This window comes from Triturus cristatus, chromosome 7 (genome assembly GCF_964204655.1).
Source record: "Triturus cristatus chromosome 7, aTriCri1.1, whole genome shotgun sequence".
NCBI classification, from domain to species: domain Eukaryota; kingdom Metazoa; phylum Chordata; class Amphibia; order Caudata; family Salamandridae; genus Triturus; species Triturus cristatus.
In genome coordinates, this window is record NC_140590.1 from 1,391,668,571 (window position 1) to 1,391,740,659 (window position 72,089).

Here is a 72,089-nt window from a genome sequence, read left to right on the forward strand (position 1 = left end):
CCCGTTATTAAAATACGCAGAGCATTCGGAGTGCGGCCCATAAGGACCGCATCATCAGCGTAGAGTAACGCCGGGATAGGTTTCTTATTAATAATTGGAACGTCCTTTGTCAAATTGCACAAAGAATGAGTTAATTCATTGATGTATAAAATAAAAAGCAAGGGGGCTAAGACACAGCCCTGTCTTACCCCCTTGCCAATTAAAATCTCATTTGAAACCTCACCATCATTATTTAAACGAACTCGGGCTTTCAAGTTACGATGAAGATTGGCCAGAAAGTGAACTAGGGGTTCGTCTAAACCATAATTTAAAAGAATGGACCACAAGCGAGAGCGATTAACAAAATCAAAAGCTGAGCTTAGGTCCATAAAGCCAAAATACAGAGGAGATCGTTTAGCTCTCGTATATTTGGCCATTATGAGGTTAAGGTTTAGACATTGTTCCACCGTCCCAAGCTTGCTCCGAAAGCCAAGCTGGCAACGGTGGATGATGGAGTTTTCGTCTGCCCAGGTGCTTATTTTGTCAAACAAGACCCTACCGAGGACCTTCAGGGTGTTGTCGATCAAAGATATTGGACGATAACACCCCGGGTCCATCCTGTTTCCCTTTTTAAAAATAGGCACAATGGTACTACAAGACCATGTGGGAGGGATAGATTCCTTACCTAAATTATTAAAAAGATTACAAAGTAGGGGGGCCCAAAACCATGTGTTTGATTTTATCTGGTCGATGGACAGACCATCCGGGCCGGGGGCCTTGTTACCAGCACTGTTTGCGATGGCTTCCTCCACCTCCTCTAGTGTAATGACTACGGTATCATCTGGGAAAGTGTCCTCAGAAGAATTCCCAGCTGTAGCGTAGAGCTTAGAAAAATGGCTGACCCATGAATCACCTGTGATATTACAATTTATCGGGGTGATGTTACTACCCAGGGCTCTCAAACTTTTTACTTCTTTCCAGAAACCGGTGGTGTCTTTTAGGGCTGTTGCTTTGGTGAGATTATCCCAATGGCTTATTAGGAGCTCTTCAGTTCTGGTTTTTAAAACCTGTTTATATTTAAAGCGTAATGAACTGACAAGGGAAATATCTCGGGATTTAGCTTCAAGGGCTTTCCTAAGTTCTCTATTAGCCCTGGAACAATTGGTGTCAAACCATCTTTGAGTGTTTATATTATGTTCTATTACCGGTCTGGAAATAGCCCTTTTTATTGCTGCGCATAGATCACAGAAGGATCTAGTAATATCCGGGCCACCAAATGTTAGGCAGTTGGAAATCAACAGGGGATTGTTCTTAATTACATTGGTTAAGATCTCTCGGTTATTAATCCCTCTCCAGATGATTCTTAGTCTATCGGTGGATACATTAATATTTTGAACTCCGACCTCACATGGACCTACAGGCTTTTTAATAGATTTAAGATGAATTACTAATGGTAGATGGTCGCTGTATGGGCTACTGACAACCTTAGATTTAATTAACACTTCACTAAGGGGGGAAGAGGTAAACATATAATCAATCGTGGTTGAAGAACCACGACCAATATACGTGGGGGCCGGTACCCTTCCCTCATCAATTCCAAAATGGCCCATAACATCATCTAGATCTCTACTTTGTAAAAGATCCAACAATTCCGAGCCTCGACTACAGGGCGGAGATGTAGTATAAATATGAGCATTAAAGTCTCCGCCAACACAAATACCATCGAATAAACCGTATTTTTCACCATCCACAACATCATCGATAAACTTAAACAGTTCTAAAAAGGTGGGGTTAGGATGGTTGACAAAATCATTATTATAAAAATTTATAAAACAAATCTTTAACCTTGCAACATATTTAACGGCTACCAGATTTTTACTGACCACATTTAGAGGTTCAATTTTCGTATCCTTAGAAATTTTTGCCCAGATAGATAAACCGCCACTTGGACGTCCCAAGGCAGGGGTTGGTACAATAAGATTGTGGCAAAAGAAACCCTCCAACAATTGGGTAGATGTACACCATGTTTCCTGTAACATTACCACATCAAAGTTACTTATCCAGGTAACCCATTCTTTGATTTTCATCTTACCTGGAAGCCCTGCAATATTCCAACTAATGACACTTAGGGTGTCAGTTGATGGACTAATGGTAGAGGAAGTAGGAATAATGGGACAGTCTGAACAAGCTACATGTGGTAGGACTAATCTGTCTGGACAGGGTTTATTAATGCGTGTAGAGTTGACCGTATCCATAGGCACTGTGCTGACAACCTTGTCCACTGTAATGGGAGGTGTTGATGGTTGTCAGTCTAAACTTTCTAAGTCCGATAAGGCGGAGAATCTATTAGCTATAGGGATGGTGTAAGAGGCTGTCTGAATTGGTCTGTGGGGGGGCCTATAAAAATAGCCCAAAGGGTGAAGGCTTATTGTAGTGGATGTACTGGCATAGATGTTACGTGTGTCCATAAAATATTTCACAAAGTTCGGATGTCTAAAGTTAATCACTATACAATCCCCGCTAATATTTTTCTGTTGTGGCCCCACCCAACTTACCCTGCGAGTTAGTATGATTTCATTTGATATGTTCCATCTTGCCCCTTTATGTTTTGTCAGCCAATTAATGCATTTATTATGTAGTTGTACCCATGACTCACTTTGGCCTTCTTTTAGAGCAGGTACACCAGCTAACACTAAAACATATGGGCAAGATTCTGGGGGTAAGTTGAGGAACTGCCCTAAATTATTAGCAGATCTATTTCTTACTAATAGGCCTCCACCAGTACTTGTGTCATCCAGGGTAATACCTATCCTGTCTGTTCGGGAGGCTAGCGGGGTCTTGGCATCCGGAATAGAGGTACCAGTTACTGTTCCTTCTAGACCAGGGGGGTCATGATCGGGGCCCGTGGACAATGTAGGTAAAATATTAGCAGGGATACTGTTAGGTGGCACAATTTTATCAACAGTAAGGCCTTGCATATTTACACGGCTCGGGTCAATGGCGACATTCTGGTTCCCCTCCCTCAGATCCTTACATAAAGTTTCTAATTTACTCATAATTTTGTCACCTCGAACAACGTCTAAGCTAATAGATCCTTTCCTTTTTATTTCCTCTTTTTTAACAAGGTTTTCGATTTTGTCCAGTCTCTTAAAAACAGTATTAAATTGTTTGACTATTTGAATTTCAACTTGTTTAAAAATAGTATCAACAATTGTTTCTATCAGGTTGCCATTGAATTTGAGTAAAGAGTTTTGATCGGTGACCTCAGTCTGGGTACTGACTGTATTAACGCTACTCTCCTTGGATGACATAGAGACTCTACAAATACTTTTGTCCGCAATTGGAGACTCTAATCTTCGTGTGAGAGTAGTAGGTTTCTCGGATCCTTCATCCAATGGAGATGGGGAGAGTAGTGAATCCTCAATGGCACTTGATGTTACTATTTCACAATCTTTGGCTTTATCTTTGTTCCACAAACACTGTGGCGTTGGTTGATTTCTACATCGACCTAGTTGTTTCCTTTTGTTAACTATACATTTCACTGGGCCTCTCTTACGTTTCTCTCTTGCAGGTTTGTTGGAGCGTGGCATTTTGTCTAGTGCGGGCTCCGCTTGACAGTCTGTTACAACAATAGTCCGCAAACTTGATTTTCCAGTGGTCATACTTAGAGTGTCCACGTTACTATTTGTTTTAACAACTGTTACTATAGGGGAGAGAGGGAGGTCCGGGTTGGATAAAGCCTTGGGTGATTGTGAGCATGGCACAGTAGTAGCAGTGGTGGGGAATCCAAAGGACATTCTACGTTCAGTGTCAGCGATCTCATTTGTAACCATAGTGAGAGCATTAGCCAACAGTGCATCTATTGATGTGGACGAATCGACAGGGGCGGCAGTAGCAGTGCATGTAGTTTTCGTAGTACGTTTGCCCATGCTTAGAGTAATTACCTGTTGCGTATGTAGACTCAAGGGGGATGGCCCAGCCCGGCCTCTTCCGTCCACTGAAGGCCACAGAGGGCCCGCCCTTTGCCCGGGCGTAGCCCGGTGCCGACCCGCGCGCGATCCCGCGTCGCGGGGGCTCTCGCTGGCTTTATGCGCCTTCAGCGCGCTCTGCTTGCGTGGGCGGGTTCCTCCCGCAAGGGTTGCTGGGAGCAGTAGTCTCCCTGCTCACAGCGGCCGTGTGGGTGGAAGATACGGCGGCGGCAGGGAGACGCTGTGGTATGCAGGTGTGGGCGTCCTCACAGAGAGCAGGTAGGCTGCGTGGCAGGTAGCGGCAGACTGGAACAGTGACCCCCGCTCTGCCGGGGCTCTCGCTGGCTTTATGCGCCTTCAGCGCGCTCTGCTTGCGTGGGCGGGTTCCTCCCGCAAGGGTTGCTGGGAGCAGTAGTCTCCCTGCTCACAGCGGCCGTGTGGGTGGAAGATACGGCGGCGGCAGGGAGACGCTGTGGTATGCAGGTGTGGGCGTCCTCACAGAGAGCAGGTAGGCTGCGTGGCAGGTAGCGGCAGACTGGAACAGTGACAATGGTCTATTACCAACACCTCCCTGTAGGAGAATGCCCCTAGTTATTGCAAATTATATCCACACGTTTTCTGTGTGGTGCCCTCAGCAGTAGTGTGGCAAAGGGGCAAGTAACTCTTCAGTCTTCCAGCAACTATTTTTGGTAAACATAAATAAAGAGGGTGCCGGCCATGGAAAGGGTGCCTACACAGTAGCGGGCTCGCTGGATCTTTCTCCACTTTTCCACTGGATTAATAGCCTCACCCGCGCCGTCCAAACTTTGTCAGAATACAGTATGATGGATCTGTCACAGATGAAACGTTTTCTAGACATGTACATTGCCTCCAGAATCTATGTCCACGTCCCTTCAATTTCTAGATGCATGAATGGTGAATGGAGACATCTGCAAGGAGTGTTCAAGGCTCAGTACACATTGATGATGCAGCTTCTTGCGTCATAATTTACAGCTTCTTTACGACTATCTACCCATGATTTGCTATTGATCTTCCTGCTCGGACTCCTTTTCACTTCCATTGCTCTTCATATCAGATTTTGTGCACTGATGTTCTCATATTAAACTTTGTCCAACCTTGTTACCCGTAGAGATTTGTTTGCATCCCTATTGCTGGGTCTGCCTCTTGACCTGTTCTCCGATGTCATTTGGAGCTGGGCTACCACCCTTGCAACACTGACCAGAAGCATTCAATATCAGTTGTTGACATAGCCAAAGCCATAGTCTATTGTGGCTGATGATATCATCATTCTCAATAGCATTTGTAAGACACACACGTCACCTCTGAAGTGGTCTCTCGGAAGAGGTGGCGTTCCTCTGAATGGGGCTTTGACTACAGCAGTTCTTTCTGATGTCCAGACAACCCTGTCCCTAGTGTCACCTATTTACTCCACCTTCTTTGTCAACTGAGGTTGATAGATGATGTCAGAATACTATTATAAAGATGAACCACACGCTATTTTCCTCAAAACACATAAATCTTGCCTCTCCAAATGTACGTTCGCCGATCTTCGCTCTCCTCTCAAGAGTCAAGCAGGCAGCCCTCCAATTCAGCCAAGCATTTAGAAACAGACCTTTAACTTTGTTTCTTCGCTCGCTCTTCAGTGGCACGCTGGGCTTCCTTGGTGGGTGTTTCTTCTAAATCGTCGCCAGTATTATAAAGATGAACCACACGTAGTCTCTTTAACGTGTTTATTCTTAACACCCACCAAATACACAGCAATGACAGCAGGCTTCAGCTCCAACTGTACCTTCAGTCCCTTGTACACTCTAACCCCATGTCATCACATTCCATGACAGAACTACAGCTTAAAGGGAAAGCTACAACTAATACTTTCAGGATTCAAGATTGTTCAGTGATCTCTTATCAGTTGTGGAGTGTATGCCCCTTCCCCTCAATATCTTGCACACCTTCGGTCAGATACTGCCAATGGCCGAATGATGAAGCTGGCATTGGTGCCTTTCTTTCCCAATGTCCTCTGAGGCACAGTGTTCCTCAGGTCAGTCTCAAGGCGATGATGTTCTTTATCAATCTCCCCTAATGTATTCATTCACATATTGATTACACAGCTTACATCAAGGTCTGCCTCCAGTGGTGCACTCAATAATCTCATTCTTGAACTATAGTAACAATCTTTAACAAAGAAAATGATAAATGAACTGCTTTTACAAGTGTTAAAGAGTACATCGAGGCATTCATGTAGAGGTAGGTAATAATGGGTCACTGTATGCAAATCAGCGGATGTCTTGTCCCACCACCTCTCGGTTCCCTCACCTCATTTGATGTGAGAGAATTGCTGTGTTTTGGAGGGCAGGGATCTCGGATTCTTGCCGGTATCGCTATACACGAGGAATGGGAGTTATTTCCCACAAAATGGGGAATAACAGGTGTTCTTAGGAATATAAGGTGCACCTCCGTATGTTTTTCTCACTTTCAGAGAAAATATTGGAACTTCACTAGACTGTGGCACATGATGCGGAGGGCTGGAGAACAGAGCGATTACTATTCTCCCCATTGGGCTCAAAGGGCTTCAGCCCCCCCGTCGTGTGGGCAGCCCGGGCTGAGACAGCTTCCCAGGCACACACACAGCCGCACCCGAGTACCTCACAGGTTTTTAAAAGACCATTTGCATGTTAAAGAGGCTTTGTCGTTTTTTCACCCTTCTTAGAGCCCCTGCATCTCCACACTTCCTACTGCTGGAACAATTAGCCCCACTGAAATTTTTCTTAACCCCCTCCGAAATTTGGCTCTAGTTGCGCCTCTGGTAGGCACAGCAGCTACTCACATACGCCACAGTTTTGCTATTAAGTCAGGGCCCAATGTCTCTGTGCCCATAGTTACAGGGTACAGATGTTGTGCACACAATAAATCAAGGGCTTAGAGACACTGGGAAGCTTGTAGCTGCACAGTGCGATATCCCCTCTTGTGATAATGCTCTGGCAACTCGTAATGAGGGCCACGAAGGTAAGTCAAGGAGAGGTAAAGTAATTTGCTTAAAATCACACAATTTGGGCAGTCATTTAGACCTCACCAGTAATGCAATAGAGGAAACAATATCAGCCAAAGGGTTAACTGACAGTTTTTCCCTTCTGCCACTTTGCAACAATTATGAAGATTAACAGGATTTGTGACCGCAACATTAGAGACCTTCCAGTCATTTAAAAAGCAATTCTGGGGAAGTTTTTTGTTGCCAGAGTGAGGATGTAGGAAACAGCAGAGGTACAAATGTTGTTGGCAGTTATTCCTGAGCTTTCTGGACAGTTCTAAAAACTATGGAAATGACTACCAGTCATGGATACACCCCCAGAGATACTTCTTTTTAACTCCAGCTCTAATATTTCCTCTGATGTTTGCCGAATCAGACACTACAGCTCCGCCCTTCTGGCTTTATAGCCAGGTAGTTAGCCACAAGGCAAAATGTCCATCTTATAAGCAAGTTATTTTAGGGAACTCTCAAATGGTTACATGTATGTTCTGGTGATGGGGAACACTCCATTACTCCTACCCAGTTTCCCACAGTGGCTCACCTTGGAGGCTTCTAACGGTAGGTGTTGTACATATATATATAGTCACTGGAAAAATCAAAGGACATAGGGGCGTTATAATTAAGCTCAAATTTCTCTCTTACAACACCATCGAAATTCAGCAGTTATAGTTACCTGAGCTAACTATAACTTACTCCCCCGCAGTGCACTGCTTATGATCTCACATATTACATAACTCATGATGTTGTCAGTGACATCACTGATGACATCACTGATGATATCTCAAATGACGTCACTGATGACATCATCCACAGAACCACTGAAACACCCACTCATGCCACCATACGACCTTTCATATGCCCACTCACACACACAACCACTCACATACCCATTCACAGAACCATACCAGTACTCATACATCCACTTAATCCTCCATAGACCAACTCACAGAACAAATCAGTCACCCATACAGCTACTCCTACAGCCACACACTGGCCCATACAGCTACTACACCCCTAATTTTTCACATATACAGCCTCTCAACATGGCCACTCACCCATACAATCAATCAATCACACACTCACTCACACCCACACAACCACTTACATACCCATTCACACATCCATATAAGTACTTACACATCTGCTCACTCACCCACACAGACATTCAGACACATACTCTCAAATACAATCATTCACACACCAACTCACTTAACAAAACTCCCACTCAAAGAGCCACTCACTCACCATTAAAACACACTTACACACTCAGCCACTCACTCATACAGGCATTCAGACACTCCCTCACTCACCCATACAGTCACTCATACATCCACTCACCTACTCATACAGCCACTGAAACACCCACTCACTCACCAATACAGCCACTCATACAGCTACTCACTCACCCACACAATAACTCACACACCCACTTATACACCCATACAGTCACTCACACACCTATAGTCACTCAGACACCCACTCACACATGGATATACACAGCCATTAACATATTATATATTAAAAGTAGTATCATTCATAGTAGTACACCTAGTATACTAATTACATTTGAAGCAGTGTATTATATATGTTTAAGACTCATAAATTCTTAGAAAACACTTACACTCACTGTAGATGTCATCAGTGATATCATCAGTGATGTCATTTGAGATGTCATCAGTGTTGTCACTGACCATGTCATGAGTGATGTAATATTTGTGAAGTCGCTAGGGCTTTAGTTGTGTTCGAAATCCCTGTGGGGAAATGCACGGGGAAAATGTGTTTTGGGACCCCCTTTATTTCTCAGCCCCCCCTCAACTGATAACCTTGAAACTTTCAACACAGCCGCTGAACCGACAAAAGTATATGTTGTGAACAGTCTGTGAAGATTCTTTAAGCAGCGCCAAAGTTATAGGCAAAACAAACATTTTTGCTCCAATGTAAACTAGGTTGTAACTATATCTACCTCCTAGCGACCGCTAGTAGGTAATATTCAAAGCATCTACATTGAGAGTAGGAGGTTCTTGAGTGCAGCATTTTGACTTGCAAGGGTCCAAATGCACCCATGGTAAGTGAGGGGGTTTCACAGTCTAATACAGCAAACTCAATATAGTTCTTGATACTGCTGCTAAGTGTGCCCTAAAGGTATCCTGTATTTACCAGGACAAGAAAGAAAACTGCCCAGGGGCACACAGATATAGCTAAGTGTGAGAAGCTATTATTCTGATTATGCTGCATCATGAACTAAGAATTTTACTTCACAACAACATAATCTGACCGGAGGAGGTGTCACAAGATATCCCAAGAACAAATCCCCAGCAAGCATGACTCTGCATAATGTAAAAACAAACAAAAGCAAAGATCTGAAATGGTATGGTATCAGAATAGCATTGTCAGAATATCGTCCTAACATAAACATAGAGTCCGAAACAAAATGTTCATAAACATAAGTTAGGACAAGTTACATCAATTATGATTCTGATAACAAAATTCTGACATACAACCAGCGTATTTCTATTGAAATACACAAAATTCCATCTCTTTTCTATAAAAAAATAATAATTTAAACTTGATTTAGAACATGATGTTTAACACAGAAAAAGTGGCTGCATGGGTATTGCTACAAAAAGGGAGGAACCAAGAGCTTTTGTACTGAGGTCCTGCACAGTGCTCCAAATGTATAATCAAAAACGAGGTGTGCAGTTCCTCGGGAAGAGAGGGGGGAGAGCGATTAGTCTCTATAGAATGCCCTCACACACCTAACAAGGTGTCATGCTTCATCATAGGGCTGTGCTCCTTGTCGGGCCTGCAGTGCAATTCCCGACGGGCTCCCGCGAAGGGGCACTTTTTCGGAGATCTTTTTAGAGACAGCCGTATGGGTGCGTGGGGGTAGGTGCAACAAGTGTAGTGAGTAGTGGTGTGGTGGGTTAAAATAGGTATGGTATTGCCAATCAAGGAACAATTTTATTCTGGTGGTATACCAGCCTAATTAAAATAGGTAAACCCGTAAGGGATTATGATGCTCCCCAGGGAAATAGAAAGATCGACATGTTTCTTGCCCTGTGCCTAAATGGGTCGGTGGCAATTCTTCAGGACCAGGTGAGAGAGTGCTCAAAATAATCTCTACTACATAGTGGGTGACAGTAAAATTAGTACATCACCAAAGAGAGTTCATAGGGTCCCAAAGGGGAGTGGACCCACTGTTGCGAGACCTAAAAGAAAAAGAGAGACGGAAACAGAACACAATACAAGGAACAAAATCAGGGCTCGTCATAGATGCTTGCTGGGTGGCTAAGGTGGGCAACCGTCCAATAGTGAAATTCGTGCTATCATGGCTATCCATCTAGAAAACTACTCAGGTGGAGTTCATAGTGCTGGAGATGAGAACTATAAACTACAAACTACAAACTACAAACTACAACACCATTGGTGCCAATTCCTGAACACCGGAGCACTCTCTCACCTGGTCCTGAAGAATTGCCACCGACCCGTTTGGGCACAGGGCAAGAATCATGTCGACCTTTCTATTTCCCTGGGGAGCATCATAATCCCTTTAGGGTTCACCTATTTTAATTAGGCTGGTATACCACCAGAATAAAATTGTTCCTTGATTGGCAATACCATACCTATTTTAACCCACCACACCACTACTCACTACACTTGTTGCACCTACCCCAAGCACCCATACGTTTGTCTCTAAAAAGATCTCCGAAAAAGAGCCCCTTCGCGGGAGTCCGTCGGGCATTGCAGCGCCGGCCCGACGATGAGCACAGCCCTATGATGAAGCATGACACCTTGCTAGGTGTGTGAGGGCATTCTATAGAGACTAATCGCTCTCCCCCCCTCTCTTCCTGAGGAACTGCACGTCTGCATGGGTATTGCCATTAAAGGCAATAATTTTCTCCATATTAAAAAAATTGCCATTAACAGGATGGGATCTGAAACTAAAAAGTAGCCCTGGGAAGATGTTCAACCCAGCACCACACCGGAGAAGACCGCAACTAGAATGTGGCCATGCAATATGTTAGGGTCATCAGGTTATGACAACTAACAACTCACTCAGCTTTGAAAACAGTCCCATGACCTACACCCTACCGCAGCAAGATGCCAGAATGGCAAGTACAGCCCTGGCTAGGAACATTCAGGAAGTAGAGGCAATAACATTGTTGTCTCTGGCTTCTGGTTGCACCTCCTCTCTGGAAGCTAAAGGCAGCAGGAGACATTAGCTAAGATTACTAGGAGTTGTGTGGTTTTACCGTCACACATGGCAGATACCAGACATTTTGTAATTTGGAATACTCATCAACTGAAGAGGCTATCACTAAGGAGTAGATGGTGCTCAATTTTGACCTATTACAGCCTTCATTCTTGTTTCTTACATCATGCTGTATTATTAATTAGTTTGACTTTCGCTAGTATTTCTCACAGTGAGGTTGTGGACCACTCCATGGATTGCTTGGCTAGGCAACATTGCAAAAAAATAATAAATTACTACATAAATAATTCAATAGGATCAAAACCCATTTATGCTGACTCCAAAATGCTGTGTGATGCAATCTTACACAGGCTCTCTCAGTCGGGAGTGCCGATGGTATGGCAAGGTGCCAGGGTGCCATCTGCAGGACTGGGGCATTTCACCCTTGGTCCATGTTGAGACATGGATGGTAATTGGGCCAGATCAGGTGCTGTCACGCGCACCTCAAACCATGCCCCTACTTAAGGAGCTGTGTGGCAGCGTGCAGTTCTTTATGGTCTGGTACTTGCCTAAAAACCCCCTCCCCCTAAAAAACTGAAGACCCTTGGGAATAGGGACCCTCCCAGCACCTGTGGAGGCTCGCCGCCCTGCTTTCCCCCAAGGCAAACAATGCAAACACCACAACTGTTTGGAATAGGGGGCATTGTAACCCTGGCCGTATTTTATTACATAAAATAATCAAAATATTGAAATTCTTATTATTTAAATATTTACAATACGCAGAAAGTCCAATACATTGATAGGTACAAGAAGTCAATTGGCTAACCTTAACATGCTTCTAGTACATAGCCATTCCTATCAAAGTGATGAAAATATTTTCTTTCTGCGTATCCCTGTTAGAGCCTACGGCAAGGTCAATGACTGGCGGCCCCAGATCCCGATCAAGCTTGGTCCTACCTCCTTACCGGAGTGACCTTGCGAAGGGGGTCCAGCTTACCGGATGGATACCACCCCGGGCCCCCCTGCGCCCTCAGCATTAAACTCCGTAAAGGGGCGCTGCAGTGAATGCATCCTTGCGCCCTTGAGGGCATGCACATGCGGGGATTGGCCAACCAGCCTACTGGAAGCGAGACTTCCCTTACCCCCTGCACCCTTCCAGCCTACTGGCTGTAACTGCCCCTGGAGTTCCATGAGAGACCCTCTGTCTCCCCCTCGGGCGTTCCCATTTGACAATGGTGATGCCTGCTAAGGACCGAAAACTATGCTCACCAATCATGACCTTACCGCCACAGGCCAGTATAGTTGACCGACTATCTGGCCTCCCCCTTCCGCCTCCTAACAAGATCATGCTTCATTCATTACCCTATTTAATTATGCTAGTAGGTTTTCCAAAAAGACTCATTACCCAGTCTAGAGTGGTGTATGCCATCTTGCCGGAGCCAAAGCTCGCACCGGCTGCACCCATGACCTATTGTCTGCATTTTTTGGGATCCTGAATAAATTAACCAACCGGTTAATGATCCTTTCCATTGGGTGATTTAAAGGCCCACGCTGACTCACACCCTTTTCAGTGGAAGTTTCCTTTTCAGTGAGGCCTTGGACTTGTGTGTGACCCTTCTATTGGCGCCTCAGGGCATCCTTTGCCAATCGCCCACCCTCCGTGCATAGGGTCTCTACAAGGCCCCCTTACCCAAGTGCAACGGCTTGTTACCCATAGGTAGCCATACGCAGCTTGTTGTCCGGGCGCCTGTTCCTGAGCGACGAACTGCGGCTTGCCCCTGACACCGCCCACCTCTTCTTACCTTTTGGGAAAACATTTTTTGTACCTTGCCATTGGCAATGGCATTTCTAGGTGTACCCATAGTACAGTATATCTTATTATCAATAAGATGCCAGGCCCAGTGATGCTCAACTGTGCACTTTCTGCGTCAATATACTTTATGCTGCAATAGGCATCCTTGTGACTGGCAGGAAGGCTTGCCCAAAATTACTCAAAATAAACCTGATCCAAAAAAACGCTGTCCTTGGTGCTGTATGGCACGCGCAACCCAGGATACTCTGGAAACCTGGGTCGCCTTGTGCAGACCTCCAAAATGGCATGGTCCACAGATACTTGAAGGTACCCTGGTGATGATGTCGAGGGGAGATGCGATCAGACAAGGCTAAATTAGAAAATGCTGCCCCAGAAGTATTGCCGAATACGTCGGAGCCACTGTACAATTTATCTCCAAATGGCTGGTATCAGATATTGCCTGGCACCTGCCACCCTCAACCGAAATACACCAGATATACCTGACGTGCGCCAAGCACAAGGCAGTCCATTGCCGAAACATCCCCCTATGGGTGATCTCTTCTCGCACACCGTCCATGGCGAATGATATTCCCGTAACAAACTGTGTTCCGGAACCTGCTCAGGATGCCTCTATCAAATACTAATTACAGGCATCCCCAATAAGAGGTGATATCTTCTCGCACCCCATCCACGGCGGATGATGTTCCCGTGACAAACTATGTTCCGGAAATCTACTCAGGGTGCCTCTATCCTCTATTAGCTACGGGCATACTGCCTGTTTTTTGGCAGGGCAGGATCCACTTAAACTTGAGATGAATAAAAAGGAGATTAATCATCCTATCTGGGAGCCAATAAATGGCCTCAATTGATAGAGACACGTTGCGCAAGACAGGTGACTCATTGCTAATGTAACTGCACCAAACTCGATAGGGTTGGTGCCCTATTGAAATTGACGGCTGAACCTGGAAATTAGAAAAATTGGGAGACTAGAAAGGGGGGGGGGTGTTGCCCCACAAGATCTCTCCAAGTTCTCCCATAAACCTAGCCAAGGCATGTGACAGACTGCGCGCCTGGCCAATAGATTCGGGGATAGGCTCTGAATGAAACTCTTCCCCTAATAACTCCTTGCATCCTTCTTTATCCCTACCACAGGAAAACCCATACCATGGAGCCTCCCAAACGCCGCGCAGTACCCGCCAAGATGCCACTTGCGTGTACAAGTGCCGAAAGATATTGCTTAAAAGCAGAATACCAGTTCAAAAGGGAAAAAGGCTGCTGAGGAGCTGCAGCTGTACGTTACCCCTGAGTTTGGCCATGCTGGCAAGACATGTTCTCCAGTATCGCAGCGGACTGCTTAATACCCTTGCCGACGACAAATTCTGGTTGTCTATTTCTATACCCAACCAAAAACAATGCATGGGCCGCAGCATCTCACCCATGCATGTTGGCACCCCGGAGCTTTCCTCTGACTGCTCATCACACTTGATACCTCGGCTTGCCACACCCATTCCGGATCTTCCAGTCCCAACTTCCTGTAAGCATCTTGCCGGCATTGCGGTGTGGATCACCTTCCGGGTATCGCAGTCGCGGATCCAGCCATAAATAAAGAAACACAAAATACAGAGGATTAGTGCTCATAGCATTTGGGAGAGATAGAGTTCATATCCCAGGCACTGCTATCACGGGAGGGCACTGGTGTGGACTGAAGCTGTGGACACGGACAATACTAGTGCCAACCACTCTGAGTGATTGATTGTAGCTGGCGGTGTTTTTGGGGAGGGAGTTTGATGGGTATAAACGCAGATACTATATTAGGCTGTTGACCTGACATCTCTGTGAGGTGATCGCCATGATACTCTGAGTCTCTGTACTAGTACGCCGCCCGGCCCCCGGGATGTGGGCTGAATGGCTGTGTGCATTGCTATAACGATGGGTGTGCTCTGAGATAACATGCATGTACAGGTTGACTTAATGGATGCCTTATTCATAATTCTGCATTAAAAACATGTTTTAAAAAAATAAAAAAAATAAAAAAGAGTTCATATCCCAGCCCTATTGTCAACATCATGAGTATACAGATAAATACCAACAGACAAACTGTATTTTCTCGTCTGTATTTAGTTTCAAATGTAGACAAAAAACAGAAATTGGGTTGTTTATGAGTAACTTTAAATACGGTCTGCCACGACCGCCGGGCCAATCTATGTGTTCATCGATAGATAGGATTATTAAAGAAAGGAATTTTTGTAAAAAGGCTTTAACAGCAGTAGATATGCACAAGGCTGATACTGAAATGTGCCTATTTTCATATAAGTGCACTGATTTATCTTTTGCGGGTGTTCACAGCACTGAAACCTGGCCGACATTCAAGCATGAGTGCAAATTTATTGGTTAAATAAATGTGAAAATATCTTGGTTTCAGCTTAGTTTTCTCACAGCCCCACAGTACACTACAATACCCCCTTATTGAATAAAACTAAGCAATGGTACAATAATTCATGTAGCCCACAAAGATTTCCGACAATATCTCTAGCACTCCATGTATCAATCGAATCAGGAGCAGTTCGATCCATCGTTGGCGCCTCATGTTCGCGTGGAGTACGGCTGGATAGTGCCTCGCTGGGCACTGGGGAGCCCCCTGGGGGCGAGGAGGTGTGCATATATGCCACGGTTCGCTCCGTTTTGGATTCTGCCACTTCTTGCCTACACCCAAAGCGAGAAAACAAGAGGACGAAGAGGGTCGGTGTTCAGAAGAGGCCAGTGAAGCAGAGTGGGGCCTAAACCAATAAAATGAGTGTCACCTTTGATTCTCGTTTTGCTTTCACTTGCGCCCCTGGGGCATCAGATGCTCCTGTGGGCGCCACGAAGGCAAATTTATTTTACTACTCCCCCTGCCGTTAAAGATACAATGGAAACAACGTTGAAAAGTGTATTTTTTTTTTGTATTGCCGATAAGCGCCGCTAAATAAATGCGGATGACCCAGCTGATTACCACAATCGAGTACAACTTCTGTAATCAATACACGTAATGTACAGAAAAATGCGTGAAAAATGCTACCGTCAGCTTAGACGTAACCTGCATCTCCTACAGTATGTGCGAATACGCACCTGCGAAGCACCTTTCCAACAAATCTACAGACGCCTATGGTTGTCATACCGAATGCAAAAAAAACTATTGATGGCCAGAATGCAGGACAATGTCATACATTCACCCCAATACAGAGATCTGGGCCTAAATCCATCGTTTTTTTGCTCACCATGCCATTCCAGTTTGGACCCAGCCATATGCAAATCAGTCTTGACCCTGTGCCCAATGGGAGCAGTCCAGCCCGAACTGCCAGGCCAGGTCCTCCCTGGACTGGAAACAAGCATCCTAAGACGGGTTTCGGGGTTTCACCCCTCTTCAGCCAGGATAGCTTGATTCCAGTGGCATGGAGATTTGTTCTGCATTCCGTCCATCAATTGTGTGTCTTTTGCATTCTCACCCTAAGTGCGCCGGGTATGCTTAGACGTAGGTCCCGGGCTCACTGTGCCACTGGATTCAAGCTATCCTGGCTGAAGAGGGGTGAAACCCCGAAACCGGTACTAGGAAGCTTGTTTCCGGTCCAGGGAGGACCTGGCTTGGCAGTTCGGGCTGGACTGTTCCCATGAGGCACAGGGACAAGACTGATTTGCATATGGCCAGGTCTAAACTGGGGTGGCATAGTGAGCAAAAGAATGATAGATTTAACCCAAATGCAGCAGGGATTGCCCCTCATTTAGATTGATTGATTGAGAAAGCAAACGTTTTATTGACTCTGCAAGGATGACAAGTGGAACTACAAAGGGCACCAAGTGGGCACGCCCTGGTAGTAATATGGAAGAAATGATGCACAGAATGGTTGAGATTCTGGCACTTTTGCGTCAACAGGGCCCAAAAGTGGGGCAGCCTGTAGAGCAAGCAGTGCCGGCAGAAATGCTAAGTAGGCCAGGGATTACAACACAGGTGGCATTCCGCCCAGTGAAGAGGCTTGGAAGGGACCATGGACAAGTAGTGAAGGGGTCAAGGACCGCAGGTTACCCCTGAGGTTGTGACGGCGGGCAGTGTAAGTGGTGGTGAACGGCAAGCAGCCCTCCGGCAGTGGCATTGCCAGCAGCGAACAGCAGCAGTGTACAGAACGGTAATAGCTGCATGGCAATTAGAGTCACACCAGTAGGCAGTGCATGGCAACCTGAGTTGGAAGTGAACTGAGTCAGTGTTTTGCCTTGGCTTTCAAAGGTATGTGGGTAGTCTGCACTATTAATCGGGGTAGATTGGCAGGTGCAGCGGAGAGCGACGATGTTGAAAGGGCCAGGAAGCTATTGGCCCATTTGGATTGTGGAGCGGTAAAGGGTACACAAGGACAGGCACGAATGTCAGGTGCCTCAGATGTTCAGGTGGCACAGAGGTCAGTAGTGGTTAGTACCGCACAAGCAGGTAGTGGGGTGCAAGCAGTACCGGCACCAGCCGGGGCCCTTCCTCTCCAAAAGGAAGCTACGCCAGCAGGTATGTTACCGCCACTGCCAATCATGAGTTTGGGGCATGTACATTCAGAGCTTGATAAGTTGGGCAGGCACGTGCCTGCAGATTTTAAAGAGAAGATTTGGAAAGGCACATATGTGGTTATGTGTGAGGTAATTGTAGATGTGTCTGACTGGGAGGAGAGCAAACGGTGCAAGGAGTGCTCGCATTCTAGGGAGTGTGAGCAGTGGCCTTGAAAGAAACGGGTGGAGGAGACAATGATGAATCAGGTCAAAGGTTTCACAATTTTACAGGCAATTGTGGAAGAGCAATACCTAACCCTGTAAGGACAATTAGTGTGCAACCAGAATAGGATATCTGGTGCTCATGATGAGTTTGGAGGCACTGCATGGAAGGATTCTGACAAAGAATTCAGGCGTATTAATGCCACTAGACCCACGTTAGGGTGGGATCACAGCGATCTGAATGAATGGTTGCACCACATGGAGCCATATAAGGGGAGGCCACCGCAAGGAAGCCATTTTGGTTGGCTCAGGGGCAACCAGTAATTCGGGGGCAGAGCGAAAATGGGGTCATGTTAGCACTTCAAAAAAAAATCTTGCTCCAGAGCCCCAGGGATGTGCAAGTTCGAGCACTGTTGTTCTTTCTGCAGCCTACCCTAACACACCGAGTCCAAGTTTTTAAAAAGACAAGGGATAGATGCCCCAAAAACAGGAATGAGGAACCACTATTGGTCACGGCCCATTCCCTGGTTACCTGCCAAGCAATGATGTCATGGTTGAATGTTTACAGCAACACAGCAGCTCAGTCTTTGTACAAGATTTTTAAGTGAAGCTTCAGGATTCCGGCTGAGGTTTGCATTGGTGTGACATACTGCAAAAACTAGCAGTCACTGAGGGCTAATCCTAGCATTCCCAGGGGTACATTTTTAAAAGTGAAGAATCTGGGGAGGGTGGCAGGTCCTTTTGATTCCATTCCATAGGAGAATTCTGTGTTTACCCCCTTGGGGGTAGTCCTGAAAAAAGGCCCAGGGGGGTACCGTTTGATACACAGCTTGTCCGCTCCTAAGGGTCAATCTATCGATGAGGCTATCAATGGGACACTGTGCTCAGTTAATTAGGCCTCACTAGATTAGACAAGTGCAGTGCTCCAGAAGCTGGAACCTCGGACTTTGTTGGCAAAGGTGATATTGAATATGCCTTTAGACTGCTACCGGTGCACCCTGAGGACTTTCATTTATTGTGTTTCCAATTTGAGGGTGTCCAGTCCCTGGGCCTAGTTCGTGAGGTTTAGTACCTTCTTGGAGTGAGTATTTAGGCAGAGATCAGGGCACCATTAGGCACTACATTATTTGGATGACTTCCTGCTCGCCTGGAGCAGAGGAGCATGGGAGGGTGTTAGAATCTTTACAGAATTTGATGGGTATAATCAGAGTACCTCTGGCACAAGCAAAGACCTGTGGGCCAGGTACCACAACTGAATTCCTGGGATAGAATTGAATGCCAAGGCAGGTCTATCTAGGCTCCCCCGGAACAAGGGCAGGGCATTCACAATGGTACTGTAGGAATGTCTGGAAGCCAAGCCAAGAAGGTGACACTGCATCAGTTACAAGGGGTAGTTGGGCAGTTGAATTTTGCGCTCTGCGTCATAGCCATGGGCTGCCCATTTTCCAGGTCAATCACACAGGCCATGTCTGGTCTGAAGTTGAGGCACCATCATACTAGGTTGTAAAGAGAGGTCCGCCAGGATATGAAAATATGGGGAGCATTTTTTAAGGATTTTAATGGGACAATCGTATGGCCCAGCTACACCAATACAAATAAGGAGTTAGGTTTGTTTACAGATTCTGCATGCAGCTCAGGTTTTGGTTCCCTTTTGGGGGCATCTTGGTGTGCACAGCGATGGCCAGAAGACTGTGTGGAATCTGGTTTGGTGGGGAACGTTGGCTTCCTAGAACTATTTTGCACTTTGGTAGCCCTCATGCATCATGGCAGGAGCAGTTGTGCAATAAATCAGTGGGATTCGGGTCATACAACATGACTGTGGTAGAATACATTAATCAAGTAACAAGGGAAGGTAGGCCAGCTTTTGGTACACAAGTATGGGACGCCACTCAAAGGTTTAGATTTCCAAGGTGCTCAGCAGAGCTCTGGTGTCAGCAGGTTTGGATCCTGCAGACTATAGCTCCCAATAATTTCAGATTAGTGCAGCCACTGCTTCAGCAAGCAGTAGATTGGCGGGACAGACAGTTCAAAGTATAGGCAGGTGGCAGTTTGATTGCTCCAAGCTCTGTATGAGATTAAACAGCTTGTAAATGTCCGATTTTTTTTTTACTTTCCCATTCCTTACTGTATCCTCCTGTCAACACAGGTGGAAGACATGTTAAGGTGATACTACAGCTGGATGCTTCATTGCCTCCTGTCTATGCTGGAACAAAAAGTCTTACAGATGTGCTGGTGTTGGTCCACTCCTATGTTAAGTGCACATAGGTCTTATTTTCTGCAGGTGACTATGCGTTGCAAGCAAAGAAAGAAGGAAATCAACTGACTTCCACGGTCAAGGGGGGCTATGCGTGGCCCAACAGAGAACTGCATTGGACAGAATGTTGCCCCGGACACTTTCGCTTCCAGGGATAATAATCATACATCTAGGAGGCAATGATTTGACAGAGCGAGGTCGGAAGGACTTATTGTTGCTGAAATGTGTTGGCTTTCGAAGAAGTTCCCGGAAGACATAATTGCATAATTCAATATTGTCCTGAGTTTGAGTTGGAGAGGTGGTAAATCAGTCAGAGCTCTCAACGCATCAGTGAAACGGTTGTAACAGACAGTGGATAAGTTGTTTAGGACAGCTTATTTGTCAGCCATACCTCATGGGTGCATCAAGGGTGACCGATTGTTCTTACAGAATGGAGTGCACTTGTCGAAAGCAGGTAATGCAAGGGTTCTTAAATATGTGTTGGCCTGGCAGGGCCAACGCGCACTTTGGTTGAACTATGCTGGCCTGTGGAGGGTGAGGTCATAATTGGCGGGGACACTTCGGGTCTATTTACATCATTCGTTTATACCAAATTAACATTGGAGTCATTGGACCCTCCAAGGGGTGCCGGCAGCAATCCGATATGAGTTTGCAGGGGTTCAGGGTGGTCGCTGACACGCGGTCCCTACCTTTCAACCACCCACGCAGTTGGCGCAAACTAGCACTGGCCCTTGTGAGATGAGCAACTTGGGTGTAGGGGGTGCTCCCCGCAGTAGGTATCCTAAGGGCTGATGGGCAATTCAGCACAAAAGCTCCCGAGGCAGGAGAGCCCCCGGTACGGGAGAGGGAAGGTGGGGCCCTCCCATAAGGAAGGACCCATGCTTTGGACGTGGGAGATGTAAGAGGAAGGGTAAAAGAGTCAGTCATGACCTCACTCTAAACGGTTATGTTTTTTGTGGGTCGCACAGGAATAGACTAGTTATGGTTAGGTGATGTATTAGATTCTCTGCTTAGGCCAGGTCTTACTTGTATACAAGATAAAAATAATGTGGTTACTGTGCAAATGTTTATTGTCACAAATGTTTGTGTGTGTAAATAATATATACAGCCAGGGGAATTCGGACCCCTAACCCAAAGAGATTGTCTCATGGCATTGCCATTGACATGGATGTTTGTATGGAATGGTAAGTCCCCATAGGTAATCGGCAACTCCCAGGCCATATTACAGAGGATCTCCCACTCCTTTTGCACCCGATCTGGTTGAGACATGGGCAATGATAGTGTCAGGCTAGACACTGTTCCGGAAGCACTAAATTGTTTCCGGGGTCACACGGCCCAAATCATGCCCCTACTTAATGAGCCACGCAGTGGCCAGCAGGTCTCTTTGCTCCTGCTCGCCACTGATTCACACATTCAAAGAGAAAGCAACAAGGAGAAATAAAAAATAAAAAAATCTTGTTACTCCAGCCTGGTTGGCACATATTCTGGTGCAAATCCATGTTTACTGACTTTAGTAAATATGGGTTTGTGTCAGAGTACATGGGTAGATGCACGGGAACGACCATGCTCCACCCATGTAACGCATATCCAACGCAATGCGACGCATGGTAACACAAGGTAAGGGAAGGTAACGCAAGACAGTGCTATGCACTGAATTACTTTTTTTTTAATAAAGTCAGGCAAAGCCAGGCAAATTGGCATTGGGCTGCTTCAAAAAGTGACGCAACCCCACTGCAAAATCTTAGTAAATCTGGGCCTATCAATTTAGCCACAAGATCAGATCACTCCAAGGATGTAGTTCTTCTTCCTGTGCATATAAGGAGGTATATAAGAATAAATTCCCCTCAACACCTCCTGTCCAAGGCCTGAGAAAACACATTTAAATCTCAAGGTAACACCCTCACTTGGAGATTTTTTTCCCCCTGATTGTAAAAGGAGCCTCCTCCATAAAGGGAGACTGTGATGCTGGCAACAGCATGATTTGTGCTTTGTGCCCCGAAGAGTGTAATTTATCTGAACAATTAGCAGCAATCTGTATTCTTCAAGAATTCCCTTCGCATCTGTGCAGCGCTCACACCACAAGGTGCTTTTAAGACTAGCACCTTCTGGATTAAAGGCTGTTTTTATCTTTGACAAGTTCTTTCGACAGTCAATGTGAATTAATACAGAGGTCTCGAGGTGCCACCGGAATTGATTCTCAGACAGCTAGCAAACGGGCAAAGGAGGGCGCTAGGAGACTTCAGTACAGGAGGCTCGCGCGGCGGTGCAGGAGCCTGGTGGGGGTGTGCTTGTTTCATCTTCAAATGTAAGTGACCAGGGAAGAGGATGATGCACAAGGACATCCGGTGGCCCATTCGCGTCACTAAAAGGATTCACGGGTTGACTGCCTGCTGTAGAAGTCTGCGTGCGCGGAAGATTATACCCCGGCAGGGTGACTCCGCCTTTCAATAATCTGAGCTATATAAACGGATTCAAATGGGCACTTTTCACGCGTGTTATTACAGCGCCTAGATTTGGGTTTCCTCGAACGAGGAACTGTGTAGAAAGCTGTTTAGTGTACTCCTTCATCCGCTTCTCGGATGGTTTCACCCCAGAATGAAGACTCAGGCAGAAGGAACACGCAGAAACACACATTTCAAAGTTTAAAATCCAAAGGCAGTGTCATTCTGTTAACCCAAAACACATTTCTCAAAAACATTCAACAATCGTAGGCTTGTTTGTCCCTGGTAGAGGGATCCAATATTTTGGTATAGCATACTTTAACAGTGAAGAAGCTTGAAGGAGGTGTGTAGAAATGATGAGTGTATGTTTGCGCTTCAGAATAAAGTGTATCTTTTTTTCATTGTATTTATTCACCTATCACCGAGATGACTTACTTTTTCTATATGAATTATAATTCATTTATTTTGCGATGCCGCCTTTGGACCCCTAAAGCTGGGACCTGAATTGTGCCAGCATGCATTAGACCTTTCAAAGAGTTGAACCATTAACACCGAGTTTGAAATGTACCAATTGAGCGAGTGAGGCACGTTTGCCTGATTCTCTTTGGGTGGTCTTTGGTCAAATGCTGCATTTTACAACTGAGGGGCATATTTAACAAGAGAAGTGGCAGATTGAGGTGTTAGCCTTCCTGGCTTAACGCCTCACTCCGCCACTTCTGAAACGCAGGACTGCACCATATTTACAACAATATGGTGCAGCCCTTCATTTCCCCCTGCTCTGGCGCTAAACTTAGCAGCCTGGCTCCAATGCAGGCATCCTTGCACCACAGTGCAAGGGTGTGTGCATTGAGGGGAAGATTGTTTATGTGCAAGAAGGTCCCCCTTCCTGCACGTAAACAATCTTAGAATGCCGTTTTGTAACTTCTATGTGTTCTGCTAGTGCAGCACACATAGAAGTTGCAAAACAGCATTTTTTTTAAATCATTGTTTATGTGCAGGAAGGGACACCTTCCTACACATAACCAAACATTGGTGTTTTGCTGTTTCCATGTGTGCTGCACAACGCAGCACACATGAAAACAGCAAAACTAGTAGAAATTAAACATTTCTCCTCATTGCGCCAGGGTAAGACCAGGTTTTCTCTGGCCTTAATTTTGGGGCTGCCCCATATTTACGCTGCTCTTGTAAATATGGGGCAGCATCAAAATCAATGGGTGCTGCGGTGGAACGCCCACAGCAACACCCATTGCCCTCCCCTTTCACGCTAAGCATAGCGTGAAAGGGGGCCTTATTTACCAAGCAGTGTTTAATGTTGCCTGGTAAATAAGAAGAAGCCCCTATCACCACAGAAACGTGACAAAAAGTGATGTTCCTGTGGCGATAGGGGCTTGTAAATATGCTCCAAAATGTGCCAAACAAACGCTCTAGACAAAGTCTCTATAGGGAGTTCTGAAGGAACATTTAAACCATGCAAAAGAATCCCTAATCTATCATGTGAGCTCCAGAGATGGTGCTTCACTGGCCAGTGGAGAATATGCCCTTCCCAGTGGCCTCTCTTGCATAATTACACCTGTCGCGTATTGATGCCTGGTGGTGGAAGGGGAAATGGTAACTGATATTCAAATATCAGCACATAATAATTTCGTTTTAGTTAATGATGAAAAATGATTTGAGGTTTTTGGGCCTAGAGACTATTGTGGAGGGCAAGGCTCCTAACTCTGCTTGTTTGATTGGGAAACAAGGAGACCCTACCCACAAGGAGCCTGGGTATTGTGTGCTGTAAGGAGACAATAGCTCATGCGGATTAATACTTAACAATATAGTATGTAATCTTAAAATAATAATCAAAAAAGAAACGGGGAAAAAAGGATGTCAGAAGAAAAGGCAAAGCCGTACACGCTGGTTCTTATTTTGTGAAGAATGATCTTCGTTTATATTACTAGAATATTTACACAAAAGGTGCACATAGATACACAATACAATTTTGACATTAAACAAACAAATTACAAGTTAGTGTCCCAATGAAAAAAACCTTAAACAAACAATTAACATACCATACAACATACAAACAAGGTTTTGATTTCACTTTACAAAGGCAATCACATACAATTAATAATTCAAATTGGCAACACTTAATTAATGTAGGTGTTGATTAGTGATTTGCCTATCGCGTCAACGGCGTTTCGACCCTGTTCCAACTTAGAGGGTCTCGTCAGGACTGTCTAATATAGGGACACCTGAAAGGAGAGTAATGAATGTGTGTCAAAATAAGGGGGGGCCAAAAAGTGGGAAGGAAGAAAGAAAAAGGGTGGTACTCCTATCTACCTTAACGTCCAGGACTGGTGTATATACAGTGACACCGTGTTCGAGGTGAAAGGATAAAATATACTCACAGGTACCCAGCCGGGTGCTGTGTAAGAACAAAAGAAAAATCATTATTATCCATACCATAATCCGATCCTTAATTGATCAGGTAGAGACCCGAGGTTCTACTCACCCCTGTGAGAGGAAGCTCACACGGAGGCAGTGGCCCACTGTGACTCGATGTAATCGTAATTGTGCGTGATGTAGGGGTACTACTATATTCCACACCGATCGAAGTTCCAAACTTTAGTATAGCTGTCACCTCGTGGTAGCGAGTCCGATCAACTGTAGTAAAAAATACACAAGAGCGGTGGACGATCGCATTAAAAAGATCTATAATGGGAATAGGTCTATTTGCTCTGCAATTCTCTTGAAAGAATGCTCCTACCTCTCTTCCTTCTGCCGGGTTCCGAATATCCCGCGAAGTGCTGCAGCAGGCGAACAAGGTCCTGTCTGCGAGGTACGATCACAGCGATTGGACCGTGAATAGAGACTTTAAGCCTGATTCGCTAAAAAACGTCCAATAGGGAGCGTCGAACAGTGGGAGTGTTTAGGACGCGAACGTGCCGTTGCTAGGTAACCAGGACCTGCAGACTCATAGTCGAGTTTAATTAGGAGGCTTGCAATTGAAATCAGTCTAGCCGTGTAAAAGGAGTGAAAGCCGTACGCCGTTCTCAGCCGCTAGCTTAATAATAGTAGAGGAACCCATGTGAATTTCACTATGCCGATGTGGTGGGCAACTTACGAGTGTGTACAGTCACTAAACGCGTCGGAAGTGGTCCTGCATTCTACGGCAGTGATCAATCAGTAGGAACTTGATGAGGATAGTGGTATAGGCAAACAATTATCATAGCAATGGTAGGGTTTCACGAGGGGACAGTGGTTGTCAATATCAGACTAAAATGTACGGACATCGGTTCTCGCATGTAGCAATAGCAATAACTCTGATTATTTAAACACTGCACAGTGAATGTTACAATTCAAAAAAGAAAACAATGTTGAAAATATTAATTGGTTTGAAACAATCAATAATAATGCACATATATGACAGACACTACAGCAAGGTTTAAAAAAACGTTGTCTTATCCAAGACAATATGCTTCAATCAATAGTTAACTTATCAGTCAACAGGCTTCTTATTTAATACATGTGAAAGTGGATCCATAACCTTCTACTTTATACATCATCAATTGTCACACATGTACAAATCAGGCTAATTATGGAAATGTATCTCATGGACTCTGTGAATTTTCAGTTGGAATAATATTCAGACAATGTGTTAAGAGAAATGCTAGGTACATAAGCAACACTGATTAGGAAAGGGTAGTAATAAACCCTCGCCATTCCTCAGCTGTATTCAGTCCCTGTAGTATGGAGTTAGTACGTTCAATCCAACGACACTCTAGTCGTTGCAATATCTGTGTCAGATCTCCACCTCTTTTCGGAGCAATCACTTTATCTATTACCTGCCAGCGAATATCATTGGCAGTGTGCCCTTTCTCTTCAAAGTGATTGACCAATGGGGCATTGGGAACAGAATTCCTGATCCTGCTTCGATGCTGTCCTATGCGTGCCTTAACAATTTGTTGTGTTTGTCCAATATACGGTAGTCCACAGGGACACAGTATACAATACACTACATTTTTAGTATTACAGTTGGCGAAGAAATTTAGTAATTGATCAACTTTTCCATGAGTGAATTTTTTGGTGTTTACTGTAAATTCACAGGCGACACAATTACCACATTTGTAGTGACCTTTAACATCTGGTAAGCCCCAGGTTGATTCCAATGATCTTAAATTTTGGCATGGACTCTCCATCGATGATCTTACAAGATGATCTTTAATATTTTTGCCTCTTTTAAAGGCAAACATTGGTACGTCAATGCTAGAGTCTATATTTTGAATGATGTGCCAATTTTTTGTGACCAATTTTCGAATAGCATTCGTGTGGATACCAAACGTGGTGACACAGATCAATTTGTTAACCTTGGTTTTCTCTTTAGGAGTAAGTAATGTCTCTCTAGGGCAAAACCAGGCTCTTTTTAGAGAATTCTTTACTAACCTTTTCGGATATCCCCGAGTCAACAATTTGTCCTGTAGAATACACGCCTCTCTCATATAGTCCTCTTTCTTGGTACAATTGCGACGTATTCGCAAGAATTGTCCATGTGGCAATCCATCTCTCAAGGCCCGAGAATGGTGACTATTGTAAGCGAGTAGTGTATTACGCTCAGTGGGTTTTCTGTGCAATGAAGTATAGAGTTTACCCTCGTCATGTGAAATGTTAAGGTCTAGAAAGGCAATGCAGGACTCATGTATGGTGGATGTAAACTTAAGGTGTGGTTGAACTGAATTTAAATAAGAGACAAAATTATTAAACTCAGGGACTGTGTCAGACCAAATCAAAAAAATGTCGTCAATATATCTTTTCCAACAATTAATTTTTGAGTGGTAGATGTTGGCGTTGGTGAGGACAAATTTGTGTTCTAGATTATCCATAAAGATATTCGCCAAATTTGGCGCAAAAATTGCGCCCATACTGGTTCCGGAGCATTGTTGATAGTACTTGCCTTCCGAAACAAAGTAATTGTGTGTTAATGCAATTTGCAAAAGTGTGACAATAAAGGAAGTAGGTACCTGATGAGGTGTAGGTCTAGTATCAAGTAAATCCTGAATCACCTGTATGCATTCCTGCTGAGGTATGTTTGTGTATAATGAGGTGATGTCACATCACAAAGTGCATATAATATAAATAAATCAATGGGTTACCGCTTTTGTCAGAGATCCTTTTGCTATTTTCAGTTTATAAGTTAAAATCCTAATAGTGGAGCTATTAACTGCCACCAAAGAGCTTCATGCAAACAGCAAGGAAAATATTAGAGCTATATATTTTTTGCCCAGTCTTTCATTGTCCTAATATTGCAAAAGGAGTTCATTTGGGTAGAAATCAATTCTTATTATTAAAGAAAACCCCTAATAATGGTGTTACGTTTTAAATTCTGAATTTGTGCTTTTCCAATCCAATCACTCTTAAACTATACTGCCTACCAGTATGGATGACATGTGACTTTTACTCTTTGTAGGCCTCTGTCTAATGTAACATTTCCTATATACTGATTTACACACCGATGATTGATTGTCTCTGTGCAATGTGTGTGATGTAAAGTGTATGCTGAAATTTTAAACTTTTATGAGTGGCGCTGTAAAAATAAATAAATCTAAGATAAAGTGGTTATGGAGACTTGAGGGCCACTGTCAAATGGTGGTAGTGAGGGAATCCGTAGCGAAGGTGGATATTTGGGGGGGGGGGCAACAAACATTGTCGCACAGGGCGCCACTAGTGCTAAAGCCGGCCCTGGCAGAAGCCAACCTTATACTCAGCTTGCAAGAAGCCCTGGCACTAGAGAGAAGCTCATACCTTCTGACAGATATGCTTGAGAAAGGAGATCTCCTCCTCAGGGCCATATCCAAGAAGACATTGGGGAGGCTTGGGATCCGTAATGTACTTATTTTTAAGTATTTGTATAAGAGTACAGTGTGGTATTTTAATACTGTTGTTGGCATGAGCACAAACTCTGCAACCTTTCAAAAGCAAAGTTTTTGCTTATTGTCCGTTTTTGGGCAAGGGCTTGTGCTACAGGTCCTTGCCATGCCCACTCAAGCGAGCTTAGATGTGTAATTCCCCATATCCTACCAGGGCCTAGTTCAGGGTTCTCCAAATGTGGTCCTGGTGAGAGGATCCATGGCAGATTTTAAGATGACTTCATTTATCCAAATAGGGATATGATAAAAGATCTGGCATAGATCTGGCTCCTCAGGACCGACTTTGGAGAACCCTGACCTAGTGCAAAAAATAATGCCAGCATGTGACTTGAAACCGCTAATACAGCGCATCAGACCTGCATCTGATTACCATGCATCCCTCTCTGATCCCCCTTAACCTTCACACAAGCCCAAAACTCTTAAGGTTTCGTGTTGATTGCAGGACTTTTACTCCCTCTTGCCCCCATCCCCGTCTTGAACCTTGCTAAATGTTAAAAGCACTGGACTTACATAAACACGGTCAAATGCACTTCCTCGAGGACCACCCTTTCTAATTGTCAGCCAGGAAAGTTGATTATGCTTAAATTTGATCCACATATTATATGTCTATTCCCTACAAAACTAAAGTTGAAGGAACTGAAGGATGATTGGAAGGCAATAATATCTACGGCATAAAACCTAAAAAGGCCAGAAATTCACACAAGTTAAGCTGCAACCTTCAATTATTGTCTCTATCTGTACTCACGTATCCTTAAGTACCACCCCAACATTAACTGTGAAAGGTGGACATGAGACATGATCAAGGGACCGAGTCATGTTTTTGAGTGTGTAAAGATTTGCATGATTGGGTTCCTTAGTAGCTGGAGTGACACTGAATAAAAATGGTAAGTTTGGTATGTTTGACACAGAGGAACTCAGTGGATGTTGTGTTGTTATGGTGATAACATACTCCTTGAGTGTCAGTATATGATAGTACTTTGCATATTGTATGTTGGTATTGCATGCTTTTTTGTTTGAAATTTGGTTTCCATTCCTATGTAATCAGAATAGATAAAATGTAAGAGACAATGGACCTGATTCACAAAGGTAAACGTACACTTTTGAGTAAGTTTAGGATTGTTCGCTACTCACAAAGGGATTTATGAGTAATATCTTTGAGTGCAGAGTCTTATTTGCAAATACAGGCTCTTGGGGCCCAGCGGTCAAGAGTAGGAGTCAACTGTTTATGAAATCGACTGCAGCCGTCGATAACTTCTCCAAAAAAATGGGTAAAAGGCCCCCAGGTATACTTCTTAACTTAAGATATACCAGGCTAAGTACATAAGTATTGCGATTGTTGGGGCGAGAGTGTGAGGTTTTTATGATGTATCCTCAATCCAACATGTGGAAAATGCATTTTTAAGGTTTATCTTAGCAGTCCCAGCTAGTTCCCCAATTTTTAACTTTCACAGCGAGTTGGGTATCTCTTACGTCTCTGATGTTATTAAAATGCAACCTGCACTGCTCTGGCATAGAATCTGGACCTCGAGTAGTACAGGACTAAACAGAGAGATAATCAAGGATTCAATGATTCTGGACCATGACTGTAAGATTGCGTGGCTGAATTATGTCAAAAAATGTATGATTGATATAAGGCATCCAGATTATTATACTTCCCCAGAGAAATTGAACTCTATCTCCAGGAAGGAGTTTAAATTAACCTGCTTGACCCATTTAGAGTCACTTAGAGCTGCCCTGGAGATGAACAAAGGGATGGTAGCCCAGCATCAATTGACTTTGATCACCTATGATATCCAACCGTATCTTTTATGTTGTACTGAGGAATATGACAGATACCTTTTAACTCGATTTAGGTTCAATAGCTTTCATCGATTGGTTAGTTATCCAGGGATTAACGATTGGTTCAGAGAACTCTGTCCTTGCGACAATGTGTCACCACAATCTACTATCCACGTGACGTTGTTTTGTAAATTCTATGTAAAGGAAAGAGTTATATGGATCCTCCCATTGTTAAAGCAGGGGGATGGAGGCAATGCAGACCAGCCTTTTTATATCTACAATTTTTAGACAGTATTTTAACTGTATGTGTCATGTCTGGATTTCTGAAAAATATATTGAGAGTTAGGAAAAGTGTAAGTGGATAAACTTATTTTGAACATTGACTAGACTGTATTAACCTTGTAGGTTAACTGCCTTTTCTTGAGCGCACTTTATGCACTTTGTGGAACTTAATGTACTTTTTAATTTTAAAGTATTTGTCAAATGTTTTTATCTGTTTTTATGAATTTGTATGCTTTTGTGATTTTAAATGACTAAAATCGAATAAAGCTCATTTTGAACTTGAATTTGAGTGCTCAGTCCCTGCACATAAAAAGACCTTTTATGTGCGGAGACTCTGCACTAGTAAAGATACTACTCGTAAATCCTTGTCTGAATAGCAAACAATCGTAACATTACACAAAAATGTGTGTTTACCTTTGGGAACCAGGCCCTGGGTTTATGCAATGTGCTATTTTGTGTGTGAAACATGTTTCCCATTCTTAAGAGTGTATGGCACGAGGGGGCATTGTCAGAAGTTTCAAGATGCTCCTTAGATGTCAGTATGTGACAGTACTTTAGTTATTGTATTGCGGTTTCTCTATGGCTTCCTTCATAATTTGAATTCCATTTATGTGTAACTAATATGGATGTAGAATTCCGTTGAGTTACCTAAAAACTTGGTGAGATTCCCCGGAGGTCCGCGAGCGGCGGAGTTCGGTACACCACGCTGTTCATGCTGTTTTTTATCACCGGGATCTTGTCAGCGCAAATGGCACCACACAACACTAATGGGTGTATGGGTATCTTTCAGGAGTTATGTGAGTGCATGAGGGTGGGTGTCTGTGTGATTGTGTGTGTTCTGGTGCTTGGTGGTGGGTGTGTTGACCTCAGAACGTGTGTGTGTGTGTTTACATCTTATGGTTATGGGCATCATATGATGTACTTATAGACATCTCATGGTGCACACAGTTATTGGAAAATGTGTGTTTTGGTATCTGTTGGTGATATTTTGGACATCTAGCATCAGGTTTGTAAGTGTCTGATGGTGTGATGTGTGTGTCTGTGTGAGATGGTGAGTGAGTGGGTGTGCTTGACAGTTGGTGGGTTTACATCTTATGGTATGTGTGCACATCTCATGTTGTATGTGAATAATAATATGTGTATTGATGTCTAATGCAGGGTGTTTGGGCATTTCATGGAGGATGTCTGGGTGTCTAATGTTAGGTTTGTGAGCATTTGATGGTGTGTGTGGGTGTCTCAAGGCATCTTTCAGTATGAAATGTTGTGTGTGTTGCTGTCTGATCATGTGTGAAGGTGTGTATGGTTGTCTGTGTGCAGACGTCTGATGGGATGTGTATTGTCATTTGAGGCATGTTTGGGTGTGAGGTGGAATGTATGGGTGTCTCGTTGTATGATGGTGTTTGATTGATGGTGTGTGTGTGTGGGGGGGGAATCTTGCCATGTTTGGGAATCAAATGGTGATTGTGTTGGGACATCTGATTTTGGGTGTGTGGTTATTTAATTGTGGGTAGTTTAGCTCCATATAGGAAAGAATCAGGTGATCAGTCAAACAGGGGCAGAGATAGAGTGGTGCCAAAACATGTTTCCCATGTGCAATTCTCTATAGGAAAATTAAACAGCAATACAGCCAAAACGGCTGAATGAAATTGCACCACATTTGTCAGAAAGCTAGATATTCATCCAGAAATTTACGTACTGTTATTTGGTGTAAATGCTTTTTGAAAAATTAAGGTTAAAAATGTATGTATATATAGCGACGCGGTAACTTCATGGTACTGTGAGAATAAAACACATGATCTAATTAGCTGGCTACCCACTGAAGAAAATGTTGAGGACACCATTTCATGACTTGGGAACTCGGTCCCCATGTCATAGGGAAAAAAAAAAAGAAATAAGGGTGAAAGGTAGGTGACACTGACCGCCTGGCCTTTGTGCGGGAGCCTCAAAGGGATCCCTCCTTGGGTCAAATAAAAAATATCTTTTTCTTGGAGCTGTTATACCGTGGTACTAATGTGACACCCAGCATGGTGACACCCTGCATGCCACCCATTCAATTTCACAGATGTACTATGGTACTTCAGCACCACAAAAAAATAGTGCAGACCTTGGGACATTGCATAATCATGCGGGTTGGCCAGCAATGGGGTGTGGGCCACGGGATGGTTGGGCACTCACGGGACCAGGCCCTGTGCCCAAAACCATGCCATTCATGGCCGAAGGCCGAACGTGGCAAGCGGTTGGAATAGTAAAATGTGTTACTAAAACATTATTATTTTCCATTAAAAAACCTCTAGAAATTCACAGAACAAACAAAGGTTAAAGTGGCATTATTGTTAAGTGTGGTAATATATTACATTTCTGTAAAAATATATGTAGAAATCTACTGAAAAAACAAAGGCTACCATGATGTAATAGTTAGGTAGAGTAATAATATACAACTTTACATTATAAATACTCAAGAAATTCACTGAAAAAACAAGGGTTGGAGTGACATTATACTTGTCATAATATAAAAAAACTATCTTTTTAAAATAAAAGAAACACTGACAGACACAAATTATAGTTTACTGAGCTAACTACAACTGTTCTTCTGCCATGCACTGTTTAATGTTAAGAATGTTAAATAACATAACTGATGACATCTCAAATGGCATCAATCATGACATTGCTGATTACATCACACAGTCATTGTGACACCATCCAATAGCATTTTGACCTAAAAATAATTGTACACACTACAATTTGGACAATTTTATTTTCACCTCAACATGTCAAGAGTGAGATAATAATTGAGGTGCAGCCATGGTCCGTGCAGGTAACAGCAGTGGGGCAGTGGGGCCACCTTGGGGGGGATTTCGAGGGACGATGCAGAGGGAAAATTAAATAAATAATTAATTTTCCCTCTGCATCATGCATCGAAATCCCCCCCAATGTGGCCTAACCACCCCACTGCTGCTACCTGCACAGACCTGGGCTGGTGAGGTGATAAGCAGTGCATGGCATGGATGCAAGTTATAGTTAGGCCAGCAAACGATACCTGGAGAAATTTGTATTTTTTTGTTTCATAACATTACTTTTTATATTATTACAAGGCTTAACTATAACGTTATTTTAACTTTTGGCTTTATCAGTGAATTTTTGTAAGATATTTTAATGTAATGTAAGATTTTCTTACTATATCCAGGGCTATTGGAATCATGCGGCTATTCCAGGCCAAATTATGTGGCAAGGTTGACTAAATTGTGGAGCAATAGAAGGCAAAATATGCAACATACTGGTCAGCATTTTCGGATAGTAATACTTCATAATTATGTCACTTTTACAAGTTAACCCTGTCAGGGCAAATTTTTCACTTCATTAGAACCAGTTTAACACCCAAATAGGCAATAAGCAACTGAAAAGTGATCAGTCGACCTTTGCAAATGGGTTCTCACTGTGTGCCAATATGGGTTGATGTGGTTTTAGTATCTTTTGATCTGTTTGAGCTAGAAGCTATTTTATTTTGTTATAATCAGCAAATTATGCAGCAGATGAAGGATTATGTGGCAAACGCAGCAAACCCATAATCATGCCGAAAGTGCAGTGGATGCAGAATCACAGAATTCCAGTAGCCCTAACCATAGCTAACTATAATGTCAATTTAACCTGTGTTTTTTTGCATTCATTCAACTCCCTTACTGAGCAGACCCAACTTCCTCACTGAGTAGACCTTTGCAACTTTTGAACCATATAGAATTGGATGCAGAGCCTGGCCTGCATCCAGGTCCTGCATCCAATGTCTCGCAGGAGGACAACCCCCCACAAGGCTCGCCCAACACCTGTGGGTGGCCAACACCCTATTGCTCAGTAACTTTGCACTCATGCAACTCTTCATGGACAACTAGCTTTCATTTTTAAAATATTTTTTTCTTTGTACAGTGGCACTCCCGCAGGACCACACGAGTCAGAGTACCTCTTTACTGGCCCCTTATGTCTTTTTTTTCTTAGCTTCAAGACACAAGGACCAAGTCTATATGTAATGGCAGCCACAACATTTCTGTTGATGTTGCGGCCAGCCAATCACATTCTCTGGCTAGTGAGCAAAAAAGCCTTCTTGGCAGTAATACTACTGTACCGCCAGAGTATTGCAGAATTCCTGCGGGACCAACTGTCCATATATCACTAACATTTTAACTTTAATTTCTCAAAATGGCTGAACAGATTTAAATGAAATCACATAAAGCACACTTTCTGAGTAAAGATTGAGGGCCTCATTTACAAGCCCCTTGTGCCACCACTGCCTCACGTTTTTTGATGCAGCGGTGACGCAATCAGTGCACTACACTGTACCATATCTACAAACTGATGCATTGGGTCCACTGCGTCAGTTTGTAGAACCCTGCATCACATAACACCTGTGCCAGGTATAATTTATGCAGGGTAGGCGTTCCCACGCAGAAAAGCCACGTAGGACAGGCGCAGTGAAATTTCAATGTGTCACTCTACGACTTCACTGCATCAAAATCCTTATGCCTGCTCAGACTAGGCGTAAGGAAGGATGCAGGGTTTTTACAAAGGAACTCGCCTATGTGTTCTGATGCATTGCTGGAGCTAAGTCAGTTTTATGAGTTTTACGACCAACTTCAGCAATGCTTCACTTTTGTGCCAACAGATGTGTCAGAATTTGTGAAGCATCTGTTAATCCTTGCACCATGGAGCCCTGTATTGTAAATACAGCGCATCCATGGTGTTGCAAGGACATTATGCGCAGGAGCAAGGAAACTGACATCTATACCTATACTGAAGTGTCGTACACTAGAGTGTCATACAGTGGAATAGCATACACTGCAGTGGGGAAGGGTGGAGTGGTGTACAATGGAGTGGCATGGAATAGCATAGAGTGGAGTGGTGTACAGTGGAGTAGTATAGAGTAGAGTTGGCATAGAGTGGAGTGAGGTACAGTGTAGTGGCGTACAGTGGATTAGCGTAGACTGGAATGCTGTAGACTGGAGCGGCATACAGTGTAGGGGCGTAGAGTGGAGTGTTGTAAAGTGGTATACCGTGGAGTTAAATGTGTAGAGTGGAGTAGGGCACAGTGTAGTGGTATACAGTGGAGTAGCATACAGTGAAGTGTAGTAATGTTGACTGTTACTGGTGTACAGTGTAGTGATGTAGAGGGGAGTGGCATATAGTGGGAGAGTGTACAGTAGAGCGGCGTAGAATAGAGCGCTGTACAGTGGAATAGGGTAGAGTGCAGTAGTGAAGAGTGGACTGGTGTACATTGAAGTGGTGTACAGTGGAGTTGTGTAGAATGGAGTGATGTACAATGGAATAGCATACAGTGCATTGTAGTAGAGTAGAGTGGAGTATAGTGGAGTGGCATGCAGTGCAGTGGTGTAGACTGGAGTAGCTTAGATTTGAGCGAAGTAGAGTGGAGTGGCATAGAGTGGAGTGGTGTAGAGTGGAGTGGTGTAGAGTAGAGTGGCATAGAGTGGAGTGGCATAGAGTGGAGTGAGGTACATTGGAATAACATATATTAGAGTGGTGTGGAGTGGCATAGACTGGAATAGCATAGAGTGGAGTGTTGTACATTGGAGTTGCATACAGCGGAATAGTCTAGAGTGTATTGGGGTATAGTGTAATAACGTACAGTGGAGTGTTGTAGACTGGAGAGTCATACAGTTGAGCAGCATACAGTAGAATACCAACCAGTGGAGTGGTGTAGAGCGCAGTGGGGTACACTCGAGAATGTTAAAGTGGAGTGGCATACCGTGATAGCATAGAGTTGAGTGGTATACAGTGGAGTGGCAGAGAGTGGACTAGCATACAATGGAGTGTTGTAGAGTTGACTGGCAAAGAGCGGAGTGCAGTACAGTGTAGTGGCATACATGGGTATAGAGTAGAGTGGAGTGGCATACAAGGGAATAGTGTACATTGGAGTGAGGTAGAGTGGAATGGCCTTGAGTGGAGTGGCATAGAGTGCAGTAGCATAGAGTAGAGTGGCGTGAGGTACTGTGTAGTGTCATAGAGTGGAATAGCATAGACTGGAGTCGTGTAGAGTGGAGTGGTGTACAGTCTAGTGGTGTAGAATGGAGGGTTGTAGAGTGTAATCTTGGAGTGGAGTGTTGTAGAGAGGAGTGGGGTACAGTGTAGTGGGGTACAGCATAATAGCGTACTGTGGAGAGGCATAGAGTGATGCATTGTAGAGTGGAGTGGCGTATGGTTGAATAGTGTAGAGTGTAGTGGTGTACATTGGAGTGTCAAACAGTAGAATAGCGTACAGTAGACTATTGTTGAAAGGAAAACGTTGAGTGTCACTGGTGTACAGTGTAGTGACGTAGAGTGAGTGGTATTTAGTGGAATAGCGTAGAGTAGAGTGGTTTAAAGTGGAGTGTTTTACAGTGGCATAGCATAGAGTGCAGTACAGTAGAGTGGATTGGCTTAGAGTAGAGTGGCATAGAGTGTAGTGCCATAAATTGGAGTGATGTGCAGTGCGAATGCATACAGCACATTGTTGTAGAGTGGAGTGGCATATAATGGAGTGGCATACAGTGGAGTGGTGTAAAGTGCAGTGGCAACAGAGGAATATCATACAGTGCAGTGGTATACACTGAAGTGCCGTACATTGGAGTGTCATACAGTGGAACAGCATAGAGTGTAGTATCAGAGAGTGGAGTTGCATACAGTGGAATAGTGTACAGTGGAGTATCATTGAGTGGAAGGGCATATAGTATATTGGCATAAACTGGAGTGTCATAAGGTGGAATGGCATAGAGTTTAACAGAATAAAGTGTAGACAAGAGTGGCGTAGAGTGTGGCGTGGTACAGTGGAGTGGCGTACAGTAGATTAGGGTAGAGTGGAGTGTCGCAGAGTTTAATAGCGATGAGTGGGGTGGTATAGAGTGAAGTGGCATAGTGTGTAGTGTGGTAATTGATAGAGATGTAGTGTTAAAGTGTGTTAACGGATGTAGATGTAATGTGGCAGGAAATTGTATTATTTGGTGTAAATGGTGTTTTAGTAGTATGTATGAATAGAGTAAGTAGTTTTAAAGTTATAATTTTTTTATTACTTTGTTATATATTGTGCCACGGTATACTATGGTCAGTCCGTGATATACCGCTGTACATGCTCATGATAAAGCGGTATTTGATTGGGTAAGGGCTGTGTTTACCAAAGGCAAAAGACAACCAGGTTGTTTTTAGGACATTTTGTCTGAGTTCTGTGTTTCGCTGCGTTCTGGGTTGGGGTGCTTGATCTAGGTAAGTAGTAGGTTTTATTGTTGTTTTCTACCTAGTGGAGTGTGGTAATTGATAGAGACGTAGCATGAAAGGTTGTTAACGGATGTAGATATAATGTGGCAGGAAAATATATTATTTGGTGTAAATGGTATTTTTAGTAGTATGTGAGAATAGAGTAAGTCGTTTTAAAGTTATAACTTTTAAATTACTTAGTTATATATTGTGCTGCGTTATACTACGGTAAGTCCGTGGAATACCGCAGTATATGCGCATGACAAAGCGGTATTTGATTGGGTAATGGCTGGGTTTAGCAAAGGTAAAAGCCAACCATGTTGTTTTTAGGACATTTTGTCTGAGTTCTGCGTTTCGTTGCGTCCTGGGTTAGGGTGCTTGATTTAGGTCAGTAAGTAGGTTTTATTGTTGTTCCCTATCTAGTACCACTTTCTTAAAGTGTTAATAGGTATATAAATGTGTTATAAGTTTCTCTATATTTTTACAGTAGTTTAGGGAGTACTGCACACTTTTTAAAAACATATTTAAGCAGCATGTTAATTTTTATATATTACCACAGTACAACATAGACCTTTTACTGAAGATTTAAATTGGTTAAAAATAGAAAGTACACTATAGTACATTAAAGTTGTAAAATATATGTTACTACAGTGGATTTTTATTTTTTTTAACATATTTATTGCTTTTTTAATTTATTGTTGATACCGTGGTACTCTCCAGGCTGTACCCCGTACTTTTAAAAGAATAGATAATAGAAAATCATAAATATTTTTCCCTGCCTATTACTACTTTAATAAAGCAGTAAATAGGTTGGAGAAAAATATTAGACCTAATACTTTCCTACATCTACGGCGAAATGCAGAACATAAGCAAAGAGTGCCTAAAAACAACATGGCTGCCTTTAACTTTTTGTAAAAGGGGTCATTACCAATCATTTGTCATCGCTATATACTATGGTTCTTCTGCAAAATACTGCAAAATACTGTGAAATTTCACAAAAATACTGCATCCACAGATATAACTAGGTTAAAATGCCTTATAACTTATTAAAATACTTACCCTAATTACCTGTAGTGCCGAAAAGGATCATCTGCACACCATAATGACTAATCCTGCCAAATTTCATGTAAATCTGTTGAGTCATTTTCATGCTGTGCGAGATACAAAAGTCAACAGAAAATGCATTGGTGGAAAAATACATTTTGGTACTCCCTGTTATCTTTGCATCCGCTTCACCAATCACCACCAATGAAGGAAAAATAGGTCTGCAAGGTTTTGTGGAGATTCGGCAACCGGGCGCAAAGTTATCAGCAATCAAAATTCCAAGGAATTCCTTCACCTGTGAATTGTGTGTGTGAGTGTGTTTGTGTGTGTGTGTGTGTGTGTATAACCACGCCACACATGCAAACCTGTCTGCACACTTTTACCATTCTTCATGGTTTGTCAGTAGTATTCTGTTCACGTAAGCAAAGTCTGAACCTTTTAATTCCAATCAGTGTCCATTTTTTGGTGCACCTTGAAGATAACAGTTTAGAAAATCTCTCCATTCTAGAGGCAGAATACTATAAACAAAGCAATAGGTGTTTTTTCTAAAATTCTGTGCTTTTAATTAAGTAATGATTTTTCTCGACCTTTTTACAGATTACCAAACTGCGGAATTTCACGTATTGCGTTTAAGGAATAAATGTTTCAAACTCTTTTTCAAGCTGACTTAAAATTTACATATTGTACATGTAATACATATTAATGTGTAACTTCTGTAATCTCATCCTTTACTGCCATTTCAGAATTCTGTTGAAATTTACAAAGCCTCCTGGCACCTGTCCTCCTCCTTCTTTGTGCTAAACCCCAGTATCAAATGGTAAAAATATAACAGGTGCAACTATGACAAACCTACCAGTTGGATTCTTACTCATACAGAGAAGGAAAAAAAATGACTCTTGGGCGGGCCATTTATTCTCTCCTGCATAATAACACTTTCAAATGTTAGAAAACTGATCTCTAAGTGCAACTATTCATGGAATATCTAAGGTAATTGGCTATGCTAATGCGCAATTATCATCAATTTAGCAACGAACAGCACTTAAAAGATTACCTTCCTTGAGTGCATCCTGTGCAATACCTGCTGTCTCCAGTTTGACCACGCCTGGGATGGCCAACTGCAGGCTTACCTCCATTGACACCTCTGGGCTGCCGCTGATAACTTCAAATAATCTGTGCCAGAAATGGATCAGTTGTTGAAAAGATGCAAAGAGACAACAATATTCAGCTACCAACATTCTACATTTGTGGAGCCATCTCCTGCATTTCTAAACACCTTTAAGAACTTAGCTGGCACCCATTAGGTTGGATGGGGCCTGTAGAAATGCTGCCTGATCCGTTGGCCGTTGAACTGAGGAGATCCATTCCTCATTGCTTATAAATTCACCGAACACTTCTTATGGGTCTTAGGGCAAAGTATGTCTCGCAGATGTCAGTGTAGGTCTACACTGCAGAGTAGACCGGAACTTGTGGTAGTCCAAGCTGTATTCAACCTCTAAGACAGAGTTTCATATCCTAAATATTGGCAAATACGGCCCTGACCTACACTGACATCTGTGAAACAGACTTTGCCCTAAGACACATAAGAAGTCTCCCTTTTTTTGGACTGCCTTTCTTTGAGGCACTTTTCTGATGAATCGTTCTTTTCTAAGGATAAATGTCTTTCCAAATTGGGCTAGGATTCCTGTATTTGTGAATGACTTACGCTTTGCCCTGAAGAAGTCCCTTTTTGATGGGACGAAACTCGTTGGCTGTATTTTCTGCCTATTATATGAAAAGGCTAATAAAAGAAAGAATTCTACGGATATCCATATCAAGACATTGCCTCATTTTTTGGGTTTCTTTCTCCCTGATATATTGGTTCTGGTTTTCATGGATTTTTGGACATATGAAATGTGACTTTAGGAACATAACTTATGATTCTGTTTAACTAATTAATTAGGATAGTGCTCTTTCTACTAATTGTGAGTATTTCAGTATTGGGGTGTTTATTAAGGTTAACCCTTGGAGAGAGCACATCGTTATTAGGAACTCCACAGTGTGTGGCATAATATACCACAACCGTTTTTCTTTTTGTATTTGTGTAAATTTTCATACAAGTAATATTTAGTTTTAGTGTGCATGAAAGTACTTTTCTTCTTGAAAGTCCGGGTTAGACAATCATTTATCAATCTAATGTGTGCTTGTTGAATGCTTAGATCGAGAACTCATGCACTACCTTGCTGAGAAGGCTGTGACTGCTCGCCATTGGTACCTTTGAGGCGACTCAAGTGCTGAAGTAGTTGTACTTGGCCCACGTTGCAGTCGCAGAGCCACAGTGGTATGGACCCTGGAGACATCAGAGGCAAACAAACTGAACCTTCATTGGTTACGGTGCAGTAGTCGCTGCCTGCATGTGGACCCGTGAACGGCAACTTGCAGGTCAGATACTTTCAAAAGAAAAATCACTGTTGTTTGGGTGTTATGTTATGTTAAGTTATGTTAAGTTAAGTTATCTTATGTTATGTTATGTTGTGTTATGTTATGTTAAGTTACGTTGTGTAACCTTATCAGTGTCTGGATAGTTAATTTCTTCAATTTGTGTGACATGTTGACATAGTAACAATAGGTCTAGTCTCCGATGTATTCAGCAATGGGTTCTGTTGAATTGATGGAAACATAGATGTGATGTCTCATCTATTTGTCTTTGAGTTTATGTGGAATCTCTACATTGTGTTTTTCAGTTTTTGTGAGTAAATCACAGTGCTTTGCCACATATCTAATTCCAGGCAGAAATGAACTCTAACTACAAGTCAAATAACATTCAACCGACCTCAGAGATTCATGATCAAGTGGCACATTCGTCCAGGTTCACCTCTTTTACATTAACGTCTTACACTCACACCTTAATAAATAAGCTACTGTAACCTAACCATCTAACCAGACCACTTATGCACTTCTTTCAATGGGACCCAAAGCTCAACCTTCACATTACACAATTAACACACCATAGTCTTTGGGACAGACCAAAACCAATACCAGAAACACATGATAGCTGAGAGTAAATTTGAGATCACACATACCACTGAATTTCAAGGTCGCACCAAAGGGCAGATGTCCTATATAGAAATGTCCCTAGTCTGAGACAGGTTTATCTTCTTGACTAGATATAGAATATCATGGTAAGCTATGAAATCATGACGAGGCAACAGCTGAGTGGACTCTTGCCTTGCCTTCATTCAGTCGCTGTGAAACTTTATTTTCTGGCTGATCCATGTACTGCAAAGTAACATTTACCGTCCAGGCTTGCTGCCTTCAATAACTTTTTCTTGCACTTTTATTTATTTTACAACTTTTTTTCCCTTTTTTCCCATTTTATTTTAGGAGGCTTCCAGAGTTCAACTGTCGCCCACAGCTTCAAACGCATTTTCTCCCCAGAAATGATTGCAGAGAACTGCATGCATAATAAATCCCCTTATTGCTCTTGTTATTAAAATGGGTTGTTAGGGAAGTGGACTGGGAGGCCTTTTTTCGCCTGATGGCAGCATTTCCTCTTAATGTTGGGCTTATAGCTTTATTGACTAACTCTCCCAGGTTAAGAAAGCACTCAGGAGGGCGGTGGAGGGGTTTTTCGCAGGAGTGACAAAAACTAGTCCGAATTGAACTGTCTTGGGGCAAATTTGATGCACAACCCCTTCTACTCCCGGCCATATAATTTTAAGGATCTCCCATTCCCTCCCTTTGGCTCTTCCCCTTAATGAAAGGCTGTGTTGGTGGATTGATCACTGACCTGGCATTGAGCCCAGACGCATCACTGAATTTAGCTGTAAAGGTCCTGGCTTTTCCATCCGTGCTACAGGCGATGGATAGTGAGCCAAGCTTTTGACTAGGATGGGATTGTATTTTGTTTAATTAATCACTTGTATTCTAAAATAGTGTCATAAATCCTTTTTTTTGCAAGAAAGAACAGATTAAAGGTAACAGTATTTTGTCTAACTCTATAATAAGAGCCTTAAGTGGGTTGAAAAAAGAGGGGGCCTCTAGAATGGGCGTGGCCCTTCTAATAAAGGGTGTGGCTTAAATGTGTAAATGAAACTGCTATGATTCCCATAGTGTGCCACCCAACCAGTATTGTTGTTCCTTCCTGTGCTTTCTGTTATTGCATCCAGTCATGTACACAACAACTGAGATATCAGGACTACTGGTTTTGTAAATAATTGTTAGCTGTTTAAGATACATGAGTAACAACAATGTCTTGATTTTGTTTTTAAAAATGAATATTGAAAATATATCAATTCTGAAATTGTGAGACTGTGAATTAAAGATTACTGAGGCCTGTGGGAGGGGTAGTCGTCTACAATGTCTCAACCATTCCCGTTAGGTTCAATCTATGTTAGACACGTACACCATTTTTCTCTCCACATCTCCATCATCTGCATGTCACACAACTCATCTTTCCTTTTCAGCACCGTCTTGTCACTTTCTCCTGTATGCACTTCCTTGCATCGCCTCACCTCACCAACTCCAAACACAACACACCCACTCATCTGTAAGTACCACGGTGTCTTTTACTTTTGTCTATTAAATATTTTGACAACTGTGTTACTCCTGTACACATATTTGGTACATAATCACAATTGCAGCTGCAATACCTAACCATTCCACTGTGCATTCTGCAGAGAGGCCTAGGATTGGATGATCATGTATTCTGAACACCTTTTTGTCACACTGACAGCCCTGTGAGAAGCTCACACTGCCTTCAGCCTCAACTCCAGAGCACTCAGTCGTGGCCTGTTATACATATGTAGAGGCGTCTCAGTTGAATGTATGCACTGTACAAGTGTAATATGCTAAACAAAAAACAGAAACACAACATCATAGAAAGAGCTAACAGTATTAGGGAATGCAATATTAAGTAAAAGTGAAATATGAACGGATACGAAATCTATGGCTTGGATTACAAAAATTGTGTTTTACATTCATTGGTCAAAAATCAATCAATGCTTTTTGTCACTAAGGTTAAGTACATGAATACAGGGCCCAATAGGGACCCGTTTCAATGCTCACTCATAAGTATTACCGGGTCTGAGAGCCGGTGGAACCCGGCCCACTTAAGGCCCCGTCCACAATCATTCATTGGGTAAACAAGGCACTGCAGCACTTACCTGGCCTTGCTGGTGATATGTCAGAGATACACTTGCTGGAAACCAAGGCTGTGTGTTTTGGGAATGGCCAACTCTTCGTCGCCGATCCTGCAATAAGCAATGAATGTTGTGCAGTTTACAGAACAACACCGCTTTTGAACACACCATTGAGACTCATTTCCATTAAAGACTTGAGACTGAAATGGGCTCTTTGCTGTAAGGCTATCATTCTGAGTTGTGCAAAATGGTAATAATGATTTTTGGTGATTTACGATCCAACATATTTACACAAGTTTAACTTTTGGGCTCATATTTCCAACTGCAGGGGTGGAAAATGCGTGCATAAAGGGGCCCACATTTTAAAATCACAAGTAGTAATTGGCCTTTAAATTCCGGCAGCTGCAGGTTATTCCCCATTCTTGGCCAAAAAATCACAATGGCCGGTAAATGTGGGGGTGATATTAACCAAAAGTGATAACAATGTACCTCGTATTAGCACCCCAACTGAGCCTGGAGGGTCTAAGTGCATGTTTACTGTTGCAGCTTGCTCCGTAAATTATATGGGCCTTATTTATGAGCCCCTGCGTCACTTTTGCCCCGCCGGTGTGTCACTTTTTGTGACGCACCAGCAGGGTAAAAAATGCGCAATGTTGCGTCATATTTGCAAAGTGACGCATCTAGGTAGATACGTCACTTTGTAAACCCCTGCGCTATATTATACCTGCGCCAGGTATAATGTATGCAGGGTGGGCGTTTTGACGCAAGTAGGCCTCGTAGAAGTGACGCAGTGAAATCTATGAGATTTCACTGCGTCACTTCTAGGACGCAAATGCGTCAATACCTTCCGCCTGCCGCACAGCAGGCGTAAGACTGACGCAGGCAGATTGAAATGGGACTTGCCCATGTTAAATGCCCCCTTTTTTTTTTTTTGCAGAGTTTTATATAGCGCAAACTTGACCCGAATCCAATCAGGTATCAGAGCGCTTTACATAGCACCAGTTACGTTACATGAGGACACACATTCAAATTCACACACCCATTGCTGAAGTTGCGTCACTTTTGTGACACACTTCAGCAATGCGACTACAGATACATCAGAAATACTGACGTATCTGTAACTCCACGACATGATGCGTTATATTGTAAATATGACGCATCCAGCATGTCGCAAGGAGGGTGCAATGAAAAGTGACGCATCGCTGTTTTCACGCAGCGATGGGTCACTTTTCATAAATGAGGCCCTATGGGGCAGATTTACAAGCCCCTTGCGCCTCTTTGCACCGCCATTGCGTCACTTTTTTTGACGCAACGGCGGCGCAAACAATGCGCCCTATTTACACGTGACGCATCTAGGGAGATGTGTCACGTTCCAAAGCCCTGCATCACATTATACCTGTGTCAGGTATAATGTATGCAGTGGGGCGTTCCCACGCAGGAAAGCCTCATAAAAATGACGCAGTGAAATCTACAAGATTTCACTGCGTCACTTTTAGGGCGCCACTGCGTCAAATCCTTACGCCTGCTTGAATCAGGCGTAAGGAGTGACGCAGTGTAGTGGGAATAGGCCACAAAATGCATTGCTAGAGTTGCGTCGTGCTTGCGACACGACTCCAGCAATGCGTGACTTTTGCCCCAACAGATGCGTCAGAATTTCTGACGCATCTGTCAATCCATACGCCATGGTGCGCCGTATTGTAAATCAATCAATCAATCAATCAATCAATCAATCAATCAAGAAATGTATATAGCGCGCTACTCACCCGGAGGGTCTCAAGGCGCTTGGGTGGGGGGGTCTTCTACTGCTCGAACAGCCAGGTCTTGAGTTGCTTCCTGAAGGAGAGGTGGTCTTGGGTCTGACGAAGGTGGATGGGGAGGGAGTTCCATGTCTTGGCTGCCTGGTAGGAGAAGGATCTTCTTTCATCCCTTCGTGTAGGTTGGTTCTGGCGGTGGCTGGGTCGTTGGTGAGGGAGAGGATCAGCTGAGTGTCGTCGGCGTAGGAGATGATGTTGAGGCTGTGTTGGCATGCGATGGCTGCGAGGGGGCTCATGTAGATGTTGAAGAGGGTGGGGCTGAGTGATGATCCTTGTGGTACGCCGCAGATGACTTTGGTGGCCTCGGATCTGAACGGGGGGAGGCGGACTCTCTGGGTTCTTCCGGCGAGGAACGAGATGATCCAATCCAGAGCCTTCTCTTGGATTCCGATGTTGCTGAGGCGTTGTGCTAGAGTGCGGTGGCAGACAGTGTCGAACGCTGTGGAGAGGTCCAGGAGGATGAGGGCAGCTGTTTCCCCGTTGTCGAGCAGGGCTCGGATGTCGTCAGTGGCTGCGATGAGGGCGGTCTCGGTGCTGTGGTTGGCTCGGAAGCCGGACTGCGAGGGGTCAAGGGATCCGTTCATCCCGAGGAAGGCGGCAAGCTGTTGGTTGACGGTCTTCTCGATGACTTTAGCAGGAAACGGGAGGAGCGAGATGGGGCGGTAGTTCTTGAGGTCGGCGGGGTCTGCTGATGGTTTCTTCAGGAGGGCGCTGAGTTCGGCATGCTTCCAGCTCTCCGGGAAGGTGGCGGTGTTGAAGGAGCAGTTGATGAGGTCTCGGAGTTGGGGTGCGATGACGGAGGCGGCTTTGTTGAAGACGTGGTGGGGGCATGGGTCGGTTGGTGATCCGGCGTGGATGTTGTTCATCGTGTGGGTGGTGTCTTCGGTGCTGACCGGGGTCCAGGCGCGGAGGGTGGTAGGGGGGGCGTAGGTTCGGTGGTTGGGTGTGTGGGCTGTGTGCCGAAGCTGTTGTGTATGTCGGTGATCTTGCTGTGGAAGAACGAGGCGAGTGAGTCGCAGAGTTCTTGCGAGGGGGTGATGTTGTTGGTTCCGGCGCTGGGGTTCGAGAGCTCTTTGACGATGCTGAAAAGCTCTTTGCTGTTGAGTGCGTTGTTGTCTAGTCGTTCCTTGAATGCAGTCTTCTTGGTGGTGTGAATCAGCTGGTGGTGTTTGCGGGTGGCGTGCTTGAGGGCGGTCATGTTGTCTGTAGTCGGGTCTTTGCGCCAGGCTTTCTCGAGGGTGCGGCAGTTCTTCTTGGAGTTCCTGAGATCGTCGTTGAACCAGGAAGCCTTCTTTCTGCCGGGTCTGCTGGGAGGGTTTTTCAGGGGTGCGAGGTCATCAGCGCAGTTTGTGATCCACTGTGTGAGGTTGATAGCTGCCTGGTTGTGGTCCGTTGAGCTGGCGGGAGGATCCAGGTTCAGGGATGTGGAGAGCTGGTCGGGGGTGATCTTGTTCCAGCTCCTGCGGGGAGCCTGTTGCGAGAGGTGGTGGGTCGTGGTCCTTCTGAAGCTGAAGTGGACGCAGCTGTGGTCAGTCCAGTGGAGTCCGGTGGAGTGGCTGAAGGAGACGTCCTTGCTGGAGGAGAAGACGGGGTCAAGCGTGTGTCCGGCGTAGTGGGTGGGGGTGTTCACCAGTTGCTTGAGTCCGAGGTTGACGAGGTTGTCCAGCAGGGTTGTGGTGTTGCTGTCCTTGTTGTTCTCCAGGTGGAAGTTGAGGTCCCCTAGGAGGATGTAGTCAGCGGAGGAGAGGGCGTGCGGGCTGATGAAGTCTGCGATGTCTTCGCTGAATTGGGTGCGGGGTCCTGGGGGTCTGTAGATGAGGGTGCCTCTGAGTGTGGTCTTGGGGTCGGTGTGTATCTGGAAGTGAAGATGTTCGGCGGCTGTGAGGGAGTCGTCGGAGCTGGTCGTGATGCGGATGGTGTTCTTGTGGACGATGGCGATGCCTCCTCCTGTCTGGTTGACGCAGTCCCTCCTGGTGATCTTGTATCCGTCCGGGATGGTGATGTCGGGCGCTGAGGAGGCGTTCATCCAAGTTTCAGTGAGGAAGGCGACGTCTGGTGATGTGGTGTCGAGCAGGTTCCAGAGTTCCACGGCGTGTCTGTGGACGGGGCGGGTGTTGAGCAGGATGCACTTCAGGTGGTTGCTGCTGGTGCTCGGCTTGGCGGGTGCGGTACAGGTCCGGATGCAGGAGAAGTTGCAGGATCGGCAGATGAAGGGTCCGTGGGTGCGTCGCGGGGTGGCTCGGTAGCATCTGGGGATCCGACCTGTGTTGAGAGCGTTGAGTGTGGCGGCGGCGTAAGTCCGGCGGGTGTGCTGGCCTCTGCGGGGGCCAGGGGTTCTGGCGCTGGGCGCGGTCCAGGCGCGGACAGGCGTAGACGGGCTTACCTTTGGTGCGCCTTCGGCGCACAATCGGCGCGCTCGCTGCACGTGAACGCTGCGCGTGCGTGGGGGCGTCATATGAAGGGAGCCGGGAGGGAGGGTCCGCTGGGTGGCCGGAGTGGGGGCAGCAATCGGCTGGCGGGAGGCGGGGCCGCAGGGAGGCAGCGGCGGGAAAGTAGAGTGCGGGCGGGCGGCTCAGCGGCGGCTGGGTCGCCTGCAGTGAAGCAAGGTCAGCTGGCAGGAACAGCAAGCAGGAGGAGCGTGGGGGCGACCAGGCCTAGGCACGGCGCATCCATGGTGGCGCAAGCAATTTTTAGGGTGGCGCAAGGAAAGTGACTCATCTCTATAGATGCGTAACTTTCTTGTAAATCTGCCCCTATGTATTTACCTTTATATAGTCAACTCTTTTCTTTGTCACTGTTTTTTGTGTTGCGATGTTACCATGAACCTGGAGTTGCTTCTACCCGGGTCATTATATACACATCATAGCATGCCCTGAAATAAACAGAGGGAGAGGTGAGTGTGGAGTGTATGTGCTGGTGTCACCATAACTGGTTAAGAGCCGTCCTGAAAAAGTTAGCTTGGGTCCAAAACGGTAGAAGTCCTCGACAAAGGGAACACACAATCCCAGGTTTAAAAAACATGAAGTAAAATCTTTCTCTTCAAATGGATTGCCATTCCAGTGACTCCGCCGCCATTAAATATATTCCCATTACAAAGACATAACCCAGTTGAAATACTCTGCCCCCTTCAGGCGACCTCAAGTAATACTGGAGTCCATTTGTGAAAGTCACCAGAAGCAACTGCTGGTATTGTAAAGAAATATCATTCAAACTAATTGATATCAGTGGGGCATAACAGGACTCCTGCCAGAGTGGAAAGCTACATCCAAGCAGTACAACAGTGTATAGTTTAATTTCAATAAAACAGTACATTGTTTAATTACTGACACTGTCAATAAATATCTTTGTATGTCAAATGGCGTCCTCGCTGTTTTCGACTTCACATGTCATTCCATTCTCTACTGGAATAACACAGTACAGATATACTGTATTTCTGCATCATTTATACAGTATTTTAGAGCTCATTGTGGGATGCCAAAGAACATTGGGGCATATTATCAAGAAACGGCGTTAAAATTATCACTGCTTTAGCGGCAGAAAACTGCTGCTAAAGCGGCCATAATGGGCTTGATAATATGCCTTTGAGAATTACCACAGAAGCCCATGTTCTGGTGTCAACATGGGCTTCTATGGGAATTCTCTAGGGCATATCATCAAGCCCATTATCGCAGCTTTGGCGTCAGTTTTCTGCCGCTAAAACGGTGATAATTTTAACGCCGTGCTTGATAATATGCCCCATTTTCAGACAATTAGCACGCTATACTGTCGAGTAGCGCCTGGCTATCAGAATGCTGCGTATTATGTTTCTCTGTGGGAAATCTTATTGTGCCCTCCATGTTATGTTTTGTAACTTTGTAGACTGCACTATCATCCAGAAGGGTGTCCTGGTACTAAGTAGGTGTGAGTCTATCCAAACCAAAGGCCTAGAGGGACCACTCGAAAAGCCAGTTCTTCAGCTTTTTTGCAAACTCAAGAAGTGAGAAGGAGGCTCTTATGCATGGACGTCATTTAGGGGTCGCTTGCTTCTTGAGAACCCTGGCTCTGCTTTTGTGACCCCTGACCTGGGATGTGGCAAAATCAATGCCTGGAACACAGCTGCAGTTCGTGCTTATGGACTTTGGTTGAGGTTCCACTCTCCTTGTTCTCTGTCAATTTGTTATTACACTAATGGTGAATAATATCACATTATTGACTATTAGTGTATAATAAATATGGAATACAATTAGTTGTAAAATGACTTTACTTGGCAGCTGAGGTAAGCGAAAAAAAGGCTTTTCAATATATTTTGTGGGCGAATTTGAGCCAGAGTGTGAATGTGTATGAATGAGTGAATGTGTGTGTTATATGTGTAAACATGTGTGTGTGTGAGTGAAAATGAAGGTCAAAGGGCATGTGATGTCACTTCCACTTCCCCAGGCATTTTAGTGAACTGACGTCCATGCTTTTTTGTGTAGCTGCAGGTTGTTCTACACTGTAGGCGCATTGTAGGATAAGATTCGGCTGCCGGATCTGAGTAAATGTAAATTGATACTTGTATAGCGCACTACTCACCCGCTAGGGTCTCAAGGCGCTTGTACAAATACTGCAGTGGAACCCATCCTCGCTTTCCCTGTGAGGCACTCCTGGGCACCCCCAAGGTGGAGGCCAGGCATCCTTAGCGTTGTGGGGGCCGTTGTGGAGATTAAGCAAGCTATTGCCCAGAGTTGCACTCCATGACTGGAATGGCACCGAGGCGAGAATTATCAGGTCCGTGGAATTTTTGAGCCCAAGACCCACCGAGGCGGGGAATTGAACCCTGGTCCCGGGCTAGACCTCTGCATCAGGGTCTGCCGCTCTAACCATTGAGCCACACTTCTCCACAGTTCTGAGTGAGTAGCCAGAGAGAGAGAGGAGCCATGTCATGGGGCGCATTGCCTAGTAGAGCAACAGAAGAGTGATTTGAAATAGGCATGTGGAATATAATTGTAATTAGCTGGCGGTTGTAACTTACCCAGTAGGACCCTTGCAACGCTTTATGTTTCAACTAGGTTAGAGACAGGGATTCACCTGGATGGTCCGTATTACAAGTAGTTCAGTCGGGGGTTGTAAGGTGGCAGGGGGACCAAACATATAGGAGCTACCTGACCAGATGGGCAGTGAGGAGCTGTGCATGTGTACATCAAAAAAAGTGGGTAGTCGGAGAAGAACCATTAATCCATATGGTAACTTGTGCAAGTCAGAGGTGATGTGAAATGATGCCAAAAGGGTAGGTAATGAAGTTGTTGGCATCAGATGTCAATATTGACTTTTGTAGGACAGAATTGCTTTATATTGCTGTATAAACATATATCTCATCTTTTGGCTGAGAATGGTGTCTTTTTCAAACATTTTACCCATGTAACAACATAGTCAGAGGGTTATATGTGATTTTTAAAGAACATTAATAATTTTGTCCGCAAACCTTTTTATCATATCTTTAAAAGTAATTTACAAGGTCCCCAAACTTTGCTGGCTCGCAAAGCCTGTACTTTTTTTCAACTTTGCAAAATTCTCAAAGTTTTGAAAGAGTCTGCTGTATTAGTTCTTCATCATAGAGGGAAGCTTTGACCCATGCATCTCCCTTCCAGGGCCCCCACCCAGAGTCCTCCACTGTCTAGGCCCATGGACATCATATACCTCACGGATGCAAGGCTAATGGGAGGGTAAAGAAGGAAGAAAGACTAGCGTCTGGGTTCCATCCAGGGTCCCAATGAGAAAATGTGAAGAGCATCCGCCCAGGAATTTTAGAAGACAGCCTCACCGCTTCCTCCATGCACGGACTATATGCCATCCAGACACTTCATCTGCACATACAGCACAGGTAGAGCAGAAGTAGCAGCAGTATGAGGTGGCTAGGTCTGCACTTAGGTAGAGGAGGGCAGGCTGGGCCATGGTCATGCTAGATGCTACCTTTTTATTGCTATAGTGCTGATAAGACCCGCTAAGTAGTAATTGGGTCGAAACGTCAAAGAAGCATCTTTGGTTGTAAACTGACTTACTCTGGTTTAAAACTACAAAAAGAAATTGGGAGGATTGATTGCTGATGTATACAATGTTTATGTGCACAATTGTATATAAAAATACTCTGTTATAATTATTACTTGTACAGTATTTTAACTGGTTGATGAAATAAATGTATCTTTACCGAAAAGAAAAGAGGGGCTCACATATAAATGTGCCAGTACAGTGTTGATACATATTTGTTATTATTTTGATAATTTATAACAGACATATTGCACCACCAGTGATGCCTACAAATTGTAGAATCATAAAGGATTCCCATTGGACCGCTGTTAAACATATTATGGTTAACCCGTTCCTAATGGGTATAGGGATTGGTCCTTGTTCTTATAAATTAACTCTTGGTTTCCCTGCGCAGATCCAGCAAGAGGTCAACGGGGAGAACAGAGACGATGGTTTGAAGTAGAGAAGGGAACCAGAGTTAGAACGAGGTAGGAGGTACAAGAAATTCGGGTACTCCTGGCATTTGCAAAATCGGCTACATGTGCTGTGTCACAACTATCTCCTTGCGTTAGTACTGAAACACTGTCTCAGGTGCAGTGAAATAGAATGCACCCGGAGTAATCACCAGTGGTTCAGATTAATTCAAGTTTCCATCCTTAAAGTGCTGTCTTTTTTTCAGTATTTTGGTCCATGCCCTCTTTTAGCCTACTTTTCTCACGAAGGCACCTATTAACTTTGGACTATCACAAACATTTGTGTGCTAGAGACTGGAAAATGATAAATGCCTTCTCGTAGTGTAATGCGTAAACTGCATGCCTTGGGAGACAGTAAAACAACACAAAAGACGGACGAATAAACGAGCTCTGGAAGAAATCAGACATACTTTGCCATTTACACCATCTTTTGAAGGTTTCCTAGGGAATGGAATGTTCGAGTTGCCTAGTCACCCTCCGGAGGTTGGCAGCCTTTTAAGCCCCTCCACCCCCACCCCCTACCATCCTACCTCTGTCCCAGGCTGGCTCACACATGCTCTTTCCAGGTTCCCGAGAGGCTAGCTGGGGGAAGGTCGGGGAACAGCCCAAGTGCACAATCCACTTTGTTAGCTTCAGATGTGGTTTTGGCCACCCCATAAAAAGCGTTCTTGCACCTGGCCCATGTGAGTGGTGTCATGCAGGATCTAAAAGCAGGCTCTCGAACTTCACAGACACCAGATGCTCCCACTGCTGGTCCGGTGGAATGAGGGCCAACCCTGTCCTCTTTCATTACTCTGACCACAAGTCAGCAGACTCGCGAAAACATCAGCGCGCTGCGTTGGCATCGCCTAATGTCAAACCTTCGCCACACCTGAACTTTGCCTGACACTTTTTTTTCCAGCACTCCCAAAACCAACATTTATTTTAAAACCGTTTATAAGTTAAAACATTGACATATTTTGTATCTCGTGTTATATCCTCAGGGTCCTGGTCTTCAAAATATCTGTAAAAGAACAAATAAACCCCAAGCAAATCTGAGGGATGCCAGCTTTTCAGCTCCAGCGGTTATAATAATTGTTGGACCTGCCAACGTTTGGCGTGATTCCCCAATCCTTTTGCATCTGGCCTCCTGTTTGTGACTGTGTGCTGCATTTTTGTTTTTGCTGGTTTTAGGGCTCTGGGCACTTTACCACTGCTGACCACTGCTAAAGTGCAAGTGCTCCCTGTCTAAATTGTATTGGTGTTTGGTTTATTCATGATTGGTATGTTTGATTTACTAGTAAATCCCTAGTAAAGTGCAACAGGTATGCCATGGGCCTGGAAATCAATTGCTACTAGTGGGCACGTAGCACGAGTAGCATTGCAAACATGTCTCAGACCTGCCACTGCAGTATCTGTGTGAACAGTTTTAAACTGCCATGTCAACCTGGCAAGTGAACCCACTTGTCATGTCCAAAACTTCCCTTTCATTGCATTCAAGACACCCCTTAGTTAGGCTCATGGTAGCCCCATGGGCATGTTGCAATGCATCTAAAAGGAAGGACATGTACTGTTGTGTACTGTTGTGTTGTGTTTGTGTCCTGCTAGTGAAATACTGCTAATTTCATTTTTCACTACAGCAAGGTCTATCCCTCCCATTGGTTTGCATTGGAGCTACCTTGTAACATCTGCCATGGGTAACTTCCCATTGGGAAGACATAGAGATTAGGAGTTTGGGGTCTCTGGACTCACAATTTAAAAATACATCTTCTGGTAAGGTTGGGTTTTGATTTCCTTATCTGAAAATGTCATTTTAGAAAGTGGGCATTTTCTTGCTTAACAATTCTGTGCCTCTGTCTGTCTGCTGAATACACTTCTGGTTTAGGAAGACAGTAGGGCTGTTTGTGCACTTACTTCAGACAGTCACACAAAGGGAGCTGTGGTGTGCCCTGCATATCCTGATGTCCCATCACTAGGCTGATGGGCCTTCCTGAGCTTGAGTGGTGGGAAGAGTTGACAATGACACCTGAATAAGGCTGTGCCTGTCCTCACATAACCCCCCCCCCCACCCTGTGTGCCTGGAGCCAGGGTAGGGAAAGGCAGGGCCTTGTGGACTACAAAGAATTTTCTTTGAAGTTTGCCTACTTCAAAGGCTGAAGTGGATATGAGTTCTGGACCTCTAACACCATATATTCTGAACACTTCTGGACTGAGGACATTCTGCCAGGAAGAAGAGCTGGATTGCTGTCAGGCGATCAGCCACTTTGCTGGGTGCTTTGTTGTGCTAGCCTGCTGCTTCTGTCCTGGGAGTGAAAGGACTGAACTTTGCTTTCTACATCTTGCTTCCAAGGTTCTCCCTGGGTTTGTGTGAGCTTGCCTCTAGTTAATAAGTCACAGGGCCATCACAAACTTCACCTGCCAGTGCCTTGGCTCATTGGCTAAGAGTCCTGACTTGCCAAGTGGTGCCAAATCCAGTTCCTGGTTCCTTGGAAGTGAAATCTGGTGATCATAAGGAGAAAATTCACATTCAGAGTCAGAAAGGGGCGTTAGCAGAGTTACTTTCTGATACAACCCAGATTACTTGATCACCACATACATTGTCACCTATTTCGTCTGACAGAAGCTGACAGATTCTTAAAGTATTTTAGCACAAAACAGCGTGCCCAGTCCATGGGTTACTATGAACCTGTGGCAGAGATGCTCACATGACTCCCTCCTCTTGCCAGCCATATGGGAGGTGTTCTTGAGTATGAACCTGTTAAGTTGGCCCAGCAGCTGATCCCTGGCCGAGACCCTTCTCTTCCAACCTTGAGGACTGCAGGTGGAGAACTTTGTAAATTGTGACCAGCTGAGTGCCCCTCCCCAACTCACACCTGGGGGGATATCAATGAGGTAAGTATTAAACAGACATGGTATGCAACTGGTAATACCCCTGGATCAATGACAATCACGAGCCTGCCCTGTCCCACATAAGATGTGATCATACCCCAAATTAGACAGAGGACTGCCTTATCTAGGTGGCAACAAGGATAACGCTAGCTAGTACGGTAGACTAGGAACACCCTGTAAGTTTGGACATGAATCAATCATATCATGAAATTGCAGCCATCCTACTTACATAAAAATTGGGAAGGGTGGATAGAGATAAAAGCAAGCTGACTGCTAAGCTTAAGACCCCACGTGAAGAGAGGTATGGGAATCAAGGTGCATGATAACACAGGCGGCTGTGAAAAGATAAAGAACAAAGGGGAATCACATGGCTCCAATGGTTAAAAACCCCTCGTGCCCTGGAGCCACCCCCAATAATCAGTAACCCAGTGCACCAATACTTCTGGAGTAGGCACCCTCACCCATACGTGATAATCCCAATGCCCCCAAACATTGTACAGATTCATTTTGACAAAAAGTCAGTCTTTGACACCACCATTGCCTGATATTGAGTGTGCACCCCCATGCTGGAAGGACTCCTTTAACAGTTGTTTTGCCTTATTGTAGAAAGGGCCTTGGAGAATTACCGCTTCTTTTATTATTTAGTTATAAAGCATGGGTAAACCCCAAGAAGCCACTGGATCCTGGGTGAAAGACAGTACAGTAGAAGGTGGGTACTAGTTAAATACCAACAGGCATTTATTCACTTTGTACACAATAATTCTTTGTTCAATATTATTTAATCATATTGAACATCATAAGATGTTCACAGACTAGCAAATAATCTGGAAAAACGTAAAACAAAAACTGTGCGGCTAAGAAAAGCCGGATTTTATTGTAAATAATAGTGGGATGAATATAATACTACCTTTCCTTTCACTTTTCCAACCCTCACTTGATGCACAAAACCTTCTCCCCCTCTTTTCCCTTTTACTTGGGGCACACTTTTGTGGTACATTTCTCCAGATTATTCGCTGGTCTGTGAACATTTTATGGTGTTCAATATGATAAAATAATATTGAACAAAGAATTATTGTGTACAAAGTGAATAAATGCCTGTTGGTATTTAACTGTGTGTGTTCTCTAGAATCGTTGTACTGGGACCCACCTTCTACTGTACTGCCTTTTATTATTTAAGCAGGCAGAACTACATTACCATACCTATCAAGGGCCAGTTTTGTTTCATCATTAACAAAGGTAACTCCTTTCTTGAAAATCAACTTAAGAAAGAAATTAGAAAAAAAAATCCCTTGGAGTTGGTTTTTTGAGCTAATGTGCAGTGGATGAGCCTGCAAAGCAATTGTCCCTGGTATGAGACCTATGTAAATGGATCTCTGCACAGGAGTCTCAGTTCAACTCTAACCAACAGAGATATTTCCTTCCTATGAAGCTGGTGGCAGAGTTAGGACTCCTGTCACAACATGACTGTCACTGTTGGGCTGAAATATTTGAGAATATTGAGGAACCCAAGAGTAGAGCACAGGATCCCTTAATTATGAACAAATAATATCTCAGGTAGCAGATGTGAGGTGTGAGGTAATATGGTACCCACCCTACATTAATACGTAGGTGCCCACAGCTTAAGGCGGCGATAAAACAACCAGGACACAAATCAAGTAGGAACTATGAAGCAAGGCACTTTGGGCTGACTGCTATGTCCCACATGCTGGACAATAAAAAAAGAGGCCCAAGTGAATGAACCAGGCAGAGACTATCATTTTCCACTGGCTGCTCTAAGGAAGAAAGAGACGTGCATGCTTCTTGCATCCTTCAACTAGAGATGCTTCACTGGTTGGCCAGTTTCCTGACAGGCACTGACGGAGTCTCACGTCTCCAAGGCAATCACACTCACAAAGAAGTTTCCTTGAGGTCCACAGCGGTGCCTCGTTTCATCGTCCTGCAATTTTCAGTATTGCGGGATTGATACATCTTATACCTTGTTCATTTCCTAGATTGTGTTTGGTGATCGGTTCCCCTACTGCAGGAACACTGGGAACTCCTACATCAATTGTTCTTCAAGCCAGCACCACGGGTGTGGCTACATTTGGAGTTATATTTGGGTTTTGAATACCCCCTCAATTATCGTAGTGGATTGGATGCTTTGCCAAGCGTTCCATCATCGCACTACTATGCTGGTAAGGACTCTTGAATAGGTTTTTTTCACTTCCATTAATTGATCTTATTTTAAATGGTATTCTGACATGCACCTCCATTTGTTTACATCCTAGCCATTCCCGGGAGCTGTGACCGGGTCCGCCAATGGCAGGCTCCTGAAATAGGTTAGTAACCCATGTACCCACAGGACTTAATTTTTGGATTTACTTCTCAATACATCATTTAATGTTACGCTTATCCTCCTAGGTTGCCTCCCACAATCAGTTGTCCTGAGGAAGACCCGCAAGCGGAAGTTTCTAACTAACCCATATGCAATAAATCGGGTTGAAACGTCGACATATACTCCCAATATGGGCCTGTACCATATTCTACTATTACCCCGTTCAACCATCAGATGATATTTCTCTGCAACTTAAGAACTGTATATAACTTATGACATAAGGATATACTTTGGACAGGTCGTAATACACAAGTGTATATTATACTGATAACCAGTGTGAACTGTAAAATTGTTGCAATCACTTCCGCTCAAATTATCTTCACTTTGAAATCTTTTCTTCTCTCAACTACTGCACACACGAGCACTTTTTCTTCACCCCCCCTTTTTAGGTCTCGCCTGAGCCAGCGCATGCGCTGCTCTGGCGAGACTTTTAGTGAGTGGGCATTCAAAAATCCGACCACACGCTTTCTGTGTGGCCACGTGCGTGCTGTTATGCGCACAGTTACGAGCAGAGGCGCCATCTGGCTTACGTCTCTCGTCATGCGCTCAGTGCATCGCTCGCGGGCACACAGATAGTGTGTGGACGCTGCAGCTGCTTTCACTTTTGCCGCTGCGCGCCCACTCGCTTCGCCCTCTCTGTCTCCTTTAAAGACCGCTTGTTGTTTAAAGTTCTCAGAACTAAAACCTGTATTACCTGGCCTCCGGGAGCCAACTAAACAGGCGCAGCCAGCATGATTCGCGGTTGGGGCGTGGGGGCACAGGGGGAGGTTTAATAAAAAAAAAATCTTTTTGTAGCGCTTATTACGGCGGGTTGACTTGTTTCTCTAAACTGATCTTTAATGCAGCCATCTCGTTCTTCGACTCAGTCTACCGGGTTAAAAGCATAAACCGGAACAAAATGTGTTAAATGCATGCAATTACATTCTCACATAAGGAACCCACAGTCTACCTTAAAGCAGCCAAAATAATTTTGTAACAGCATAAGCAGTCATGCAAGTTATTTCATGCATTATAATTACGTTGCCTGCTGTTTGCTAGTCTATATAATATGTGCCTGCATACATGTGTTAAATCTTACTTGCCTCAGTTTGTTTCTTAACTATTATTACTTTCCCTGTATTTGGCAAGTTACCTGGTACGCAGGGGCCCTATTTTTTCAAATTTAGTGAATAATAGGATAGCCCTTTGACTTTCATTCAGAGCAGATGTAGCTCTGATCGCTCCAACACTGCTACAGGCTGCAGGCCGATGCAGGCACTTGCAGCCTCGATTGCGCCTGCACAATCACCACAGGAGCTACAGTCCCTTCCACACCGACACAGGCACGAAGAATGAAGTGGTTCCTGCCAGGAATCCGTTTTAAGAGACCCTCTATATCAAGGACTTCTCCATGCTCGCTTCCAAGTAGGCTGCTTTCTCTGGATGCCCCCTCAGTTTCTGAAACACACTGGGTGTAGGTAGTTGGGGTCCAAGCACTTTGTGGCATCCATGCAAAGTCCTGTACTTTACTATATCAACTACTGGTCACTTTCCATGGTCATTGGGTAACTACTTTTGGCTTTATTTTAATTGGCTCTTGTTTCGTTCCCTCTCACATTCTCTCCAAGCACTTGCTTGAAAGGGTTCATGGCATACAGTAAGCCCACTCAGCATTACATTCACAACATTAGTCTGCAGTGTTTTCAGTGCTGCACATGGAAGTGCAGTCCTTCTCATGCAGTGCGAGTTGTTGTTTGCTGTGTTCACATATCACCCTATGCCTCAGTTAATAATTTTAGGTGGTATTTTTCCCAGTGGCTTAAAAATATGCTAAATCACATAGGGGGTCACATGGGGAGAGGGTACCAAACCAACGACATACTGGTCCCTAATCATTTAAATTCACACACAAAAAGGTATGTCTGGTAATCAAAATGAAGACCACAGATAGTGGGAGTTAGATGTGTGAAGTCTTTAGGACGCGAACCCTCACTCATCCAAGGGTGAAATACTTCATCTGTGGGTTCCCTCCTTACAGCAGGACCGCAAGGATCCTGCTGTGGGCTACAACTCTCCAGGCGGGGAAGAGTGATTTTATCAAAGACGAGCATAAATAGGGGTCTGAGTGAGGGGCAGAGTGCAAAGGACTATTATAACTATCTCCCTGGTGGTCAAAAAGGTGCTTTATTCTGGGGTCCCAGTGGATAGGGTTAAAAACAGAGCTAAGGACTTTGCAAAACATGCATTGGCATAGCCAATAGGTCTCGCATTTGGGACCTTATAAGTGTTTAGCCATGCAACAGTTGATGTTGTTGGACCAAGGATATTGTGCTGCATAACTAAATACTTATAAGGTCCCAAAAGCGAGACCTATTGGCTATGCCAATGATTGTTCTCCTGGCAACCTTCTAATTGGTATATATTCGGTATTATATTTTTTCCTTGTAATAAAAAATACATATTTTCTCATGAAAAGAGTGGGTGCCTCTCTCTTTCTTTTGGTGCATATTTAAAAATGTTACTTTGACATATAGTAATTATCATGTGATGATTCCTTCAAGCACAAATTGTATTTGAATTATGAACTTTTCTGACTTAATGCGCGCAAAGCATGTCTAGGACCACTTGTTATTTATACTGTACGGAAGAAAGCTGCATAATTACACTGCAGTGGAGTGCTGAGTGCCTGCTTCAAGAGGAGACTCCTAGGTAGCACAAGCTTTCATGAGGGCCTTCGTGAATATCAAGAAGTATGGAAAGCAGCCCGACGCTGTACTATATTCTCCACAATGTGTGGACAACGTTCTGGGGGCAACCTCAAGAAAGCCTTCCCTCTGTACATACACATGACACAGTGTTAGGGTGAATGATCAGCTGGCTATGCCACGGAAGCAGCTCATTCGACATGGGAAAATAGGTCTGGGGTACCGAAGACATGTTTGGGGTGACGTCCACTTAAGGAGCCTCGGGGGTGCCTGGGCATCATTGGAACGCGCTAAGAAAAAAGCAGTTGGTGTTAAGGCTTTACAAGTATGTGAGGATATGATTCATTTTCAAAAAAGCAGTCGTAGCAAGGGAGAAACAGTGTGTAGTAAATGAAAGGGAATAGGGAAATATTCACGAATGGGTCCAAAATTCAGGCAGGTTCTCCTAGAAATTCAGCTCAGAACAAGGATGCGGTGGTACGTTCCTTATCTGAGGTTGGAGAGTTCCTTATAGAGATGATTCTTTGGGTCATTTGCGAAGTGGAGTAGTGAAAAAGTATTGAAACTAGCACAGTCCTGCAAAGGTAGCCATTGCTGGTTCTTCAGGAATGGAATTATGCTACTGTGCCTTTTAATCCGTTGATGAGTCGCATGCCAGCATGGAGGGCGCTCAACACCAGAGTAAGCGGAGAGATAGGGATCATTAAATAGGATGCTCTCAAGGGAGAGAGGACCAGGACATGGACATGGTGTCTGTGTCTCCTAGAGCCCTAATGGGATTTTTACTCACAGATGACTGTGGATGAAGCTCCAGCAATCCGTAGCCCCCCTCTTGGAAAACTGACTCATTAAGGCTTTTGTCAACCACTTTTTAATCTGAACAAATTAAATCAATGTCAAGAATTTAGTTTATAAAATGGATGTCTCGAATATAGGCCCCTCTCATTTTGAATGACTATTTTGTCCTTGTCGGTCAGTTAAAAATCATTCTTATTTGAACAACATGCTTGTAAAACATAAATACATTCTTTATTATCCATAGTACAAAAACAGATACGACCAAGCTGTATTCCACATTCATACAATGTCTAAATTAGAGTTTATCCAGCTAATGAGAAGACCAACTCTTTAATAGGATGTTTTAAAACGTATTAAAACAGCATGAGACCAATCAAGGTTCATTTTCTTTTAGAACCTTTAGAGATCTCCCAAAGCACAAGCTACATCCAAGAACTGTATTTAAAAAACTCAATGCCGCCAAAATTGATCTCATTTAATACTTAAAAAAATAGTTTGAAACATTTCTTACGTGCTCAGAAAAATACCAAGTAAAACATGTTTTCTTCTACAATGCATCTGTTGCTGACAGTCCCACATCCCTCCTACATTGTGAAAGGCAGATATCCCAAATGGATGAGCGGCTTGGGGGTGGAAACTTTAATTCTGAATTTAAAATTTACATTATGCATTTCTTTTTTTTTCTTTTTCTTTTGTTTTATTGATTTTATAAAGAAGATACAGAAACACATTAGTAGAGCTCTAACAGGGCTGACAGCGTCACATCAAATTACTAGTATCATAACTTTCTGTGTGTAACCTTCTTCTGTTAGTGTTCCAGAGTGAAAAGAGAGATAGAAAGGAGCAAGAGAGCTAAGAAATGAATGAAGAGATAGAGGACAGGCACGCAAGAGTTTTAGTACATATAGATTTCGTCTGACATTGGATGTAACCATTAGATCCCGGGTACAATCCTGTTGGGGCGTTACTACTTTTTGGGGTGCCAGGATGTGTCCACCCGGACCACACACTTTCATGGGGGCTCAAAAGAGTCTAGAAACATGTCCAGGGACTCCCACATCCTTCTTGAGGCCGGTTTCCAGGGTGAACTCTGTAGGAACAAATTGTCTGCTCCTCTGAGATGCGTAATCCAATTGAACCATCCTTTGTATGATGTCTTGGATGTGTCTTTCCAGTTTGTCGGGACCATTTTCAGTGCTGCTGTCAGTAGTAAGTCCAGAAGGTCCCTGTCCTCTGCTGACTTCAGGTCCTTGCCCATGAAACCCATGGTGATTGTGGAAAATTCTTTAGTTAGCATGCAGTCAAACATATTGTTTAAAAACTTAAGGATTTCACCCCAGAATGCTTTAAGGGCTGGGCAAAACAGGATAAGATGTGCCAGATCCCTCCTTTCTTTGTTACAGTTCCAGCATACATCCTTCTCCCTGAGTCCTAAAGAGTGTAGTCGTGCAGGTGTCCAGAACGCCTTGTGTAGCAACCAAAACTACATTAACAAGTTTAAGCCGATGTGGGTAAGAGACAATTAATTCCCGGTATTCACATAAATCAGAATCAGAGGGCTTTGATCGCAAGTAAGTAAGGTCCTTTTCACTTGAAACCAATTGTCCCAAATCCCTCAATTCTTTCTTTATAAAAGGTATTGGTAAAGCCACATCGAAATTATTTATTCTCAAAGCCATAGTACATTACCGCATCTTTGCTATATTTGCCCAACTAAGCTCACTTTTAATAATGTTGTCTTTGCAGAATGTGGAAATGCGCGGTTCTTGGGACATTAGCAATGTATTCCAAAAGTAATTCAGCATAGCAGCGAAATGGACCCAGTTTCCAACCATGTCACATTTAGGAAAAGATAATGCATGTTTTTTAGGCAGGCCCCTTCTACTTTTCCCAGTGTCGAAAGTTACTCAGACACAATAGCTCCACTCCATAATGGATCTGCAGAGGAACCAATGCTTTAAATGCTGCCACCAGAGGGGAAAGGGAAGGCCCCCCATAATCTCTCTTACATTTTTTTCATCCTCCAATTGTTGAAAGTGCTTTTGTGCTCAGAGTCAACATATGTGATGACCAAGACAGGGGCTTATTATAAAGCATCCCTAAATATTTATATTCAGCGGCTTCCTCGATCTTAGTTTGTCCTGTTGACCAGACAAAACCAGTGTGCTTCCAGCCAAAAGTCATAGCTTTAGTTTTATCAAAATTAATTATTAACTTGTTTCTTAGGCGGCAGTTATTGAATTCCTCCAGTCTCCTTTTCAGGCCAAGCAGAGTTCTATTCAAATTGACATGGTCGTTCTTATAGAGGAGGCAAGGAATTTAAGTGCCTCCCATTTTGGCAAAAAAGAATATGTAACTGAGGCTTTTGGGAGGTCTGATAATAAGAAGGCAAATAAAGTGGGAGCCAGAACACACTCCGGGTCACTGTCCATTATTAATCTTTATACGTCTTGTAAGTTACTATTGGAGTCCAACTCCACAGTAGCCCAATTCTCCTCCTTGTGAAGATATTTTAATGTTGGAAGGATTCCCTGAGCTTTTCATTTGACCAACCACACTTCCTGATTCACTAGGTCAAATGCTGCCTGAAAATACACTATGGCTCATGGACTAAAGTAATAATCGAAAGAGGAGTGTCCCGTCTTAAAGCCACCTTGCCAGAAGCAGGGACAGTCTCGCCCATTCAAAGAATTTAATAAGCTAGCAACATCCCCTACATATTCCAACACATATCTTACTTTCTCTTTCGGTAAGATGGCATGTCTACTGTGAGTTCCAGCTGGTATGGATCAAAACCAGACAACATCTGAGGCCCCCAGGTCGGTGAGGCCCTGCTGATGTAACACTAAGACTGCAGAGGTGCTGGGAGGTGGTGGACATACTGGCAAGGCATTCAAATATCCTGAATTGCGCCAGTCGCCGGACAGGGCAATGGGGCAGAAAAGCAAGATGTCAGCGGACTGCCAATGCTGACCTCGGCATGCCACACAAAAGACTGCGGAGGCTGTGGAGAACCCACCGGGAGACAGATACTGGCCCATTATAACCACGGTGCACCCCCCTCTACCCACCACAATTACTTCAATTTTAAAAGAAATGGTTCAAAGGCAGAATGTGGTGAGAGCAGTGGCAGCACACAGCCTAGCAACGCAATCCATCAGTTGCAGGGGGAGACAAATGGTCCAACAACTACTATGCTCAATGAGCTCGGTAATGGCAAGCTAGAGCACCAGAGTGTGGTACACTGCTGCTAAAGACCAGATGCCTAGAAAGGATATGAAGAGATTCCTTCCTTCTGGAAACCCATCGAGGTAGATATGATGTGTCCAGTCCCTCGGAGAAGGAATTTGGTAAACAGGGACACAAACCTGTGGTGTGTCACCATCCGCGGCCCTGCAGGTAAGAGCGGTGGGGTGGTGGGCCCAGGATTCCGAGAGACAACTACAAGGGAAAATAAATAAATAAATAATGTTCCCTTGTGTTCGTCTCTCGAAATCCCCCCCAGCCAGTCCCACCGCTCTTACCTGCAGTGGCCGCGGCTGTGTGTCACACAATTATTTTTAAATAGCAGCATCACTGTCCGAGATCTGTAGGAAAAATGAGGTGACAAGGAGGGGAAGCACTGAATTTGCCCGAGATGGTGGCGGAATTAAGGGGCACCTCTGAGCCGACGGACGTCGGGCACGCAAAGAGGCCAATGGTAAAAGCTTGTACCTAGATATATGTGAAGACCCAACAGGGTGCTAAGGTGGTTCTCACGGTAACATGACCATCTGGGTCATTAAAGGCAGGGTTTGTAGAAAAGACAGAAGAAAATCATAACAAGCTCCAGTCTGGACCAGCACCATGGTTCGGGACAAAGGACGGAAACCACACCAAGCTAGCAGGATCCATAGGTATGAATTTAGCAGTGGTAAGTTCAGATGGCTAAAGAGGAAGAGAAAACATCACTTAAGGAACTGCTGTTTGCAATTAAAGACACAAAGTCAGCCCTTGAGCACCAGGTTGACATCATGGCAATAGATATTAATCTTATCCAAACTGATATGATGTAACTCTTCTCGACAGTTGCCATCACAGAAAAGACACTAGATAATCCCACCAACCTAATCTAAACATTACTAGGTGAAGTCAAAGTCCATTAAAGATTCTAAGAGACAACTCTATTTATGTGCGGAAGATGTCGAGGGTAGATGCAGATGGAATAATATCAGACAGGTGAGCTTCCCAGAAACAGTGAAGTGCAGAAACACAGAATGCTTTGTGGAGAACTTTACACTGACTACAGTGAAGCCTGCAGACTGCTCCACCCACTTCATTATTGAGAAAACCCACAGGATACCTGCTCAGGCTTGATATTTTTTTAGGGTGACAGAAGACTCAAGCATTGGGGAGGTGGGTAGATTCACACGCGCAGCATGAGGCAGTGGAGTGGTAGGGGGATTGTTGTGAGATGGGATGGATGGATGTTTTAGAAATGCCAGACTATCAGATACCAGCAAAGCAGGTACTGAGAGTAGGTCCTAAACTGAAATGGTGTTTGAAGAAAGGCAGGTAGGTGCACAGAAAAACAAACTTTTTTTCTAATTGTGGAATGTAAACGGGTTAGGCAATCAAACAGGGGAGTGATCATAAACATCTTACCGAGGAAAAACAAAACTCTTGTTTCCCTAAAAGAAACAACCCACCGTATGCAGGGAGGCAATAATTATGGGGTTCTGTTTAGGAGGAAGTAAACAGTCTTGGCGCACTCGGGCTTCTCCTCCTCTTCCTGAGGAGTGGGAATCCTGGTCCGAAGGCCACTCCCCCTCATGATCAGTCAGGCATGGCAGGATCTCGAGGGCTGGTATTTGGAAAAAATAATAAAAATAAGTATTTACTCCTTTAGTCGGTCAGTCACATGCTCCCTCAGTCACTCGCTCATGCCTGCCCCTAGAAGCCTCGCTTCCTACCAGCCTGGCAGAGATTGTTAGTGGGATGATCCTCATCTCAATATTTTAGGGGTCATTGTGAGGATTTTTTAACTGAAGGCCGCCCTTGCATAGTAGGCAGAGAGAGGGAAAGGACTAGTTTGTGTAAAAAATAACTCTTTTATGAGCTCTACTCCAGCCTTGCAGTGCCAACACAAATGGCTTCAACAGGGATTCTAAGTGCAACAAAGGGCATTAAACTAGTTCAACTGGCAGCGGGAAAAGAGCTTGAAATGGCCAGATATGGTGTTATCTGTGGCTTTCTGAGGCTCTGAAAATCCTTCCACCATTGTTCGAAAAACAATAATTTGTTCGCAGCCACTCTCAAAAGCTGCTTAAAGCACTTGTGCAGTGACGAGAGTCCAGGTACGGACACTTGCACTGAACCTCAGACAGAATCTGAATGCATCCTGAGACACATGCACTTCAAATACATTTAGCACCTGCTCACTGGTGGATGTTTGAGGGGTAACAGGGCATCACGAACACAGCATCACCTCCCCACGCATACATCCTGTTGCACAAAGTATGCACGATTTCAGATACCTATATAAGCAAACAGAGCTTTATCTTGAAGCAGGTATTTCCCCATTGCTTTTCTCTCTGTGCGCGTTTTTTGTTCCAACGAGGGGCAGATTTACAAGAAAGTGACGCATCTGTAGAGATGCGTCACTTTCCCTGCGCCAACATGACAAATCCTTGCGTCACCATGGATGTGCCGTATTTACAATACGGCGCACCATGGCGCAAGGATTGACAGATGTGTCAGAAACTCTGACGCATCTGTTGACGGAAAAGTCACGCATTGCTGGAGTCGTGTCGCAAGCACGAAGCAACTTCAGCAATGCTCAGGGCTGCCCTCTGCCTAACATGCTGCGTCAATTCTTACGCCTGCTTCAAGCAGGCGCAGGGTTTTGACGCAGCATGGACGTAAAAGTGACTCAGTGAAATCTTGTAGATTTCACTGCGTCACTTTTACGGGGCTTCCTGCGACAGAACGCCCACCCTGTATACATTAAACCTGATGCAGGTTTAATATGGCGTAGGGTTTCACAACGTGACGCATCTCCCTAGATGCGTCACGTTGTAAATGGGCCGCAACGTTTACGCTGCCGCTGCATCACAAAAGTGACGCAACGACGGTGCAAACGTGACGCAAGGGGCTTGTAAATCTGTCCCGAGGTCTTGAAAACTTCGGGGCAGATTTACAAGCCCCTTGCGTCACTTTTGCGTCTCTTTTCCCATGTTACAAGTGACGCAAATTTGGCGTATGGGGCTTGTAAATCTGCCCCTTTGTGCCTTTCGAGTTACTTGGAACTGGGTCACTTTGAGGCTTTGGTCAACAAGCAGTGTAGATCAGGTAGAACTCTAGACCAGGGGAGAGACTCGGGTACCCTCAGTGAATCAAGTAGTCGATGCGAGCATTTATATTTCAATTGCATTTTTCAATTAGATTTTTCCCTCACAACTGGCGCTTTACCTAGTTGTCCAGTTTGACTTCCCACGTTGCGAATAGGGAAGGCCGACCCCAGGGAGGACCACCATTGGATGCACTGAGGCTCTGGCAACTGAGCTGTTTTTGCATTTAAAATTATAAATAATGATTAACTAATAGGCTTCTTTGTTTTCAATATTAAAACTTCAATACACACAAAGCTATCCATTCAGTCGGCAGGATACCTACGTCCTCGCTCAGAAATGGGGAATTTTTACAATGGTTTCATTTCCTAGGAGTAGACCTTTTTCCTAGCAGCGCTCAAATTTTAATCCTTTCACTGCGCGTCGGCGGCATTCACTTTCATTTCTCTGTCTCTGTGTCTGCGCATGTTGTTGCGCGTCGCGCGCTCGCACCGTCTCTAATGGCGCGCGGGCGGCAGTGCTAACATTTGCTTTCTGTCGGCTTTCCCACAGGCCTGGTGGTTGGGAGTAACTCTTCCTGTCCCCTCGGGGGGCCATCATCTTCACTTGGTTAAGAATTTGTCTTTCTGCTTGTCATCCGAGGTGAGGGACCGACTGGCTCCCCTCTCCTCTATGAGCCTCCGGGGACCATAAACCAATGAATGGCCTATGAAAAAAGAAATAAAAACACTCTGGAAATACAGGGCCGATAATGATTTGATTTGGGAGAGATTATTGGAACTGAGCGTTTTATTTCTTTAAAAAAATTGAATAAGCTTGGCGAATTGTAAAGGCTCATAAATGTAATGGCTTAATAGCCGTGACTAGCGCCGGCAGAAGCCGGTCAGGCTGCGCGGCACAACTCTGCCGAGGTACCTCAGTCCGAACCATCAGTCCTTTCATTAAACCGGGTGGAATGTCTCTGGGAGTGCACCTCCGCGTGAAACTACGCCACTTCTAGATAACAAGCTGGAACCACGGTATATTTGCAGTCACCTTAAAGACATTGGGGCAGATTTACAAGCCCCTGGCGCCAATTTTGCGTCACTTTTCACATGTTAAAAGTGGCGCTAGGGGCTTGTAAATCTGCCCCATTATACTTAGTCTAACAGTTCAGTCAGTAAACATAGCCCATAGAACACTTTGTCAATGCCCCTAAAACCTGTATCGTCCCTCCAATTTTACCAGACGAAAGTCATTCTTTCAACACTCACCATTCGGTCCCTCACACGCACATCAGGGGGATCACCTGACCATTTTTCTACCACCCCCACAGGTATTTCGATGTCACGGCTGGTACAAAAATATGCAAAATCATGAAAAGCTGATATTTTTAGTCTTTATTTGTACCAACAACAAATATAGACAGAAATGAGTTGTGAATGTGTTCTAGAGCTGTTAATGATCCATGACTAATATTTAAAGTAAACAAAGGCAGAAAAGTCATGTTATAAATGAATACATGAGACTCTAATAAAAGTCGTTAGCATCAAGTCCGGGCCTCTGCATGCTCTTAAAACAACACATGACTGGTATTTTCCTCTTGGAAAGGTGGCAACCCTAACAGACATCCAGGGAGAAGAGGTTCACACTCATACAAAATCAATAATGAAGAAAAAGTTCTCTACCTGTTTGTTCCAGAATGTACAATGTATCATTAAATAAATAGGCTGACACTCAAACTAAGGCTAATCATGAAAAAAACACAAAACAGTTTAAATGCATGAACAGAAGTCAATTAATGAGTGCTTTTATTTTTCACAGTGATCGATATTCAGACAGTCGTATTCAATACACGTACTTATTCGTGACTTAATGGAGTAGACATCAAAACATATACAAAAACCATAAATTTAGAAGGTCCCAGACATCATCAACTGCACACACATTCACAAACTTATACCGGTATCACAACACACCAACATCACACTTCATACTTGCAAAAAATAAAGAAATGGTCAAAATGACCCGGAAATGACCGGCTCAAAATCAGCCGCAATGAACAATATATAAATGAAATCATAAGAAACCATTCAATACAATATTAAAAGGTCCATGTTGCATCTAAGTGATAGGGGCATGGTTGGACTTCAAAGAAGCGCCGACGCGCGTTTCGGTGAACGCACCAAACAGTGGGTGCCACCGTCCTCAGGGCGAACAGTATGGAATTAAGGTATACTTTTCTGGGACCTGTAGCGTCGGCGCTTCTTTGAAGTCCAACCATGCCCCTATCACTTAGATGCAACATGGACCTTTTAATATTGTATTGAATGGTTTCTTATGATTTCATTTATATATTGTTCATTGCGGCTGATTTTGAGCCGGTCATTTCCGGGTCATTTTGACCATTTCTTTATTTTTTGCAAGTATGAAGTGTGATGTTGGTGTGTTGTGATACCGGTATAAGTTTGTGAATGTGTGTGCAGTTGATGATGTCTGGGACCTTCTAAATTTATGGTTTTTGTATATGTTTTGATGTCTACTCCATTAAGTCACGAATAAGTACGTGTATTGAATACGACTGTCTGAATATCGATCACTGTGAAAAATAAAAGCACTCATTAATTGACTTCTGTTCATGCATTTAAACTGTTTTGTGTTTTTTTCATGATTAGCCTTAGTTTGAGTGTCAGCCTATTTATTTAATGATACATTGTACATTCTGGAACAAACAGGTAGAGAACTTTTTCTTCATTATTGATTTAGGATTTTTCCCCTGAGCCTCTACCTATATTTACCTTGCAGGGGTTCCCCTTTTTGTATTGGTTCACACTCATACAAGCCACAGATGCTCTACATCACATAAGCACATAAACAGATGCAGCTCTTTTGTATCACCTCAATCAGACGCGTCATATGATCCGTACTTCATTTGTGCCACTGGTTGGCAGTGGTTGGTGCTGCAAACTCATATTTGGGAACCAGAACTTGTTTTTCATCATCAGACTTTGGCTCGGAGCAAGAGAAATACAGAAAAGAAGGATAAGAAACAGTGACATGGGAACCTGCAAGAGTGAGATAAAGGAAGAGTAAGGGGGTGGAAGAAAGAGACGTAAAGCAGAATCAAGACTAAGCAGTCTTGCTATTCAGCATCCTTGTCTTTTGGTGGCCTCAGCAGCAAGCTCATAAGACAAACCTTGGGTCCTTCCAGTTATTCCCACCCACCTCCCCTTATAAGCACTAGATATTATATTAGCTCTGACGTACAACTCTAGGTACCCTACTGTTTCTATGTCATCCGTTCAAATGAAAATTGGTGACAACGCCAATCGACTGCACACACTGATTGTTACCACTACTTCAGATCATGGGCAGTTACACACCGGACTGAGCAGCAAGGAGGCAGGACGTGAAAAGGCCATGGGGTACGATACACACGTTGAACTGCCTGTGCCAGATACACAACACATCTGGGTCGCATTGCCATGGGAATAAAATGACAATTCAACGACCCATGAGAGCCATGGGACATGGACAGAGGGATCCAGGATGTCAATCAATCATAGCATTTATAAAGCGCACTACTTAGCCGTGAGGGTCTCAAGGCGCTGGGGGGTGGGGAATGCTGCTACTGCTCGAAAAGCCAGTTCTTGAGGAGTCTTCTGAAGGTCAGTAGATCCTGGGTCTGCCGTAGGTGGGTGGGGAGGGTGTTCCAGGTCTTGGCAGCGAAGTGGGAGAACGATCTGCCGCCGGAGGTCGCTCTTCGGATGCGTGGGACAGGATGCATGCTGTTTACTATAAAATCTCATGGATCATGCAATGCATTGGCTATATTCATAGTGGCTCAAATGAAAGCTATGAAAACTATCTGGAAAATCACTCATCGAAATGTGGCATTCATTCAAGGCTTGTTAAACCGAGTTCTTTGAACTGGCAGGAGCTACACATTATTTCTACAAAGCGAAGAGTGATGGATACAATAAACTTCACAGTACCTGTCACAAGCAGATCCAAAATAAAATACAAATAACATGAGATTTTTGTATCTGAACTTCGAATGTAACTCAAATAATAGAATACTTTCCAGCCAGGTACATGAACCATCCCGTGCCCTTTCGGCACCAGAGTTCTTCTTCTCCCAACCCTCCTGTCGCTGTAGTAAGTCCACTGGGTGAGGTGCAGTTTTTGATCATCTCTTGTGGCTGGGTAGGAGTCATGTTTGGCCACTTTCTTTCCCCTTTTTAAATTCAAGCCCACATATGGTTGTCATGGGAAAATCTGGCAGCTGTCAGTGCTGGGCTCTCTAGTGGTTATGGGTTCAAATGGTATGGGGTCTTGAATTGTTACATTGTTTTGTCATGGCCCATAGTGCGTTGGCTTTCCATTGGACACTGTGCTGACTTTTTCGCCTATTCTGACTACTAGTGCGGTTTGTAGCACTTCCTCTGCAAAGTGATTGTCTCTATGTGCATCCTTTGTGGTAGGTGGAGAAAGCGTGGGTGTCACCAAGGTGGCTCTATGGCCCTGAGTGATTTTTGGATGCTCAAAGAGGTTCCTATTGTGTTTTTGTGAAGGGGGCTGCAGGAGGCTTATCTTATAGTTACCTCTGATTCCATAGTGAATGCTTTTGTGGCAAAATGCATATCTGTGTCCCATGAAGGTCTAGGTTAGAAAAGTGAGCAGGAGGCAGTTTGGACATCTTAAAGGTTTCTGGCTGGCAATCTGCATCAAAGAACCGCAGTTTGAATTTTATCTAGCACCCACTGGGCGCTAGGTGAGATGCCTGAAGAGTGACGACTCTGTCCCAATTTTTCATCTATATGATCAGCGGCCGGTCTAGCTGTGGCCGGCACCAGGCATTTCCCCTGTGGGTCAGAGGGGTGGGGGCTGTTTCTTTGGCCGTGGGCTGCGGTTTTGTCACTGGGGGCTGGTTTTGCAGCACTGCTGCAATATCAGCCCGCAGTAACAAAAGCGGGAGTGGTGCGTTTTACTAGCACCACCCCCGCTCCCAAGGCCGGTTGAGCCGCAATCCGTCAGGGCTGGTTGCTGTT